General features: G+C 40.3%; 4 protein-coding genes across 4 annotated transcripts; 3 read left to right on the forward strand and 1 right to left on the reverse strand.

Annotated features, from left to right (window-relative positions):
* Window positions 1–10,632: 10,632 nt before the first annotated feature.
* LOC310822535 (gamma-adducin-like) lies at window positions 10,633–29,017 on the forward strand (the record flags this gene model as incomplete). The annotated part of the gene is made up of 14 exons (XM_083694906.1): window positions 10,633–10,833; window positions 14,543–14,684; window positions 15,510–15,661; window positions 16,040–16,120; window positions 16,754–16,903; window positions 17,353–17,496; window positions 18,907–19,005; window positions 20,926–21,099; window positions 22,160–22,420; window positions 22,928–23,044; window positions 24,079–24,168; window positions 26,053–26,176; window positions 26,394–26,489; window positions 27,312–29,017. The coding sequence occupies 14 exons, from the start codon at window positions 10,633–10,635 to the stop codon at window positions 27,563–27,565; spliced, it is 2,085 nt and encodes a 694-aa protein (XP_083551032.1). The 3' UTR covers window positions 27,566–29,017.
* Window positions 29,018–32,784: 3,767 nt separating this feature from the next.
* LOC310822474 (max-interacting protein 1-like) lies at window positions 32,785–40,076 on the forward strand (the record flags this gene model as incomplete). Its single annotated transcript, XM_083694816.1, has 6 exons — window positions 32,785–33,013; window positions 35,283–35,382; window positions 35,565–35,594; window positions 37,782–37,896; window positions 38,854–39,031; window positions 39,336–40,076. 6 exons carry the CDS (start codon window positions 32,785–32,787, stop codon window positions 39,500–39,502), a joined length of 819 nt encoding a protein of 272 aa, XP_083550942.1. The 3' UTR covers window positions 39,503–40,076.
* A 1,478-nt stretch (window positions 40,077–41,554) lies between these two features.
* On the reverse strand, window positions 41,555–45,711 carry smndc1 (survival motor neuron domain containing 1). Its single transcript, XM_083695125.1, has 6 exons — window positions 45,593–45,711; window positions 44,898–45,017; window positions 44,417–44,559; window positions 43,758–43,919; window positions 43,229–43,382; window positions 41,555–42,387 (listed from the first exon to the last, which is right to left on the reverse strand). Exons 2-6 carry the CDS (start codon window positions 45,015–45,017, stop codon window positions 42,250–42,252), a joined length of 717 nt encoding a protein of 238 aa, XP_083551251.1. The 5' UTR covers window positions 45,593–45,711; the 3' UTR covers window positions 41,555–42,249.
* A 1,386-nt stretch (window positions 45,712–47,097) lies between these two features.
* LOC310822573 (alpha-2A adrenergic receptor-like) lies at window positions 47,098–48,321 on the forward strand (the record flags this gene model as incomplete). The annotated part of the gene is made up of 1 exon (XM_083694951.1): window positions 47,098–48,321. The coding sequence occupies one exon, from the start codon at window positions 47,098–47,100 to the stop codon at window positions 48,319–48,321; it is 1,224 nt and encodes a 407-aa protein (XP_083551077.1).
* Between the last annotated feature and the right edge of the window lie 23,768 nt (window positions 48,322–72,089).

The following is a 72,089-nucleotide window of genomic DNA, read 5'->3' on the forward strand; positions in this document are numbered from 1 at the left end:
TGGGGCGGGGTCAGCCATGCAAAGCACTCCCAGCCTGTTCCAGGCGTGATTGAATAGGGTTTCAGCGAATAGGGTAGGCAAGGGTGCACATAGTGAGATGTCTCCCTCATCTCCTTCAGAGAACCGGAGTTACATATCGTAACCCAAAGCTTTAGCAAGCTGTGGAGCAGGAGGAGAAGGTTGGGGTGGAGGGTGGAGGGGGGAGCTCTCCTCCTGTTGACTGGAGGTGTTCTGAGGAGAGCTCTTGAGGTCATAGTTCAAAGACAGGCTAGGGCTAGAGTGGGTGAACGTACCTCACGTCCTCTTGAGTGAGCATGTCCATGCTGCTCACTTCTATTGATTGGAATGACAGGGTCGTAATTGTCTGAAAATGTCAGGCTATTGCTTTCTCTGTCTGTCATGGTGCTGTAGGGGAGAATACATTAGATGTACAGTGGTGTACAGTGTTATGTTACATGGTAAGTACGCTGAAATAGTCACTTATCATATCTGTCATAGGATCAATACATGATCACATTCCATATTGAAACAACCTGTGAACTGGACATGCAATATGGCAATATGGTTTCAAATGGAGTAACACTATCCACAGTACTTACCTCAGCTCTCCAAGTACAGGTAGCTGGTTGCATGCATCAAGCCCTCAGGCAATGTCTGAAAGCAGTTCCCCTGGAGACACAGAGAAAGTTCTCCTTCCTGTTTTGTTTTTACTTCAATGTGTGCCTGACCTGCAGTCTGCATGAGATGAACAGGTGGGGGCACAGTAAAAGCTTTTGCATGCAGAGAGAGAGAAAGAGGGATAGAGAGAGAGAGAAAGAGAGAGAGAGAAAGAGAGAGAGAGGGATAGAGAGAAAGAGAGAGAGAGGGATAGAGAGAGAGAGAAAGAGAGAGAGAGGGATAGATGGTGGATTAGCGTGGAAGGATACAGAGAGAGAAAGATGTGGGGAAGAGTGGTGGTGAAACTGCAATGAGTCAAAGGTAGTGCTTTCATTGTATCATTTCTTCACTAGATGGCAGTGTAAGCATTATGATAAGCCAGTAGCATGGCTCTGAAGTTGTCATATTCTCATCCATAATTACTTTTACTTAATTATGTTTATGGACTCTGGTGACATGATTATGAATTAATGGAAAATATGTCATTGAATAATGGTACTGTTTCCAACCAATCCAAACCCACCATCAACATGAACCTGTTGATATGACATTTGACCTTATTGGGTTTGGCTTGGGTGTTATCCTCCGGATGATGTTCAGTGATTAGAGAATCCTCAGAAAATGAACATTTTATTTAACAGGGCAGGTGGGAGGAAAAATAAAATGTAATACATCTAAATTTAATACATCAGCTTCTGCCAAACAAAATAAAGCCACTACTGAAACTTACAGATTATGATTCTCATGATAGCAAAACTGTCTGATCATGTCAACCTACATTCTGTTCTACAGTTTTCTGCAGTCTTTTCATTCAAAGACACAGAAATAACTAGGCATATACATAGTGGTGTAGTATCAAGCCGTACCCACATTTTCCCACATTACCTTCAGTGATGGGCTCCATCTATGAGCCTGTGGGATTACCCAATCCTCCCAATGATATATCATAGGTTGAAAGTAACAGCCCTGTGTTGCTCTCTCTGTTTCCGCCCACACTAACCCACCATCTCTCTCTCTCTCTCTCTCTCTCTCTCTCTCTCTCTCTCTCTCTCTCTCATTATCATACTGTGTACTCTTTTTCTCCAGGCGTACCTCTCCATGAGATGAGTGATATATTCAGGCAACACAGTGAAGAGGTTGAACAGTACTCCTGTCTCGTATTCATCCTCTCCTGAAGCGTGTGGGAGGAGGTGATAATGGCCAAGCATACTTACTCTGCTATGTCCTACAATACCAGCTGCAGTATTTAGAACATGTAGCTTTATACAGGGAGCAGAGTGAAAATGTACTATATAAGAAACTGGAGTAAGAGCCACACCATCACACAGTATAAAATGATAACTAGGTTGTCACATTTACTCAACTGCTAGTATCCCCAGTTGCATCATTGCAACCTGACAAAGACACAAGCTCTACAATAGGTGTGTACCATATATCTGAAAACATAAAGGACCCTCTAAAAAGTTGGACAAATTCTATGACATCTATGCTCAGATATATCTAGTGGGTGTGTGACTCTGTTGCTCCTCCCCCCTTTGCACAACATAGTCCTGTAGTCTCCACAACCTATTAGTATTTGGCTGTTCGTCGGCAAGCCCGTAGAAGCCCATGTCACAGAGAAACTGACTGAGGGAGAAAGGAGAGGCAAAGCAGTAGTCTGTCATCCTAATTGGAGCTGACCCTTCCAGCCTTCCCTATGTGATAATGTAAACAGTGAATTGGCAACAGGCAGAACCGTGGGAGTTTGACCTCTAAGTTGAACAATTCTGTCACACAGTGGTAAGTGGAACAGATTTTGTGTGTGTTTTCATCTATCTAATTATGTCTAGTTGCTCAAGTCATGTGAGCTCAGAACAGGGCAAGGTAAGAGGTTTGACATTGTGTGCAATCTGAGTGATCAGGAATTTTGATTGAAAGTAGCTTCTAATTTTCAATGACTTGATGTACAACCCAAAAAATGTGTCTGATAAAGAGAGATGATGGGGAAAAATGCACATTTAATGTAATGTTATTAATGTAATGTTATCCTGACAGTAACAGTGATGCTTGATTATGGTCGGTAATTATGTTCAAGTGCCTTCAATTGATTAGCAGCAGTAAAAAGATATCCAATTCAGCAGTCAAAGATATCAAATTTTTATTTGGGGACATATCAGAATGAAAACCCATAACATGTCTTATTGAAGCATAGAATTAATCACTTGGGGATGTATTTGAGTAGAAACATCTGACAGACATAACACCTCTCACATAACAGATGTGTGTTGTCTAATTATGCATGCAGTACTGTAAACCTCAATCATTTAGTTGTTAGTGTAATTAGTGGTTACACTGGTTCCAAAAATGCTATGTATGCTATACAGCACTACCCCTTTCCAGTTAAATGTCACCTAGATTTTTTTTGGCCAATCTACAGTATTTACAAGTACAGGCTGGTATTAACAATGTTGTCAATATACATTTTTATAGTTTGGAGGTTGGCCTGTCTCTGACGTCACACAACCACATCAGTTCCAGCTGCTGAGTTTGGCCAACAGCTGCTTTCAATTCGCGCCTCTCTCCAGAAACATTACTTACGTCTTTCTTCAGAAACATAACACTAGCTGAGTAGTTGTTGACTTTAGATGTGGAATGGAGTAGGGATGGGGCAATATTTCAGAATTGTGTCCGGGGCTGCAATGTAAGTTTCAGACAGCCATGATGTTCCAAGTGGGTGATGACCCAAATCATTTGACCTGTGTAATTGAATGTTGCCAGTTCATTTGTGAGGTTTATGTAAGCATAATAGTGAGACAGTGGGAGTAGGACACATCAGCTGGAACTCGCATATTGTTCATACAAAACACTGTACTCTCAGCTTTGTCTTCCCACTGCCTTAGTTTATATGATAACTAGAAGTGAGACGATGATTTTGGGAATATCACTCCTAGACCACATCTCAACATGATCATGTGCTTCCTCTCAGTTTTCAGCTTTGTCTTCCCAGGGTCTTGGTTTATATGATAACCCAATAGGAGTTAGACTGGTCCAGGGCCCTACCTCAGCCTTGAGTGTAAGTCAGCCACACCCTCCTAGACCCCATCTCAAAAACATGGAGGGCGTCCAAAGAATACCACAGAGTATCAGCCAGGTCCTTTATTAAGATAAACAAAGTACTGACCAAACACTGTGTGTGTGTGTGTGTGTGTGTGTGTGTGTGTGTGTGTGTGTGTGTGTGTGTGTGTGTGTGTGTGTGTGTGTGTGTTGATTCACCATAAATCCTAATATTTTACATTCTAGGTAACAGTGATTTTCTTGTTTTCTCATTTAACATCAGTAAACTGAGTGTTCTCCTTGTGAAGACAAAAGCTGAGACTCTGAGGCAGAAGGATCACATTTAAGCCGTGCTGTGTTCAATACCCTGAAATAGAGCTTCTGAAATAGAGCTTCAGAAATATAGCGTTCTCAGGCCGTTGACTCTGCCTGGGTCATAAGGCTCTCAGGGGAAAAGATCTAAATGTCAATGATATGAGAAAGCTGTGCTCTTCCCTGTTTACAATGAGGCATCAATTTAGTGAGGATTACAGAGGATTAATCATATTTTATCAGATACAAAATATCCAGAGTTATCAGTTTAGGAAACACATTCACAGGGTGAAAAGCAAGCAAAAGACTGTGACTCAAAGGAGTAAGAGTCAGAGACATGTATACATAGTATATAAATACAGTACATGACTCTGGTAAGAGTTAAGAGGGTCTCAGCGTTCTGCATTTTCAGTGTGCAGCAATGTGAAGTGTTTTGAAGTTTTCTGTTGAAAATGGTTGTGGTCCATTTTGGTATTCTCAAGAGAACTGCTGTTGATGGAAGTACATTTTCCCCTCTGTGAATCTGACTTGACTGCACTGTTGGTGAAATTTGATGAGCTATCTACTTCCCCCAAACTGTGGGATACACAACATAGTTTCGAGTTTGGGGGAAGTGGATAGCTCATCAAATTATAGTATTTCATTGTAACAAGTGAACTCATAAACAACAAATGGGCAAGACTTGTCTCTGTGGAGAGTGGTGTCTGCTGGTTCTCAGCAGTTGGTATCCATTACCTCGAGTAGGTGGTCAAAGGTCAGAATCAGTTGATAAAAAATGGTGTTTCCCCATCTCAGAGGCCAAAGGATAATTACCAGAAATGGAGGTATGCATGGGAGGGGAGAGACGTGAATTCTTAAAAGTGTCTGGCCAATATTTCACAGACGCCAAAATGCAGAGAGGAAGGTCTTGTTTTCAATCTTTAAATAGTTGTTAACTGGACAAAAGGAAATCAGCAAAAGTAATTCCAGTATATCGTCTCTGATTGGCTAATGTGGGGATATGAACTTTATCCCTTTGCTTTGATGGAGGGGATGTTAAGATGGGGCAACATGACCTGTGGTTTTCTCTAAGGAGTGTAATATGTGCCCAGCCCCCCCCCCCCCCCGAGAGAAGGGAAGTGTGTTATTATGGGATAGATTGTCGAAATCATTGTTTCCTCCCCCTCCATCCCTATACGCTTCTTCTCTCTTCTTCCTTCTCTCTCTCTCTCTCTCTCCCTCTATCTCTCCTCTCCCACTCTGATGACACACACATTGCCTGGCTCTAGTCCCATAGTTCACCATGCACCATGAGGCTTGTTTCCTGTGAAGAAGTAATGTTGTTTTTCTCTTTCTCAGTCTCAGAGGCAGTCACCAGGACACAGCAATGACATCCTCCATTCAATGCAATGGATCTTATGCCTGCAAACTTTGACTAATGAATCAAACCTCGAATCAACCAGCAATACTTGGTCATATTGTGACAGCATCCAGTGATTGGCTTCAGTTATATGTTACATTTCAGATTCATACAGTATTTAACAAAGCATAGGTTACGTTAATGTACTGTTTGGGCTCATTCTGCAACACATTTGCTGCCTATTGTAGACTGCTTCACACACTTGTTGTTCTTGGAACCCAAACTTTCACGTTTTGTAAGACTGACATTTTTTGCTTGCACCAATCACATTTACACTGACCAGGGATGAAGTAAGCTACAAAGACTGCTGAAACATTACTGTTTGAGCAATGTGGTGTTGACTCAGATGATCTCCAATGGAAAACCAGCTAAGAAAAACAAAAAAGAAAATGAGTACACATTTACAGAAACCGAAAGAGGAATGAAGGTTTTACTTGAAACCCAGATGCCATGTGAGTTGTACTAATCTTGCTTTTAACTGATGATTGTGTCTAACCAAGTGAAGTCTCATTAGTCAAATATGATTGTAGGGTTATATCAGCCCCCGCCTCATGAATTATGATGAATTACCATGAATTTCTCTGAAATCTCATAGACTCAGACTCTGATGCAATGTTGCTCTCAATTCTGTCAGTGTATAAAGAAGGGGCTCCTGGATTAGAGGCTTCTCCAACAAACTGTCACATAGTTTCATTTCACCAGCTTTTGTCTAAAAAAAACTATGTGAGGCTATAAAGCTCCAATCTCATTGAATTCCTGCCAAACTTTCTCTTTCAGAATTGCCTTCTGAGTTGTAGATACACTGAGTAGTTATCGCACATTATGACAATGAGAAGAAGCAAAGGAAAATTACAGCCCATTGCCTACTGCATCTTCTGAAGTGTACATCTTCAGACCACCAATCTTAATCCATTAGCATGATGACGTCTATGCCTTGAGTATCAGAGTTCAATCTTCATCAGTCTTACAACAGACATATTGGAAGGTCATATGAAACCTTGGGAAGATTAGACATATAACTGTAAACTCCTCTTGTTCTATAAATCAGGGTTTTATATGGTTCTGTCTGCCAAGCAGCCCAGGTCAAGTTCCTGTCAGTAATGATGTCAGAGCTCATAACTGCTTTTGTGCTGTTATCTGTGATGTGTTTTCACTAAGATAGTGTATGGTAGTGTATGTCTCCAATTTACTCAATGTTCATGTCTTACCTCCCTTTACCGTCAATATTTTGTAATTAGGATAGCGCAATGTTTTAATACTGAGAAAAATCAATCTTAAGACATGTTTCCGTAATCTGTATTCATTCACAGTGTTCTTTATGAATGAGGTCTCTAGTAATACCATGAGACATCTGGTCAGTTTTTTCCAAGATGAACTGCCCTCCTTAAAAGTCAAAATAGAGTCAGAGAATGTAAGGGTGCAGTGGAAGGTGTTCACCTTTGTGTGTGCATTTGTTAATACATGCATATATGCGTGCTTGCATGCATGTTTGCGTGTGTGTCCCACACATGTATTTGTGTGTGGTATCCATGGGAACTCTGCCAGGGCAGGCAGGGTTACAGGGTAGCCAGGGGGGCCTTGAAGGGTCACACAACTCTGTAGTGAGAATGTTCTGCTTTTCATTACATCAGCCCATATGTCCCCGTATCTCCTTTGCCTCTGAGACCAGTCTGTTTCCTGGAATTGTTATGTCAGTCAGTGACCCAATCCTTCTCTCTCTCCCTTGGTGTGTGTGTGTGTGTGTGTGTGTGTGTGTGTGTGTGTGTGTGTGTTCGCATGTGTGTCTTTGTCTGTGTCTGTTTGTGTCTGTGTGCCTATCTATGTTTATCTGTCTGTATATGTCTCTGTGTGTCTGTGTGCACAGGGCAATGTTATTAACTGTTCCTAAATGTTGGCAGGAGACATCAATAACTTCAAGTTGAGGGTTTGTTTAAATTTGTGTTTCTAAAGTTGATCTTATCTCCTGTTTATAGCAATAAAGCCAGTTTAATTCACCAGAACAAAAACAGTTTGGATACAACAAGGATGGAACTCCATTAACAGGTTCTCAGGGTTAAATATTATCATTTCCTAAATTAACTGTCAAATAACACTCCCAAGGGACCAAAACTGGGGATAGGGTTATGCATGTTATCACATACATTGCAGTTGAAACATAATTTGGAAATGTACTCATCATTCAAAATAGGATGTTTGTAATACTAAACTTAGACTAGACTAGACTTAGATTAGATCCATGATTTAATTTAACCACTTTTATAAGCAACTGAGCATTGGACCAAGCGTATAAGATGAATATAATAACTACCAGTTTCAGGGGCATATTCAGAACTGGTTGAAATGTACTGGACTGTATAACTCACAGTTCTCCAGTCAGTGCCACATGAAAGAGAATTGTCTATTATATGTTGGATAGCCCCTGTCTCCCTTCAAAGTTCTGAAAGTTACAGCAGAATGAATAGACCCTGGGGTGTTAGACTGGCGATCAAGCAGTTGTTTCCTTAGAATAGCTACATTATATGGAGGACAGTTTTCATTTAAATTCAAATCTGTTTGATGTCTCTAGAATGTCTGATATCTAGAGCACTTCAGTAGTCACAAAAGGGATACAATGACATTGAAAGTGCATTATAGATACATTTCTTACACCCTGACTAACCTAAAGGTTGTGGAGTTATTTCAGTGCAATAAAATAAATACCTATTTTTAAAGGATGGTCTTTACAAAAAGGATATGTAATCGGTCCTGGAATGTGTTTTGTGTGAGAAATCCTGGAGTGTGTTTTGTGTTTCATAAAAGTAAGCATCTGTGATGCATTGCCTCCTCTGAGCAAACATCCTCTGTTTTAGAATATTTCTGCCTGACTGCATTCACTTTACTGAATGTATCCATCAAGGGAGGTACAAAGTACTTAGTCAGACTTTGAAGTCTTCATGTTTTGGTTTTGTTAGGCCAAAGCTTTGATGTCAACCTCTGCTCACAGGTCATGGGAAAATCAGAGATCTCAGTTGCTCATGAAATTCAGTAAGAAGTACACACTCATTTCAAGATTATCATACAGTTTTAATCTATGTCATGAACACAGACAGGCAGAACCAGATACACAGGCAGACAGACAGGCAGACAGACAGACAGAGAGACAGACAGACAGGCACACACTTCCCCACAACAGTAACATAATTCTTGTGTAGCCTATCCATTGTCTCCAGATGTGCTCAGGAAATCAGACCATTGAATCAAACCGTCAGAGACTCACACAAAGTGATTTTATTTATGAGATCTATTTGCTGTGGCTACACTTGCTCACTGTATGTGATAGATGACATATTATGAGATAATTGGAATAAATAATTGGCAACCAATGTTACGTTTTTCCTAAAATGGGTGGGAAGTTGGGGACTGGTCCTCCTTGCCAGGTTTTGTCCCGCCAAGTTGCCTGTTAGTTGGCGGATATGAAAAGTCACATGGTCTCTTTTCCCTTTTCCCACACAACACACCCACACACACACACAACACGCGGAGGTACTCTCGCTCATCTTGCACACACACGCACGCTTACACACAAACAAACGGAGCTGCTGGGATGCGCATTAAAGTGCCATAGAGGAAATATGAAGTTGTAACGGTTGCAGAATAGGTCAGAATCTGGAATATCTTTGATACTTTTCTCCTCCGGGATTTGTGTTTTCATCGTGTGATCATCTAGATCTTCATACGAATATACATTCACTTCGCAGAAAGGTTTGATTATGTTTTTGTACAGTTTTGATACATACATTTAATCTGAGTTGTTTCATATGCGAAGTACTTTGTAAACTGCATCATCTCCTTTCGAAAAATACTTATCACTGATATCCAACTCGAGTCTTCGATCAGTTATGATAGTCGTGATACACTCCACAATGGAAATACACCGTGAAACCTAAGGAGTATTTCACTACAGTAGGCCAGAGGTATTTCCATTGACATAGGATGGTATCGATAATTATTACTGATTTACATGATGTATTTATTTTTTCATCTTGGTTTGCTTTTCATCATTACATATCTGCATGTGCTTTTAAAGTGTTAACTGTTAGGTAATAGGTATTGAGTGCATTCTAGTGCTTCTGCCAGTGCAATTTACTAGAGGAACACGATTTTCAAAAATATTTCTCAGTATTTTTATGACCTATCTCAAGTGAAATATGAATTAATATTAAATAATAATAAGTTATGTTTGTGCCATACAGGAAATATGCTCTACTTACTTGCTGTAACTACTGTATATCATCAGATAACACTCATAATCTCAGCTGTGCTGTCTTTGTACTATTTAGTAATTTTACATTTCATTCAGTCATATTGACTAGCTGCCCCATAGGTTTGACATTATGGAATGAATACAGCATATTCAGCTGTTACTATTTATTAGTCTACCCTCTATCGCATATAACATCTTTATTAAAATGTTGTTCATGAGAACATGGAGGGCCCTCTTATTAAACAGGCCAGGTGTGGTAGAGAAAAAAGGGCAGAAGTCCAGGCAAAATACCTTGTGTAGAGTAGGCCGCTTACTTTTACCCAGCCGATGCCCCCCACTCCCACCACCCCTGTGGGTGTTACTTTAGCACCAGAGCTGCTAACTGCTCTCTCAAACAGGTTGATTTACATGAGGCAGCAACACAAAGGCCCCCTGTGGAATTCTATTGACATGCTTTATAGCTGTTGGCATGACAGTAGACATAGGTAAATTTTCTCTCCCATCCCCCAGCTCATACACATTTCTGTAGAACATAGGGAACCTCTGTTTTACTTACTAGTGTATATGGAGTTGGTTAAAGATTGGGGATATGGTATGGCAAAGCTCTCCTTCTGAGAGTGTTTGTGTGTGTATGAGAGAGAGAGAATCAAGTGTCTTTTCACTCCATACTTAGAAGTCCAGTAGGCTGCCATTGTAATTAATTGAAAAGCTTTGATAGTATCAGTGTTATACATATTATTGCTATGTAATAGTATGCATAGCAATGGAGTTGAACAGTTTAATGTTATAACCTAAGGAAATGCACCAACAACACTTTCATTGTTACTAAACATCACACATAAACAATATGAGCTTCAACTTTCTGGTCAAAAACGAAAGGATTAATTTCTCCATCCCCACAGATTCCCAGGCCAGGTTCCTGTGCAGTGTGGCTGGAGAGGACCAGAGAGGTGCCAGAGAGAGTCCATTTTGAAGAGCCTGTGGGATTATGAGTCTGGTGGACATCAGGCAGACAGCGGGGTCTATGACCCTGTCCCTGTCCAGCATTGATTCTAAGGAAAGGTACTTTGACCGCGTGGACGAGAGCGACCCAGAGTACCTCCGCAGCAGAAACATGTCACCTGACCTGAGACAGGACTTCAACATGATGGATCAGAAGAAGAGGGTGACCCAGATCCTCAAGAGTCCAGTATGTAACCCAAACCTATAGCTCTCTCTGTCCATATGTCTATGTGTAGGAAGTGTGTCCATTCCTACATTTACAAACAAACACAGCATCACATTCACTGTCCTAGAACAGGAGCACACTGTTGAAATGGAAGGAGTTGACTGGCGCTTTTCCACTAGAGACCGGGTCCCACTCCAGACTTATTTTGAGCCCAAGCACCAGTGTTTTTTTTTGGGTGCATTGTGTTTCCACCACCCAGGGTTATTCAGAGGACTTGGGGAGAGCATGGAGGAGCAAACTATCGACATTGTTAAACTATAAATCAAATCAAACTAAATTTTCTTCAGCCGATTACTTAATAACTTATTACTTTGTAACATGACTGAAATTAGCTAAGGAGTTGTGTGGTTGAATGTGCTGCATTTATTCAGTTTGGAAATGTACACGAAAACTAGCATAGATTGTTCAGTTAGCCACCATATGAGACATTTACAAACATTTCCCATGAACTGAAACAGGTGCTTACCCACAGCTGAGCAAACTTAGTATTGTTTAATAAAATTATACAATACATAAACTAGCCTAGCCAAACAATGGTAGGGCGCAGTACACATCACCCACCTACCCTCAAACCCCATCTAAGTCCCCAAGGTCCCAGGTCAAGGTAGAATGTTTTTGGTTTTTTTGGCCATTCCTCACAGGTGGAAACACAAAAGTCTTAGGCTTTGGGCCACCCATGCCAAAAGTAACAGTGGAAAACGTCACTGTAGACCCTGCTGCAGCCCACCAAATAGACTGAGGTGTATTAAATGTTTTGTTGAAATAGGTGTTCTGACCCTGATACTACATCCTTAACCTGTAATTGAAAGACGTAGTGTTCATCATCATCATCACCCTAAAACTTAGGGTGTGGATGTGGTCAGTATTCATTCTGGTGACTACATGAACTGGTTTTATGGCCCCGGGTGTCTGGACAGTGTTAATCTTTGCAATATAGAGGAATGTGCCACCATCAGAGGAAACACCACCACCTGCTGCACTTTTAAATATTAACCAGTCAAAATGGATCTCAGCAGGATACATTTCCAACCAAAATGTGTCCTTACAAAGTTCACAATGTTGCAGTGGAGTCAAATAGTAATTAGTAATTAAATCACACAGTAAGTATGCTTGACAAGAAAAATGTATACTCCTGCGTGTCAAATTTTACTCTAAAGCTTTATATCCCATCCATTCACAGTGTATCATGTTTGCCATTGGGGACCAGAAGGGTTGATAATCAGTACAGCAATACAGTTTGGTTAGAGATGCTATATGAGGTGCAACAAACACATCCCCAATGATTGCATGGAAATAAGATGAACCCACGCTCATCTGAGATTACATAATAGGCCCCAACAAGTAGAACTGCTCACAGGAGTATCACCATGGGAACAGTGCTGAGATGCTGCAGAATGCTGGCGCTGGCGTTCTACCAGAACTGCTCACAGGAGTATTGTTGTTTAAAGGGGGTGGGTTTTTTAAGGATACCCAAGACTTACGGGCACTCAGTGGGCATAAATGAATAGTCTGACTGGCTTAATGGGAAGGCTACCTCCCAGTCACCTCCTATTCACACAGATACAAAGAGGTTTTTACAACCCAATTATGTGATTTGTGTAAACAAGTATGGCTCCAGACCATTCCAGTTAGGCCCGAGAGTACACTGTGCACCCTTTCAGAATGTGTAAAGGATGAATAGAAGGAATTGTAACTAGGTCAAGGTTAGTGGTATATACACAAGCTGTCCCAATAGCTTCCTTTCCTTGTCTCCTTTCCTTCATGGCCAATGATCTGGAAAGAGGAGTGTGCCACATGGTTGAAACTTATCCAGTTCTTTCATTTATATATATTTTTTTCATTTACGTTTTTGACATTTAGCAGACACTTTTATCCAAAGCGACTTACATTATTTGTCTTAAGTAAGTGAATCATCTATACATCAGTCATCATAAGCAAACATCTATGCTAGAACCAGGTTTTTATTTATTTATTATTAACAGTAGAGGAACTGTACAGAGGGGTGGGGGGTGAATAGGTCTTAAGAGGGACAGTCAAGATGTAGCCTGAAGAGATGGGTCTTCAGTCTATGGCGGAAGATAGGTAGTGACTCTGCAGACCTGACAGCAGTGGGAAGCTCATTCCATCACTGGGGCGCCAAGACAGTGAAAAGCCGTGACTGAATAGCACGACCGCTGCATCCTAGTGGCGGTGGGGCCTGGTGGCCAGCCGAGGTGGAAGAATGGAGTGATCCGGCTGGGGTTTGGGGGCTGACCATTGCTTGCAAGTAGGGAGGGGCTGTTCTCTTACCGCCCGGTAGGCAAGCACCAGGGTCTTGAATCTGATGCGAGCTGCTACCGGGAGCCACTGAAGGGTGCGGAGGAGGGGGGTGACATGGGAGAATTTGGGGAGATTGAACACCAGACGGGCAACAGCTGGATGAGCTGCAGAGATCTGATGGCGAAGGCGGGGAGCCCGACCAAGAGTGCGTTGCAGTAGTCAAGGCGGGAGATGAGGAGGTCACAGTGGAGTTCTCGACTGTGATGGAGAAGTCTTGGCAGGCTTTCCCAGGGAGGAAGAGCAGCTCAGTCTTGTCAAGGTTGAACTTGAGGTGGTGGGCTGACATCCAAGCAGACATGTCTGCAAGACGCGCAGAGACACGTGTCACCACCTGTGTGTCAGAGGGGGAGAAAGAGAGAAAGAGTTGAGTGTCATCAGCATAGCAGTGGTAGGAGAAACCATGTGAGGAAATTACAGAGCCAAGAGATTTGGTATCAAGGGAGAACAGTAAGGGTAGCGAAAACAAATACTTAGTAGTCTGGCCCTTCTCTCAGTCCTTCCTTGATGGACTCCCACAGAGAAACTCCATCGTCTTTGTGTCTGGCGTCTTCGTGTAAAGAGCCTGAGAAGAGGCTGTCACATAAGCTGTCGCTTAGTCTAGAGACAGATTGTTCCACCACTAAAGTCAAAATGTACTTTCACCAATCAGTAGTCATCAAGGACAGGAGACTTGTGTCGGGAGCCATTAAAGCCAACCATTTTGACAGCTGTACAGTTTTTGTCGGGATGGTTCACCCTATTTTCATGTTTAGGTGAAATATCATCTTGTCCTCATAGGCCAGTAGTGAAAGATTCTCCATTCTCCACTTTGCTTCCACAGCACAGGCTAACAGTTAGCAGCACCCTCTCCAATAGACAGGACTGGACCTTAAATTAGCATTGTTCAAACAACATGCCAAAATCTCCTTAGAGAAACTTCAAATAAAATTAAGTAGCGGCTATATTACCTGACAAACCTGTACATGCTTATTTATTGTAATCGCAAACGACATAGTTTTGCAATAATATGCAATGAACAGTTGTCACATACAGTAGACTTCCTGGATTCCATTGGGCACTGGCAACTGTTTGTTCACAGCGAGTAATCACTCTGCGGTCAAGTGCCTGCACTGGGAGGGGAGTGCTTGGCTGGTGAAACCGAAGTAAAGAGGCTGTGTGAGTCTAAACAATGCTAACGTGAGGTCCATCGTAATCTTGTTTATTGGAGAGGGTGAACTGAGAACTGGAGAAGCTTTCACTACTGGCCTATGAGGACAACTCAAGGTAAGATGATATTTCACCTAAACATGAAAATAGGCAGAACCAACCATTGTAAGTTTTCAAATCTGAATCTTGACTGTTTGGTTTCCAGGTGTTTAAGGACGAGCTGGAAGGCCTGATCCAGGATCAGATGACGAAGGGCAACAACCCTACAGGCCTGCTGGCTCTGAGACAGATAGCTGACCTGATCATGGCAAGCGCTGGAGGGGCAGGCTCCATCACCTCCCCACTCAGTAAGTGGCACTGTGTGTGTGTGTGTGTGTGTGTGTGTGTGTGTGTGTGTGTGTGTGTGTGTGTGTGTGTGTGTGTGTGTGTGTGTGTGTGTGTGTGTGTGTGTGTGTGTGTGTGTGTGTGTGTGTGTGTGTGTGTGTGCGCGCGCGCACTGTTCTCTTTCAGTAATGCACCCTGAATCTCTGCATTGTAACATGGAATTTGCAAAAATCTTGTGACATTGAGAACCCCCTAAACAGCTGAAAACGCATGAACTTGTTGACAACATTCCACATTCTGAGTGTTTCTAATAAGCACACCACATGGCCATTTTGGGTAATGAATTACAGCTGTCCAGTGCGTCAATTATATTGTTCTCCATGTTTCAACAGAGGTCACTAAACACCCCTGGGTAAGAAGGTTCCATTTTAAAAAAGGCAGAATGTTAAATCTGTTATTTGACAATGTAAACATGACTATATCATCTCATATGGCTTTGAAATAGGCTAATGGAGGCAGGATGGTTCTGAGAACAATTGCTTTATGTCCTAACAGTTAAGAAGTGATGGATTCTGGGATGTACTGAGTTGATATGAAGGCAGCTTTTTATGGCAAATATTTCAGCTAAACGTTTTAAAATAAACATTTTTGCTGAAATCAAACAAGTAAGCATAGATGTTGCCTGTAAACTCAAGCCAATGAGAACCAATTCTGTTGACCATGTAATTTATTTAACTTAAACAGAAAGCAAACACAGATTTCATGAAAAGTGAGAGTCATAAATGTTATCTTTTTTTTGCTGAAGTTACTTTTTTTAGTTAACCCTGAATATATGTATTCTTCTCCAGGTCTGGGTATGGTCAGCCTCATCAATGACTTGTATGGGATCGAGTCTCCTTCCTTCGTCAAAGGGGAGAGACAGAGTCGCTGTAAGCTGGCTAGTCTCTACAGGCTGGTGGACCTTTTTTGTTGGGCACATTTCACCAACTCATACATTACTGTGAGTATGACCCCCATGTCATACTACCTCAAGTACTTCTCTACTACTAACATGTAATAGCAGCTGTATGTAGCTGTATGAGCACTTTATGAACTTCGCCTGCAAAATGTAATGAATTATGGGAACGCTGGTGCCTAGAATTAAAGTATTTTAACACCAACAATAAGTTAACTTCCGAAACCCGGTTCGTGTGGGTACTCCCTCCCCCCTTTACATGAAATAATTGTTGGCGCCTGATACACATCAGGATAATCATTTTTGAAATGTAAAGACATGTATTTGTAGAAATCGTAATCTTCTTGGTGTAATAGTAGCTCTTGGCAATGTGAGCCTTTTGACATTTTTCTTGTTATATAAGATGTCCTCTTCCATGCACAGGTTCGGGTTAGCAAAGAACAAGACCACGTTCTTATTATCCCACAAGGACTGTCTTTCGCTGAGGCCACAGCTGCTAATTTGGTAAGAACAATGGTGGTGTTTGTGTTTTCATATTCCAGACATGCTTTTGCATAACACCGCTGCAACAATAATGCAAATAGTTTGTCCCTAATCCAATGGGTTAATATTATCACCATAAACTGTGCAAAACTGTCCCTAATCAGTGTTAAATGTGTAGAATATAATACATTATTAGAGCACAATGTGGTTAGACTTTTGATAGAACCACATAATCAATAAATGGCAATCCAGACAGCCTCAGGGCAACATACCTCATTATACCTCATTATACCTCATTCACCAAGGGTCTGTTATGGTGAATTAATGATTTCGAGCTTGTTTCACAGCATGTTATTACTTAGCTGTTGTTCGAGGATTGATTTTTTTATGGTAAAGTCTCTGAATAGGATGATTGTAAGAATAGGAAGAATATTGTTGGACTGGTAATCATCTCATAATAGAATACACTTGTATGTATCATGCATGATTATCTTTGAATGAAAAACATTAAGATACAGTTGGAATAATGATCATCTTTGAATTGCAGAAGAATTTAGTCTCAATGATTTTGACTTGACATCCACTCAGTACTTGTTTTGGCTGTCAGGTTGGTAGAGGTAACCCTTCTGATATTGGCTCCCTCCTCTTCTCCAGGTGAAATTGAACATGATAGGTGATGTTGTAGACCAGGGTTCTACCTCCCTGAAGGTGGACCATGCTGGCTTTAGCCCCCACGCTGCTATCTACTCCATGCGTCCAGATGTCAGGTGTATCATACACATACACACCTCTGCCACCGCCGCTGTGAGTAAACTATGAGCTAAAGCTAAATGAGAATGTTAAAAGCTGAAGAGAAGTGGTCGTAGTTATAGTTAGTTACAGTTGTATATGTTTAACTAACCCTATCCCCAACCCTAGCAAGCTGTTGCATATCCACAGAGTTGTAGTTGATAGGGTGAGGTAAGCATCTGGAGACCATCTTTGGGGCACTAATTAAAGTGTCTCAAGCTAAAGCTAAACGCTAATCAATCTTGTGTCACTAAAGGACTGAATTAAGAACAAACCTTGAACCTCATACACTATTGTACGTTACAGTATGTACATTTCTGATGTCTCTGATGTGGCCTCATTAAGTGTATAGTTAATGTTTGTAGTGTTATCTTTTATTAGCCCACATGTGATATGAAAGGACCGTGGTTGTTCTTAGTTGTTGTCACAACATAGTCGCAGTTGTTTTTCTCCTGAATTCGCAGGTGTCCTCGATGAAGTGTGGAATCCTTCCCATTTCCCAGGAAGCTCTAGTTCTGGGCGACGTTGCCTACTTCAGTTACCATGGCTGCCTGGATGATCAAGAGGAGAAGGTGGAGTTCCAGAAAGCCTTGGGCCCTACTGCCAAGGTAACATCTAACCAAGGGGGTTTCCTTAACAACAACTGGCTCACTGTTGTACAGTGCCATCGGAAACTATTCAGACCCCTTCACCTTTTCCACATTTTGTGGTGTTATAGACTCAATTTAAAATGGATTAAATTAAAATAATTTATTACATTTATTAAAATTGAAATACAGAAATACCTCATGTACATAAATATTCAGACCCTTTGCTATGACACTCTTAAAATTAGCTAAAATGCAAAAATGTCATCAACAAATCACTCAATAAGTTGAATTGAGTCCATCTTAATGCAAGGATAATAGTTCATGTAATTTTGGAATTAATATCTTTAATATCTCTCTGTTTTTATAGGGTCTCTGATTTGCATAGGAATTAATTACACACTGTGTGGATCAGGTTGTCATTGCAAACTGAGCAAATGGAGAGCAACAAACCTGCTCAGGAATGCGACCCTGAGGCCATAGTTGAATGGTGGAGAGGCAAAAGCACAGTCGATGGGACAACATCATCTCAGTCACTCTATAAAATTGGTCTATAACCAAGTGGCCAAAAAGAATCCCTTAATGGAAAATAATCTATCTCATATCCATAATTGTGTTTGCAACCATGAATTCAAGTGATACAGCAAAGAAAGTGGCTGGAAATGTGTTTATTTGGTTTTACTACAAAGCATTAAGTTTGGTGCAAATCCAGCACATGCAATGCAGTTTCCGCACCATCTCTTGTGTGAAGAATAGTGGTAGCTGGGTATGTTTGTCACTGTTATGGGTATGTTTGTCACTGGCAGGGACTGGGGAGGTTGTCAGGATCATTAGAAAATTATGAAATTTGCTGAGTTGGTAGTGACATCCTAATCTACACAGTGTGTAATTGGTTTCTGTGCAAATAAGACACCATATAAAAACAGACATTCCAAAATTACATGAACTATTATCCTTGCATTAAGATGGACTCATTTCAACTTATTGAGTGATTTGTTGATGACATTTTTGTATTTTAGCTAATTTTAGTGTCTTGAGTGTCATAGAAAAGGGTCTGAATACTTATGTACTGAGGTATTTCTGTATTTTATTTTTAATCAATTTACTGAATTTTCAAAAAACGTGTTTTTGCTTTGTCATTGTGTGTGGATAGTAAATTATTTTAATTTAATCCATTTTAAATTGAGTCTATAACACAACAAAATGTGGAAAAAACGAAGGCACTGTATATGCCAGACTTAGAAATAGAGTGGATAGAATAGCATTAGCATCCAGTGGGACAATCGACTGTCTGCCAGACAAACTACCATCTAATGTTTTAAAACACTTTGGAATGTTATGCTTTCAGTTATGAATTCTTCCTCAGTTTTATTCAGTCAAATGTTTTTGAAGATTCCCTTTCAACAGTATTAAACGCAAATCCTTTTTCAGGTGCTGGTCCTAAGGAACCATGGCCTGCTTGCCCTGGGAGAGACTATAGAGGAGGCGTTCCACTACATTTACCATTCACAGCAGGCTTGTGAAATTCAGGTAAGACTTAACATTATTAGTGACATGATTTTTAGCAGATCACTTTATAGGTAATGAAATTTAAAGGGAAAGTTAACTACAATTTTTTTTCCCATTGGTTTATTTATTCATCTCACCTTGAACAGAGTATGTGGGCACAGACTGGCTACAATCCAAGATTCCCATGTGTTTATTTTACTGTTCTTTACTTGTGTGGTCGAAACATATCAGGATTTATACAATACTTACATGTATAAATCATGGAGATATAGAAGAAAAATTTTCCCTGGGTTTGGAAAAGGATCAAACTTGGTTTTGGTCCTTCTCCAATGACATTGGAGTGAAGTTCTTACATCCAATGAAGTTCTTACATTTCTTGCATGGGAAACAAAACGACTGAGATGTTGACCACCTGTTAAAACAAAGCTAAATCAAATACATGTATGTGTGATTAAGGCCACTATTCCCTTACAGTACCAGGTGGGTGGGACCTAGTGGGCCAGGATTCAGTAGATTTTCTCTCAGTTCAGTTCAGTCTGTGTGGAGCAGACAGATTGGGTGTTCTCTGTGTTTAAACTGTGTTGGTTTTTCCATTGAGTTTAGATGTAATGTGTGCTCAGGTTAGGGTTCCTCTGAGTGTACTCTACCAGGATCTCTACTAACAACCCTATGAGTTAGGTTGTTATGTACATTGTTCCATAATGCTATATACACACAATGTCCCCCGTAAATAATGGGACAGTGAAGCATTTTTTTCTCTCCAAAAGTTTGGATTTGAAATAAAAAAATTACTATGAGCTTAAAGTAGAAATTAATACTTTTATTGTATTATGTTGGTTTCAGCATTAAGAAATTACAGCACTTTTTATACATAGTCCCCCTTATTTCAGGGCACCAAAAGTAATGGGACAGATTCATGTAATGTCTAAATTAAGCACTCATGTTTAGTATTTGTCGACAATTGCCTGAAGTCTGCGACCCATTGACTCCACCAGACGCTGGGTATCTTCTCTGGTGATGCTCTGCCAGGCCTGTACTGCTGCCATCTTTAGTTTTTGTTGGTCTTTTGGCCTAAAATATTATCATCAGGGAATGAAATGCATGTTCCATTGGATTTAAATATGAATATTGACTTGACCAGTCAATAACATTCCAGTTTTTGGCCCTGAAAAACTCTTTGCTATGGAAGTATGTTTTGGGCCATATTGTATGATGACATGTCATCCAAAGAATTTGGGGGAATGTGCTTGAGCAGACAAGATGTTTACTTTGACACCTCTTTGGTCTTCATGTTGGCAGACACCAATAGCAGACTCAAAAGGAAAACGCAAAGCCTAGAATCAATACTAGACATTGACAGTTCTCTCATGCCTGCACAAATGGTGTGAAAGAACACATCTGACTAACCAGAAACACCTGTCAAGCCAATTGTCCCATTACCTTTGTGCCCTGAAATAGGGGGACTATGTATAAAAAAATATCCAAACATTCAGAGTATAGAGCTAAAAGAAGAACAAATGTTCCATTACTTATGGAGGGCACTGTATATCAATGTCTTTCATAATGCATTATAAATAATGCTGTAAAAATATCTTTTACAGCTTGTAAAAAAAAGAAAAGAAAAAAAAAATACATATATATATATATATATATATATATATATATATTTTTTTTTTTCTTTTTTCGTTTTTTTTCGTTTTTTCTTTTCGTTTTAAAAAAGATATTTTTACAGCCCTTGCACTATCATCTCATAATGATCCTCACTATCAACCATTTTGAGTCAATTGAATAATTCCCACATAAAAAGTCATGCCCGCATTGAAAGACATGATGTATTGTGACATTGATAATGAGACATTATAAGGACTGATACATGCTTATATAACAAGTAATAAATGCATCATATCTGTTGCATCAAATATCACCATCTCTTCCTTAAAGGTCAGTGCTCTGAGGTGTTCTGGAGGAGTGGACAACCTGGTGGTTCTGGACAGGGAGAGGTTCAAACCCCTGACCCACAGAGTGGTAGCCGCCGGAGTCAACGTGGACAACGAGGTCAAGTGGAAAGTGGGCGAGGCGGAGTTCGAGTCCCTCATGAGGATGCTGGACAACCTGGTGAGTGACCTCTGACCTTCCCACAATGCTTTGCGTTTCCTTTCCCATGCATTTCCTGGGGAATTGTTGGAATACATTGACAGACAATGGAATGAGATTTGTATTTTTCAACTCATAATGAATCAAGCATTGGATATCATGTATGCCATGCTGTAGTTCCTTAAAATAAGGATGTAGTATTGTACCAATGTTGTAGCATTACCCCTAGAAACAGCACCAAGTGAGGGATTTCCATCAACGACAAGCATCTCATTTTAGCCTGCAGCTATTTGTTAGCTCTCAGCCTGTGTTTAGCATCCCTTGAAGATCACTGTGTGTGATGCTATAACACAAGAGCTTCTCCCCATTAAACACTGTTATGTCTATAACATGGCTAATGACTAGGGATAGACAGAAACTGTATTACAGGCACAGTAGAGGTTTGAGCATGCCTGATCTCTCTATTTAATCTCCTAATGACATGACCCTAGCTGGGGAACTGCGGCTGGTGTACAGCTGCATTAGCTTGCACAGCTCTCTGTGATCATAGCACGCCCCCCTCCTCCATCATGGATTCCAGATGTCTCTGCATGCTGTGTGTTAAGAGTTAAGAGCACAGACCACACAATCATTCAGTGTCGATTGACTGGAAAACTCAACACACAACGTTGATGCCATTCTTCAACATGGTGGAGTTGGTGGTTGGTGGTCACGATTCTTTGATGTGTGTTCTCAACAACAGTCCCCTTGCCAACTGCACTGCTGTGTGGCCAGGCTCTATCTATTCCTTTGAAAGCAGGCTGTGTTTCACATTGGACAAGGTTGACATAATCATGTAAACTTCAGCAAAATGTCAATTAGGGTAAGAGAGTTTGTAAGGATCATGACCTCGACTCACTTAACATAGAATATGGGACTTTTCCTCTGATACCATCCCCTCTCATTTTAGTAGTACTCTCAAGTATTCAACAAGCAAGTAAAAAGGCCTTTTACCACTCATCACAGGCAGACACATTTCAATGTGTTGATTAATTGTTTACTCCATCTGTGTTCAAGCCATTGTGTGTCTTTGTGTTGCTAGGGCTACCGAACCGGCTACGCTTATCGCCACCCTATCGTGAGGGAAAAGCCTCGGACCAAAAACGACGTGGAGATCCCCGCCACGGTGTCAACCATGCCAATGGAGGACGGCGACACGGGTCAGAGAAGCTCCTTCACGTTCCTGGCCCAGAAACAGCAGAGAGAGAGGACCCGCTGGCTCAACTCCCCAAACAGCTACCTGAAGGTCAACGTGTCTGAATGCTCACCCAGCGGGGAGTGCAGCCCCAGGACCAAGACTACGGTGAGCTTCTACTGATAGTACAGGAAACCCATATAGCAACCAGACGTGAGTTAAATGGACGTGTGCTTGATTTAGATTGGAGTTAGCACTTTTGGAACTATTCCATTGGTTTCATTATTCCAGGCAAACTAAATCAAGTGCAGCTCAAAAATATGAAAGTATATGACACATGTATTTGACTAAGAATTGATAGCAGCAATGTCTGACTTCCTTTAAATTTTTAACCAACCTAAACCCTGGAGTAGAGTTAAGATCTCAGAGGGGTTTTTCCAACCTGTCACTGTCAATGACAGAATGTGCTAAGCAGCTGAAAAAATATGAAGCGTTTCTGTATATTGCTAGATCAGATAACCTGTGTGTAAGCCTGCCCTCTTGTGAAAGCTTGTGTAACTGCAAGTGTCAAGAAACATTTCCCTGCATCACCATTTTTGGTTGCCTGAAGCACACATTTATGAGTTCCTGTCAGATATTTTTCATTGCTATTAAATCATTTCCTACATTTTTTAGTGGATGAAATCTGAAGAGTCAGGCAACAGCAATGGCACGCCAATAAGAATTGAGGACCCCAACCAGTTTGTTCCCCTCAACACTAATCCCACTGATGTTCTGGAGAAGAGGAATCGGGTGAGTTAGACCTCCATGTCCCAATTTTCTACCATTTTCTCTGAAGTGTGCATCTGTGCACACTTGAAACGGAATGGACTGTTGTAAGAGATGTGGTGGAAACTCACTCAAATACAATTTTACACCACACCTACACTTTATTGTCCCTCACCGGTGAAATCTGTCTGTTTATTCATATGTCACATACTTTATCTCCGACATCACTGGCCCAATTTTTATGAAACTATGGAAGATGCGTCTTGCCACACAGATTGTTTAGGAGTTACGAGGTGACGCTGATTCATCATTAAAAACATCATAATAGCATGCACAGTGGAGAGCTACGAGTGTAACCTTAATGCAGTAGGCCTATAGCCAAACACATCTGGGAATTATATTTTTGAGAAATCAACACGAAGCTGTAAGAAGCAAGACTGATGGAAATATTGGCTTTGCAATATTTTGCCTTACCTATTGGTGGAATTTGTGTTTGAAGTAAAGGCATCCTATATCGATACAGAGTTAGTACGATAGTAGCCTAATGGCGCTCAAATTATTTTTCTCTTTGGTTACAAAAGGTGATCGCACCAAAAAGAAAGCCCTCCATGTGTACCACGGGGACACAGCACTGTAAAACACAGACAATCAAAGTGTCATAGTCAAAGGTTTATGAATAAAGTTTTGCTTAATTCGTAGGCTTCTTCATCACTCTCCTTTTATGGAGAGGCGCTACATAATTTGTGCGGGACAACATGTTTGCTGTACACTTGTTTGGATAGTGCCCTATAGATATAGCATACAGATGCTAAAACAATCAAAACTGCAACATTGTTCATTGATATGCAACACTTTCCAATGGTTAGGGGATATTATAGTTAACTCACAGTAGTTGAATAGTTTGTTGATAGCTACAAACCATAATGTAGGGAGACATATAAACTGTTAATCCTCCTACAGGACTTCTGTTGGTAAACGTTAATTGCTCATGGAGTGATGAATGATGTTGAAAACAGAGGTTTAAATGTGAGGTAAACTTATTGTGGTCTTTTATTTAGATAAGGGAACAGAACAGGTGTGATCAGATGACTCCAGGACCGAAGTCTCAGCTTCTAGCGGGCATTGTTGTGGACAATGTACCTGGACCAGTGAGTACACTAATCTATAGCCCAATGAGTTTGTTTTATGAGCTAATGTTGCTGGGACTGATGTATACAAGAGCCATACACAATAGCATATGTGGGCGATACTTAGACTACGGGCACTTTCATGTCCTTTGATCATATTTTATTAAAGAAATAAATAAATTGGGAATATTCACACTTTCATAGTTATCTTTACAATGAAAGTACTTTAGGAACTTTTTACCGGTAGTCTATGATGATTTTTTCACCTTTTTCAACATCGTTATAGATGCAAATATTGCTGTTTTGTGCCTGTCCCACACCCAGACTTCTGATCTTCAATAATGAAAATGAAGTGTAAAAAAATGATTTATCTATTTTTTTTTAAATGTGACTGAATAAAGTATCAGTAAAATAATCAAAACATAATTGGGGTATTTAAGGTCAAACAATTTTATATACAAAATGTAGTTGTCCCACAGTATTGCCATCATTTCCACCACAACACTGTAATGACCCTTTAAAAAGTTTGTGTGAAAGATGGTTTGGGTAGTTTCTATGGAGATGAACAGTGACATCACAGCACATGTCTGATATGGAGGATATTTTGGATTTCTTCACCAACTTTTGAAGAAAACTCAAGGTAAATATTGCTTGAAATGAAAATATTTTTATTGTATGTCATTTCCAAACATGACGTAACATCAATTGAGTTTGTAAATAAATCAATTTTTTAACGTACATAGATGTATTTTGCATGCATGAAATGCTAGGTACCAATTCATAGCTAATCTGTGATGCTAGCTTGGATTTTTTTACAAAATACTGTAAGATTGTCATTTCTACCTCCGTCATTTCCAACACATTACCTTCTTGGGTGGAAATGACAACGGTGAGGTGGAAATTACATTTATGCTTACAAGGTGCAATTCATAGATTGTGAGGCTACATATGTGTAATTTATTTATTAAAATGTACAATGTTAATGTTTTATTCAAATGCATATTTGTTGAAATGCATTTTCATCTATTTTTAAGATGCCGCGGACCCCTACTGCAGAAAGGTCTCAGGCCTATAGGGACAGAATAAAAGAGGACCCTGTCAAATATGAAGAGCGACTGAAAAGAGACAGGGAGAGATACCTGAGGAAAAAAGAAAGAGGGGTTGAAAGAGGACCCAGAAATGACCCAGAAATGACCCAGTCATTTCCACCACCTCATACCTTTTTAAAAAAATAGTTACAAAATTCTAATCACTCATTAAAACCTTCTGCATAGTTTATGGGATAATGTTCCACTTAATGTAATAACACAAGTAGTTATTTCCTGAAATGTATCTAACCAATCCAATATTATATTTCAGGTTGTGGTTGATGTAAGCTTTGTGTTTGGTCCTCATCTCAATTCATTTACCTAATCCACAAATGTATGGTAATTGCAATATAGGAATAAACTGGTAAAACTATGTGTGAAAGTGGTCTTACACTGTTGAGAAATTATGTATATCATACTTTTTTTAAATAATAATCAAATGTTTACATGTGTTTACATTTGTTCAATGCGGGTCGGACAATATGTAAAAAAACACCAATTTGTCTTGTAATGTTAGTGCGTTCTCTTATGGATCATGAAACTAGACTAGTTATATTAACCTGTTAGACTGTGACAATTTAGATTTGAACACTTTTTTTTCCCTCAAGTTCACAAGGCCAAAAGTGCCTGTAGTTGAAGAATCACCCATGTATGAAGCAACATGATGCTATGAGCAAAATACCACCATTACCACAGAGCACTGTAATAATTATATTGTATATTATAACTTCAGTGGTTGTCTTTATATGAACAATTGGACGTAACTGTAACATAATGGGTATGTGGGTTGAACTAGTATGGAACTTCTCTACCCCAGGCCTTCATCATTGAGGATGAGGAACAGACACGCCATCTTCCTCCCAACCCCTTCAGTGGGCTGAGTGAGAAGGTGCTGGAGGAGTACAAGAGCACAGTGGAGCGAAGGCAGCTAGGCCAGGACGGTATGACTCCCCTATATCCCATACAGAATAAACAGTATACCAGGCCAGGAGAGCACACATACTATTTCACACAGTTCTCATGTTTACTCCCACTTCTTGAAAATTGTATTGATGGTGCATGTTTCTGCGCCTGTTTCACAGTTAGTGCATTTAACTTTCACTGCAGTGAGGTATACTGCTGTTGATGATGACATTTAAGCCCCCCCCCCCCCCGCAGATGCTAATGATTTCACTGATGCTGATGAGATGACAACATTTGACAGCTCCACCATCTCACTGTCCCTCTCTCCATTCATGACTCCTGCCAAACAAGGTAAACAAGCTTGTTAGATTGAATGATGTTTCCCTGAGAAATTCAATTCATTATTCTAAATTGTTTAATGTTTTAATAGTGTTTTTTTTTACATTGTGTCTCGGTGTACTGTCTTTTGTATCTGTCTAATTCATTTGTCATGGCATTTTATCATTCTTATTATACAGCGGGTTGATCAGAACAAGAATAGTGATTGGCCGAGAGGCCGTGCTTTATTCCCTGATAAAGTAACAGCGATGACGCAATTTTCCTTTACCATACATGACAGTAATATCCCTGTGCAAACACTCGAATTGTGAAGATTGGTTTATCATGTTACCTTCTAAGCGCAGGGCAGAAGGCACCACAATCTATCACACAATAAATACTTAGGGCATAGTTTTATTTTTTTATTTTATTTTTTTATTTAATTATCCATTTTACATTTACATTTACATTTATGGCAGTTAGCAGACACCTTTATCCAAAGCAACTTACAACAAATACATTTGCTTAAGTAAGTGAATCATCTATCCATCAGTCATCATAAGATAAAGTAATCAATGCTCACACCAGGGGCCATTGGCAGTCACAATGCTAGAAGAAGGATTTTTTTGTGTGTGTAACCGTTGTATAAAAGCAATAAGGCACTTGAGTCTGTGCTTTATCGTGAATAAAGTCACAGCTGATGAGATGCTTCATGTTGGGCCTAACAATGCCCCTCAGCACGGCCTCTCATGCCTTATTGCTTAATGGTAACATTATGACAGTAATGTAGCTGTAGGGATCGGCAAACACTTTCCTCCACCCCTCTTCACCGACATGGATTCTTCCTCTGTTCAGAGACCCAGACAGATATCATCTCCAACGGGAGAGACCACTTGGCAGAGATGGAGGAGGACCTAAGCTTCAAGGTATCTAAGCTGAGCATCAGCACCACAGAAACGGTGGAGATCTCCATAACAACCACAGAGAAAACAGAGAATCAGACCCCTGAAAACCAAACCAAGTCACCCAAGAAGAAGAAGAAGAAGTTCCGCACTCCTTCCTTCATGAAATTGAACAAAAAGAAGGAGAAAGAAAAGGCTGAGCCTTGAAAAAATAAATGGAAGACAGAGAAGAGGTCAGCTTGTGTAGTTGAAATGCATTGCTTTGAGTAGAAACATTGGAGTCACTATGAGGTGATTCCTAATCCTAAGAGGTCCTTAGCTTTTGTGTTAGGGGGCTGTATAAACTAAGTTGACTGAAGACCTACAAACCTGTCACTTCATCTAAACAAAAATGAGACATGGTCCAGTGCATTGTTCTTAGAGCCCAGATATTCATTGTGTTTTATTGAATGGACATTATTGCATTAAAACACACAGGACATTAACAATAATTAATTTTAAATGTTTTTATACTGATAAAACACAACATGAAACATCACATATTAGCCTGCTATATATTGTTGATCAGAGAGATGTTCTGTTGTTATTGTCTCATTATTGAATACATAATTTTATTGAAGGGCAGACATGTCAGTGTCATTGAGGAGTAAGTGTCAAGTGAGTATTGTAACCTGGTGCCTGGACATATTGAAAGTATATGAGGTGTTTAAGCCTTAAGAAGTATGGTTTATATGTGGACCTATTCATAGTAATATCTAGTAAGTCTTAGCTCTAGTTGTTTTTATGAGTAATGTATAGTTTGTAGTAGTGTTTATGATGTCTCATTATTCACTTAACAGTTTGATATACAGTACATGTGTCCTTAAGGACTTTTTTTTATGAAACATGATACTTTAAACAGTGTAAGACCAAGAAGGCTATAGTTAACCATGTTTCGTTAAGCAAAGTGCCAAGTGGTTTTCATTTGAATGGTTGCTGCTTACTAGTGATTGTGACAAAGGCAACTAAAACTGAGCTCAATGTAACATTTTTGCCACATTCACAGATAATGATGCATTGGTCAGAATTTCACATGAATGAAAGCTAAATGACAAATGTAAGAATATGATTGCAGGCTATGAAAAGTGCTAAGAATGAGTTGTGTATGTCAATAATCTGTTGAGATCGGTGGTGGCTCCATAATTTCATATTTTGAAATATGTATTTTAAGTTGATTTTGTCAGATATGGTCATTTATTGCAATATGCTATGAGAAGCTCTTGTCTGGACCTGAACAGAATGTACAATGTGTGACATACAGAGATATTATTATTCAAGGACCAACATCCCAGTCAGTAATGTGAATGATTTCCTTTGACCCAAAGGGAGAAATATAATTTGCCTTTGAAGTTTTATTAAGTTGTTTTAAATGAATGCTAAAATGAAGGGTTGGATAGAGATTAATTTGTGAATGGTGTGAGACGACACTTTTATATCATGTTTTTTTCTCAGTGGTAATGCTTATCAGTTTATGCTCTATAAAATGATTACAAGTTTACTTTAATTGAATATACACCTGAAATCATGTTCACATTTACAGTTTTGTATCCTGCATTACTAATGCTTGTGTGTTTCATTGAAATGCTTTTGTATCTATGATTCTGAGCTTTTGTAATATAAATGCAGTGTGGTGCTTTGCATAGCAGCTTCAATGCTTTGATTGAATTCTTTATGATATTACATTTCACCAGATGTAATAAAAAAATAAAAAATCCAAGATGTGTGTTTGCGTAATTGTTATATTGAACCAAGGTTTCTTGTCGGTTGAAACATGATGGATGTAATATTAACTGAACATATTATAAAATAATCATGCAATATTTTAACATAAAACACATTTTCAACACAATGCCGTATCTCAAACCCAAATACAGCCAGGTTGACTATTTCTGACTGGCCTTCCCAAGACTAAAACAACAGCTTTCTTTCAAACTTTTATTCACACAGCAGTTAGTTAAGAAATGGTGGCATCACCATCAAACAACACAGCTTCCTCATTGATAATTGTCTATGTGAAACCTTCTTATCAGTTTTCCCAACGTGTGAATGGGGGTTGCCATGGTAATCCATGGAGAGGGGCTAGAGAGACAAAGAAGGGATTTGCTGTTTCCAACAGGTGTTCATGTCAAGTGAGTGACTGGCAGGATCAATTCCACGACCACTACCCCCACTCCCTACCTCAGGAGGTGATATAAGAGAAGACCAGCGTGGGGACGTTATACAGTACAGTACACATGATACACAGAGCAGACAGAAACATGTTTTCAACCACACTAAAGGTGTATGACATTATCACAGTCAGAGATCACAAACTATATACAATTCCTTTTCCTTTATTCCAATAGACAGAGGGGAAATAAGTGATAAATTGATTTGTTCCCCCCCTACAACAACCCCTACAATAGGTGGAGTACAAAACTTAGTGTTCAGCTCTTCCATCTCTTGACAATGGTAACGTGGTCGTGTGCGTGCGTGCATGCAATGGTGTGCTTGTGTGTGGGGTGGGGGGTTTGCCTAAGGAGCAGGTGACACACTCTGGCTCACTGAAGTGTCTGCCTACTGTGATCCTGGGGCAAAGTGTAGCCATTGTGTTTAAACAATAGGCAAAACTGCATAATACCTAACCACAGACAGGCACTATTAGCATCTAACAGACAACCATTAAGGCATTTAACAACTGAGCCACAGACAACCTCTTTTCCTAAAGGTATAGACATTACATGAGGGACCTGGTCTCTCTCCATGCCCCCCTGGGCACCCTCCACTCAAGCAATCTCAAACTCATCAATGTCCCTCGGACCCGCGCATAATGGGGGACCGGGGCTTCTGCTCCACCACCCCACGCCTCTGGAATGCCCTTTTCTGTTGGAGTTTCACCTCTACCGGCTCTTTTTTTTTTGGTTCCCTGGCATTTTTTTCCACTTTGTTTATTTATTCTTAATCTATTTTTTTTTGAGGATGAGGAACTTTTTTTTCTTTTTACCTTGTCAAGCGCTTTGAGATTCTTTCTATAATGAAAAGCACTTTATAAATGCAAGTTATTATGATTATTATTAATAATCATAATCATAATAATAACATATCTTACAATAATTAAACACAGAATTGAATTACTTCACAATAGTATGTTATAATAAAATTAGTACAGTATAAAACAATATTTTATATCCATAATATCCATCGACAGTGCTCATTGACAAGATATTTAAAATGGTATTAGACAACACTTCATAACAAACACTGCAACATCTGCAAATGGTTAGTTATAATGTTTTGGTACAGTGCATTGCCCCCCCCCCCCACACACACACACACACACACACACTGTGTGACTTTGCCTCCTCTATGACAACCGAGCCACTCATGTAATCCTCAGGCTTTTCAGATTACTACAACCTACAGTGGGTCAGCTTTCCATGCTGTCTGTGGAAAGTACATACACAGCTAACCAATCGTCTGTTCAGCCTGGGTAGAGAGGTGGACCTTATATAGGTGAAATATTGAAATATTGTCCTTTCTGATCCCCTATACTATAATTTCTCTATCCTGGTACAGTTCAGTTATAACCTCTCACAAGTAGATCTCTCACGCACTACTCTTTGAGAGTTCTGCTATAAATTTGCTTATTACAGTAATGTGTAGTGTGCAACATAGTTGGTGGATATCAGATATGAAAAAGTTGGTGGAAATACAGCTCAGCCTCCGTGTTCTCATTCTTCAGATGAGACAAAGTGGGCAACATAGTCAAAGTTAACAACATTCAAATATATTTTTCTTCTAAGTTAAGTTTTCAAACGGTATCAACTTAAGCCTCCCTCTTTCCTGAGGAAGGAACATTCCAACGTTTGCATGTATGCTAGCGTGTGTGATTGTGTGTACGTGTGTATACGTGTGTGCATCTGTGTGTGTCAGGCTTTTGTCAGGCAGCTGAAATAGACTCCATGGGAGGGTGTTCTCTCTCGGAGGCGTCCGTTACAGGCCGGGCCACATCTGCAGCGAGGCAGCCATCTGCACCCATTGTCTCCCAGGCACAACACAAACCCCACATGCATGGCTGCCCCCCTAAAGGCAGCCTCTACCCTCTGTCCTCCTCCCTCCTTTTCTGCCAAGGAAAAAATGACTTCTTAATCAGCCAAAGGCACAATGGTAATGGACCTTCCGAATAGAAATGAATTAAATTTCAAGGTTAGTTTTTGTCTATAGCTTAGCTTTGCAGTTTTAGGTTTAGAAAGGGGGACATTGTAATTTAATTGTATCCTTTCCAGGGAGCAATACATCTTATTGTATATTTTTTGTCTTTTCAAGTGGTTTTCCAAGGCACTAACTTTGAGTTGACTTGAGTTGAATTCAGTCCACTGCCCTATGTTGTGAGTCAAATATTAAAATGTTAACTTCTTTCACAAAACGTTAACTCTAATCAAATTAAAAAGTTATTGCTTTACAGAAATGTAGGTGTTGATGTGTTTCTATGATGTTTAAAAAAACTGTCCCAAAGTTTCAACAGGGGGTGCTATAAGTGACTATACCTCAAGGAAGGTATACTGTATGCCTAATGTACTTGTGGGGGAAACAAAAGGACAGAATTTCGGCAAAAATCTCAGATTGTCTCCCAATGTATTGCTCATAAACCTACTGCCTGTCTATGGGGAAATCATTTAGACTCTAACTGTGACTTAGGAGGGACAATCGTCTTCAAAGCCCTGCACCACATCCAATTCTAATACATTAAAGTGATTGAGACTGGATGACAATGCACTTTGTTAGGGATTGATGTTAGGTGGAGGAAGATATTTCCAAGAGGTACAGGTCCCCTGTCCTTGGTAAGCAGGTCACAGTATTGATCTTTTTTAACACTGATAGGCTAGTCAAATGCCCTCAAGCCTTATTTTTACCTCCATCTCTGGATATAGATAATAGGTTACTGTTTACTGCAGCATGGCGAGTTGGATCAGATAGTTCACCAACCTTTCAAGACAATAGAACATACCATAGCAATGTAAGTGAGTAAGTGTGATCTAGGTGTAAGGATGGATTGATCCAAGCATAATGTTAAAAAAAAGTTCAATCCATCATATGTTATGCATGTCAGGGTACTGTTCATTATTATTTCACATAACTGATACAGTATAATGTTGTGTTGTATATGAAGTAGGCCTATAGACGTTATCAAGCAATATGTTGATGAGGCTTTATTATGGCACAGTTAACAACGCTGCTGAATGCACTGACTGTGAACGCGTTGGTAGGAGGGATTAACGACCAAGTAGGGCAAGTGGCTCAAACCGAGGACTGATATTTCATCTACTCTAGTTTATCTCAGTCATTGCTCGTTCTGCACAGTGCACAGACTGGACAAAGATACCTAATACAGTCATATTATTTCGAAAATGGTGAAACATAGTCTACAGCAGAGCGAGTTGAAATCTGACGAGGTGCTTTTGGACTCTGACGCGTCCATGGACCAACAGAATTGTAGCGAGATGTCGGGATATTCTTTCAACGACGTCCTATACTCTGGATGTTCCGCAATGGACCAAATCGACACTTTTATGAAAAACGTTCAAGTGCTGCTGGATGCGGCAAATTATATTGAGAACAATGAAAAGAACAACGGAAGTAAGTACATTTAGGCTACCGTATTCGTGTATTCAGACGCGCACGGTAACCAAGGCAGACAACAATGGACCGACAGGGGAAGGCGACAAAAGACGTCTGACTGACATAAAACATAAACTCGCCTATATTCATAGTGTGATTTTGAAATATACAGGGCTTGTTCTATAGCGTACTCATTGAGCCTCTTATGCCAAATAATAACCTATTGTGAACCAGAATCACCTACACTGCACACATTGCGACGCATGAAAGTTATGGTACCACAATTATTATTTGTTAGTGTCGTTTTAAATATGAGGTATACAGTAACAAAAAAAACGAACCAAAAAAAAAGCATGGGAAATAAACCCCGTGACATCTAATTATGCACACATGCACCCGCTGTGAAATTTTCCACTAAGGATAACACTTGGAACTTGGAACATAACCGGCAATCTAAAATGCGCATCTGCTTTCGCCATAGATGAGGATAGGCTTTTTTCGTCAATGTTATAAGGATGTATTTTTGGTCTGTTACTTTAGAAAAACAAAACGCGAAATCCGATCTATGGGTTGAGCGGTTATTCTAATAAAGGCATAATAATTTAGAGTCTGCATGCTACACTCACTCACCTTATTCCTATACATTCAATTTCGGAATAATGACTGTAGGCTCGATTTTAGAAAGCCTGTCTGGTCGAGGAAGTGAATAAAACCAACGGTTAAATTAATCAAATCAACCCTCTACCTTAGTACATTCCCAATATAAATATCATCCTCGGTGCGCTTCCTCACACCTCCATGGTTGTTCACATGGTTTCCACATGGAACTAAATTTGGCCGTTTTGATTGGACTACATCCATGTTCCCATATATAGATCTTGCACACGCCCAATCACACACAGGTTCAACCACGACGTCGCATGTTACCGGGTTGGATTTTCAAAGTGTCTCTGGGACTTGTAGGCCATGACACAGGTGAGACCAAAGTAGTGTTTTCAATCATTCAAGGTAGGAAACTGTAAAAGTCAGAATTGCGTTCAGTAAAATGAACTTTTTTTCAAATGTATTTATGATTTTCACACACACTCAATAACAAATGAATTACACAATTAAAAGAAAAAGCTAATTGTGCAAGGGAGGTTAAGAAACCTGGTAGGGCTTGTCGAGAAGCCTCCCCTAAAAAGTAATACAATAATAATAATAAAAAATAATAATACTCGTAATAAAATTCAATTTTTGGCTAGTCTAAAATGTGCATTGTGAGACAGAAGTTTGTCACAACTGTACATTTTTATGTCTATAGTTGATTGACCATTTGCTTTAGGCCTACTCCGATAAATGTTTCAAGGTTACTGTGATACCAGGCAATTGGTCTACAGTAACCTTGGCTACTGTTTTTGTAATGGGCTTAATAAAGTAAACTACATTCTTCATTTATAAGGTTATATTTATATTTATTTATAGTTATATGTTATATTTATAAAGTCTACACCAGCCTCATCCAGATACTTGATGGCCTATGGTCTCACCCAAAAGAAACCTGTTGACTTGATCTTGACCCCAAAATGCATTGCTGTTAAAGTCTAGGGTCGAGCTGAGTTATTTTTTTTCTTATGTGGGCATTTCTATAATGCTTTTGCAATAAGTGAAATCACTTGACTACAATTCAGTGTCATGTAATTTCAATCAATGCTTTGTTTTGACAATAATCAAGTATCAATTACTTCATAGCTTGGAAAAATAGCAATATATGTGTGATTATTGTTTACCATCATCGACGGAATGCCAACATTGAAAGATTGTTGGAAGCTACTGCATATCAAGAATGGAGAGAGTGGGGTACAGCAGGCCCTATGTAGTAGTGTGATGTTTTGTCTATTCATCCCACTTGTCCTGAGACAGTAGGCCTACCTCTACCTGGTTTGAAATCAGATACAAATCTGATTCCTGGCCATGCAACTTGTGTCCGAACAGTCAAATCCGATTTATTTGCCTTGAAGTTATTTTTCTGCCACTCCCTATGCAACACAGTGTTGTCAGACATCATCACAAACAACACACAAGCATGGAGGGCAAGAGTTCATGGAGTACTGAAGAGGTGTGTTAGAGGAAGCACCAGCACCACCACCTACACTGCAAAGGGTCCCATACACATTCGATTTGGTCACTTGTAAATGCTGTATGAACAGTCAGTATTCATGTCAAAGCATTTTTGTACCTTTTTTTTTTGCATTTTTGTGCTGCATAAAGTGTTGATAGAGTATTTGTTGATCTTTTCTATCACCAGAATGTGAACATGGCTATGCCTCAACGTCCGCCACAACTCAGTCCTCACATCACCAGAGAAAGTTGAAATTCAAGAATAAAAAGATGGACCATATTCTCAGGTAGGTCCATCATATTTTATAACATGGTCCATATATTGTCATTAGGCTTTAAATAAGGTTTTCAATATAATTGCATTACCAAATATTTTGTTACAGTCGTAATAACCTAGATATAGTAGTCTTACAAAAATATGATGACATAATCTAGACTAAATCATGTCCTTTATGTATTTCACACTTAGGTCAGCACACAATGAGCTGGAAAAGAACCGGTGAGTCAGAGGAGCTATGGGTGATGTAATGGTTATTACACACCAGACCTGGGAAAAATATATATTTTAAATGGTTTCAGATATTTGAGCAATTTGAGGTGTAGTTGATTTAACTTTACTTGCATGTAGCATTTGCACTTCTGAGACTATTCCAGTGCTTCCATTGGGCCTGAGAAGGAAATCAAGCACACCTATTTTTCAAATATTCAAATACACACTTCTACTAGGTGTGTTACACACATATATTATATACTGTATAATAACAGTAATAAAGGTTCAGTCAAAGTATATAAATGATTCATATTTACAAAACCTGTTTTTGCGTATATCAGAAGCATTTACATTTTACATTTTGCCTATACTTGAATGATATTTTGATTCTTCAGCTGTACACCCAACAGTAGTTATTGTTGAATATATAATTTGAATGTACACAAGTCATACAGGGATATTGAAATGTTTGCATTCAAATGTTTTAAAACGTATGCCGGCATTAGGCTTGGATCAGTATTAGAATTCTCAAATCGCGATACCTCCCGTCCCTCTATGGTAATACTTTTTTGCAGACTTTCAACGTGACTCAAACTTGTAGCAAATCTACGACAAGTAGTTTCAATCTGTCTGGCCATCTTTACCAGCCCCAAAGTCAGATTTATGACCTCCTCCAGCCCTTGCCCTCAGACAAGAGTTATTGATCATACCTTGTGATGCCTGTTTGCAAGTTTCATTTGGACAATGTTTATTAAACAAACGTTGGTGAGTTTAATAATGGCAAAATACAGGTGGAGACGGTATAGACGGTATTGACAGAAATAAACCGGTATAACCTCAAATACCTTTTTCATCTGGTAATACCTTATACCTGCGCAACCCCAGCTGGCATTCCCAGAGACTTTATCTCAGGAGCCAGCTGTCTCTTCAAAATGGAGCCTCAAGCTGATAATCCAAAAGACTCGGGAGGCTGCATGTATTTTGCATATCCTGATGCTACTGTGTGCTAAGGTAAATATATTGACCCACAAGTTGAGAAAACGACTCTGGCTTCTAAAGCAGCATGTTATCATTGCTGAGCTTTCAAACACCACCTCTTTTATCAACACTGTGGCAGTACCTAGCTTGTCTGTATAATGGTGGTCCTTGATATGACATGCTGTCATGAGGTGTCTGTTTTAAAAGGCAAATTAGAAGGATTGTATCGTCCAGAACAGGTTGTTCCTGGAGAACACTGTAGGCCTACACTAATTTAAAAGGATAGTTTACTCAAAATGTGGCTATCAAATATCTTAAGTAAGAGAACTAAATATCCCAAAACTGACCACAGGCTATATATTAATTTGTATTAACATGTACCTCTTTAATTAAACTGGAACCATTTGTTTGCAACAGCGTGACTCTCTGACTCTTTAATCTTTTCTGTGCATTGAAAAGCTGCTTATTGGTCCTTTGATTGGAATAAGAAGCACGTCAGGGAAATTTGCCAAAAATACAGTGAGCTAATCTATGGAGAACAGCCAGGGTCGGTGATCATGTTAGCTAGATTAGAGATGACTCAGGACTGATAAAAGCTTATCTGTAATGGACTCTTAACACAACAAAGTGGAGGTCATCACCATGACAGAGGCAGGAGATGACATGACATTCCGACCTGACCTCGATTTTTACTGCATTATTTGAGAGCAAGGGTTTTTCCTTGCTACTAGATGTTGTTTTAGACAAGAGAGTACAGGCCCTGGTTTTAAAACAAGAGTGTCTGGCTGCTGCTCTGAAACTGGGCCCAGACAGATCCACCTACAGTAAGGGTGGGAGAAGCATTTATATTGGTCTAGCCTAATTGTTGATTGTCATTTTATCTAGCCTAATTGTTGATTGTCATTTTGCTGGGTAGACAAGCTTCCCAGATAAAGGACTGCTGTATGCATTTCTTAGGACCTAGGTTAGGTTATAACATTATTGATAACCAGATAAAGGACTATGCACTAAATGGTTGTGTACTTATCATATATATATAACTTATATTTATATATATATACTTATGAAGGACAGGACAAGTATAGGAATCCATCTACACATTGTTTTTACCAAACAGCAAAAACAATGATCATGTCATTCATTTACAGTATACCAACAAACTGACTGATTTTTCTCAACAACAGTTCTCCTTTCTCTATTGTCTCCTCCCTCTTTCAGACGAGCGCATCTCCGCCTGTGTTTGGAGAGGTTGAAGTCACTTATTCCACTGGGACCGGAGAGCAGTCGGCACACTACTCTAGGGTTGCTCAACAAGGCCAAGACGCACATTAAGGTGGGGTAGCCTAGTCAACACCACAACACCAAGCGTGGTGCCATGGGAACAGGGGTGTCATGGGATCTGACTGGTTTAAATGGGAAGGACCTTCTATGGATAGAGAGGCTTTGTTCAGCATCCACCATTACCTGCCACAGCACACAAACACAATATGATCAACTTCCTTACTCCTGTAGATCAGTGACTAGGCTACTACTGACTGCACACTTCAGCCTCGAAATCTAGCATAGCATTGCTCACAATGAGGTCTATGAGGTAAACATTAAATGAATCAGCCCTGTCAAATATTTAGAATAGGTCTACAGTATGGTAATCACCAATTCTCTATTAGATTAATTCTGGATTAGTTTGTTATATCACAATATGAAGTACCTATATTTAGTTACCACAATCTAATAAACCCTTAATCAATTGATTTAAGAATTGTTTCATGCACACTGCTGAGTTTCAAATCAAAATACGAAACGTGAGGACATGTGAGCTGCAAGCCCAGTCTTCCCTACACAGCTGTTGCTCTTGTTTTCCTACCAGCAGTAAATCCAGCTCTGCTATTGGCCGGCTTACAAAAATGCCAGGAATTACTTTGCCACTACAGCCGTTTGGATCTGTTGGATATTTATAGCCTGGCCCAATGTGGATAGAATCATATAATTATTCAAGCTAAGAGCAACCCTAGCTTTGGCCCTCATTCTTGGATTAGCAAAATGAGCCCCAAGAACGTTAGATATGTTCATCACATCAACTGAATGTATTGTAGGCTACTAGAATTTGGAAAATGGAATGAATGACCTGTGAGAGTAGACCATTTCGATACAGGGTTGTCTCATTGTATTCAACAAGTTGAGTGCAATGGTTCATACACCATTTGTATGTTATTATATTAAATGGTGGGTACGAAGACTTACTCTCTCTCTCTCTGTGTTGTCGTCACCCCCCCCCACCCTCTCACTGTAGAAACTGGAGGAGATGGACTGTAGGAGTCAGCACCAGCTGGAGAGCTTGGAGCGTGAACAGAGACACTTGCAGAGGAGGCTTGCCCATCTGCAGACCCCTGGAGAGAGAGAGAGGGTCCGGATGGACAGCCTTGGCCCAGACTCAACTCTGGACTCGGACCGCTACAACTCAGATAGAGGTTAGTCCCCTGCCCAGAGCTCAACTCTGGTGGTAGCCCAAAAAAGGGATATTATCACATCTTTTTATCAATTTTACATATTTGCTGTCTTGCTGAAGTGTGTTTTCAAAATGATTGTGGGCGAGGATATAGTGCGCCCTGCTTGAATATTGCCAGTGCTTTGGTTATTTTGCACTTTACTTTATGCACACTGCATATGGTTATATTATAATCTGATATTTAATGAATTTGTTAAGACTTTTGTTTCAAGGTTTCCTCTGACCTATATATACATATGTGTTGTTTTGTTCTTTGTGTTAAATAGAGGAGATCGAGGTAGACGTGGAAAGCACTGAGTTCTCCCATGGAGAGATGGACAGTGTCAGCACCACTAGCAGCTGTAGTGACCTGGACGACCTCAGCAGTCGGCAGAGTCTGGCCAGCGACGAGGGCTACTCGACCTGCAGCCTAAAACTGGCCTTCTCCTCTTAATAACAACCTGCCTGAATCTCACATCACATCCACCTGCAGTCTAACCTGGCATTTGAGAACCAGCCTACATCTCTACTACAGCTGCAGTCTAAACTGATTGAGTATCCTAAGAATCAGCCTGAAGCTAAACTCCTTTTCCGTCAGTCTAAAACTGTACTTTTCCTCTCTGTAATCAGCCTAATTCAGCACCACCTGCTGTCTAAACTGGTATTGTCCTACTAAACCTCCACTAGAGGACCAACTATGACCACTGATGATTGCAACTGCATTTAGTCTAACTTAAAGCCAGTGCAGACCACACAAAAACCAGCCAGAGGCTCTTTAGTGAAAAGAGCAACTTCATTTGTGATGCAAAAAAGTCTCTTCCTTTGGAAATCTCTTGATAGATTACCCAATGATCATCTGGGAAGACACAGTGCTTGTCAATCGCCAAGCCATCGATTAGGGCTTTTAATGTCTGCATTCCAAAACAGTTCCTTACCCTGTTCTAGAACTCCTGCTGCATTAGGTTCACACCCCACTCCAGCGCTTTTCTAGCCCAGTAGAATGTCTCCTCACTTGGTGGAGGGAACAGTCCAACTCCTACACAAACCATGGGCACAAGACACCAATGTGATTCTAATTTATTTCAATATAATTGAGAAATGTGGTATTTATTTTTCTGATATGTTATTGTGCTGTATGTATTGGTGCTTGAATGATGTAAATGAATGAAGACTTTTTAATGTTGTGCTGTACAAGGTATTTCCAATGATACAGGACAAGCTAAATGTTTTTCACTGACTCAGTGGTATCATTTGTGAGATGAATAACGTACAGACACACCCTCAAATTTTGAAACAAATATTATTTTTATTAGCAGTAATATAAGCTATCCTACACTTGACCAAGCACAAGTTTGAAGCAATAATACTTATTGCCAGTTACGTTGACTCTCTCACTGTCTTTTTTGGCACACAATTTTGTCCGTCCAACACCAAATTGAACATGCAAGTTTTGTATGTGGCTACAACGGCTGTATCATAAAATGGTTGATATAATTGGAACAATGCTTGTGCACTGAATGTATCTTCCAATATTGTTGTTATGTGCTTTGGATTGACTCGTTTTGAGAGCCCAAGTCTTCATGTCTTAGTATGAACACAATTAGCCCTCTGGACAGAAGTTCACTTTGTCTAGAAGTTATGAATTGCACCCTTATTGGCAACTTATTTATTCTATTGTAGCTGAGAAGCATTCCAAAGTTAGAATCCTGTCTGTAGCCTATATTTGGAGTGAGTATTTGTCTACAAAGATTACACACACACACACACATTTTCCCAGATTGCACTGCAATACTCTGCTCCTAGTAACCAAATTGGGCATTTCATTTTATAATCATATCCCATATTTTTGTGGTACAACAAAAATAGATTATCACCACCAAATGTGTCTTAACATGGCTAAATCTACTCTTGCACAAATCTCTTCATCTTTAGTCTTTCTTCAATGTCTGTGTTGGAGAAATTGTCAAATGCACTATGAAAAAGACTTGCAGTAGGGAAGAATTTCTGAGCACAATTCTCTTGTGCTAAATCAGCCATCAAAGGTGACTTTTACAAAAATATGTTGCTGGCCCCCTGCTACTATTTTGTGTGGTTCCTGATTATGGTCCCTAGAAACTTGATCAATAAACTTCTACCACCATATCTATTAATCTCCCAGCTGTTGTTTGTGTTGTCTAATATAACTTCTAACCTGTACTTGGAAAGCTTAGGCAATGTCGTTTCCTACAAAGGCCGCAGGCCACTCTAACAGTGGAATTTTGACACATATCCTTGCCTAACTTCAACTTTTATGGCAAGTAACTTGCATGACACATGTCAATAATGGGTTTATTGAGCACACCAACGTAACCATTGGAACACAATGAAAACCTCCATATCTTTTCTGAGCAAGGGAACTAATGTACAGTTCACTTTTCTACTTGACAGCACATAGTTTCTGTTCTATACGATTTCTTTCTCCTTAATTAGCACCAAAACATTCAATAAACCACACATTACACAATGGGAGAGTTAAATGTGAGAAACCACAACTCATCCCTGATTTTAATTGAAAAAAAAAACTTTTATCAATAGTATTGACATAAGGATCATTAATAAACACAGAATACAGATGGTATACATACTTCCACCTGTAGGAGCTGGGAAACAATTCTTCGAAGCCCAAATTAGGCCAAAATGTAGGAGGGACATTCATCTTAAAACAAAAACCATACACTTTATGTTTTACTGGTAAATGTACAAAAATGAAATGTAAAATATGCCTTTATGTGAATTGCTTTAAAATGGTTATATTGTAGTCATTATCAATAAAATGGTAATAAGACATTAAAATCCAGTTGTCCCTGCAAAATCTAGAACTCTGTAACATCAACAACTTCAGCTACTTCAATCATGCAAAGCGTATCATTTTTGGCCTCTGTTGTTTTCAGAAAGATACAGCAACCCAGACAGAAGTTGTATCGCTATGGAGACACAGTTCTCTGTGCTGTAACAATTCAAGAACAGGGGAAATTGATCAGATTTGGAATTCTCCTGCACTCAATATGATACAACACTGTTCCAATGAGTCAACCAATGGTGTGAAAGCAATTCTGTTTCAAAGCTCCTTTGCTTGAATAACCTAAACCATATAAACACAATGGTATGCACTGATCCAGCTAGTAGTATACAGTGGGATACATAACAACACAACATATTAGGTCATTGAGGCATAAGATGCCTGACGTTGTATTTGGATGTGTCGTGGTACGTGGTCATGGGTTTGTCTGCAATGCCACAAGTTCCTACTCCTACTTTTCCATTGACGCTCTCCGGGGACGCAAATATACTCCTCTTTACCTGCAACACAGGATAGAAAGTTCATACAACAAAAGATTGTTGAAAATACAATTATAGCAATTCATATAGTTTCTGTTCTGCAGAAAAACATGGAGGAAGTGTTTCAGAACTTCTAGGGGTGGGAGATATAGCTTAAAATCTGTATCTCAATATTTTTTGACATTTGGGCAATAGACAATATATACCTTTAATATTCTGTAATTATTTCCTTATAGCCTGTATGAGGCTTAGCAAAGTTCAAATATACTTCTTATTCAAAGAAACAGCCTGAAATAAGAAAAAATATACAATTACAGTTTACTTCTATGAAAGGCTAGCCTACCTTGCTTGAAGCAAGCAGTTTTCTATGAAAGTAAACACAGTTACATCTGTGTGTGACAGTTATGACTAGGTCTTTATTACTAACAAACCCAAAAAACCTGATAGCAGACTATATGCAAAAGCTGAGACAAGACCACACATCGTTTAGAACTTTTTAAAGTTTTTAGGTTTTTGTGCAGATAAGTTCTGCAAGATTTCTCTGTGCACAGATCTGGTATTCTTCTGTTTTCTCCTGCTAACAGCAGTCTGCTGTGCACCTCTGAGACATTATGAGAGGCACGTGGCCACAGCTCTAGTAACCTATGCGGGGAGAAAACAAATTGTTGTCTCTCCCTCGCTTTTCATGCGCCTTTAAACAGGGAGCGGTGCCACAATATGATTGTCCTTATCTGTATCGTATGCAAAAAGAAAACGATAATTATTTCTACAATTTTATCGGCCAGCCCAAGTTTCTTCTGTCCCATTACTAGCAAATAAAAACTTTGTTGAGTAGATGAAAATATACATGACGGCTGTTTACCTGTCCTTTCTTGTTCTTGGAGTAGGCCTTGTTGTTGAACTGCTGCCACTTGGATTTCTGGTCCTCTCGCTCCTGCTCTAGCTCCTTCATCCTCGCCACCTTTTTCTGAGCCTTCTTCTTCTTATACTCCCTCTGCTCTGCTATCTGCTCCTTCCTAAAGTGGGCAGACAGAGACCAGAAATTGACATTAAAGACCTGCTCTAATCCTGCTTCAAACAATGATATCCTGAACAATGGGATAACACTGACCAACATATTATATTGGTTTGAACATAAAGCACAGGGCTAATGCATGTGTTTGCACATGAACAGCTCTGCTCAGAGAGCTATTATGTTAGACTTTATCAATAACAAATGCATAACTGGCAAATATGTTCACATCATTGTGCAGCTGCAGCAGAACTAAACATATCAATCAGGTCTGTTCAATTGCTGTTTGGTGCTATGACATTATCATTACACGATAACAAACAATTATGTCATATCATTAACACCTCTATCATATGCATGGTAGGGGTCATTCTCCTACCTGGACTTGTTCTTGCCCATCCCATCCTCCTCTGAGTTCTTCCCTTCCTCGGATGGTTTGAGGTTCTGGAGCGGAACCACCTCTGCGTTCCCGTAGTTAGCAAAGGTGATGGCGGCCGTGCCATTCTCCCCATCTATCTCTTCAATCTCAGCCTCATACACCCTGTCAAATAATCACGGCTGTAAGCAGGTGAGTACAAGTCACAGATGTAAGCCCTAGTTAATGAACACAGCTCACAGTACTAGCAATACTAGTAGTGTCATTACTGGCAAACTATCAGGACATCATGAGTAGATTACCAATGCTTTTAACTTGCTTATTCAGAGCCTAAGTCTACTTAACACAGTTCAGTTCTTCTGAATTAGGCATCCCAATTGATGAATTCAATTAACATCTATTCAGAATGCTCATGGAACATAACACTATATGAACACCAAAAATCAATCATTCTGATCTCTCAAGTTCGTCACTATCATTTATTCATCAAATAGGTCAAATAGGAGATCACAACATGTTAATTAAAACACCAATATGTTGTCTATGCAAGCCACATGAATCAAGATGACCTTTTTCAACTGCAGTCATATTTAAAATTTCTTGTGTTTCTCATGTTCTCTTTTGTGAATGCAAGTAGTGTTTGAGATGCTGCTGACACTCACTGTCCATCCTGGCTCCACACAGCCATACACCTGTCTCCCACGCTCCAGCTGTGTTTCAGGGGAGCCGCGTCTGAGCTGTTGGCACTAGTGGTGCCATCAGAGGGCTGAGACGTCAGGAGGTCTTTGGTCAACTCTATGACTTCCTGTATAGGAGTGAGGTAGTCTTATCAAGGAGCATGCCCGTGTTTTGTCAAAGTCGCCTCTACAGGGCTTCTGTATATCTCAGGTACACCCTTATAGATAAGGAGATCAGATATACCAAAGTCTGTAGAGGCCACATTGAGTTCTCTAAAAGTTTTGAAAACACTAAGCACTGAACACTAAGCATTCAAGTTGAGTGTTGAATGGTTTGCAGGTAACTCACGCCAGGTCTGTTACGCAAACAACACATAGAATGTATGATTATCTTGAAGACAATAGAAGCTACTGATACAATTTAAAAACGTTTCATAACATCATGTCTAACACAGGTGACACATACCGATAAGTCTTTCTGTAATTTAAGGAGGTCTTCATTGTCTTGGTCGGTTGATAAAGCAGCTTCCACCTGTTGTAACTGGGCTTTATAGCTGTTCAACTGTTTCACTAAGTCGTCGGACATCTGAGTAGGGACAAAGAAGAACACACGACAGTAGTTAGCTAATTCACAACAATGCGTGGAACAGTTTAGCCGAAGTCGCCTGCACAGGCTTTTGTGTATCCGACATTTGTATCCCTACTAGTGCAAATCCTCTATATGGATACAATTATTATACATACAAATGCCTATTAGAGCGAGCAACTTCAGCAAGGAACAAAAAAAAAAGAATTGCGTGTCAAAAGTTTGCAATTAAACAAGGGAGAGAAGCTACAAATTGCATTGATTTCTGTGTGCGGGTTAGCAAACTTGCTAAGTTAGCTAGAGAATGTCAACATTACCCGCTTCCTGCCTTTCAAAGACGTTCTTCCACCATATCTTATCGTAGCTATCTAAGCTCATTGATAGTGTATTATCTTTAATTTCAAATAGGTTTCATCAAGCGGTGTTTGAATTTCCACCTACTCTGGTTTTGTTGAGTGGTATTACTAGGCCACCATCATCACAACATACATAGCCAGCGACATCTAAAGCAATTTGTCAAACAGAATAATAATTTCTGAATTTTTTAATTAATTAATTTACTTCTATTCACTTACCTCTCTATATTTGATGTAATTCAATGAATTAAAGTTTTAGATAATATGATTTTACTTCAATTGTTTTTCATAGATCGCACAAGCCAACAACAGAAAGGGTTAGCAAAGTTCCGTTCCTTTTCCTTTTCCTTTTCCTGTTGTACAACGGAAATGTCTCTATTCACGTTAAAACAGATTTCTCTCGCGGTAATAACAGTCAACGACGAAGTACATTAGCTCGTGTTCCACAAGTCGTCAGTAGATGGGGCTATATCGTAACCTCCACTGTCCATGGTTCTTAAATTTCAATTTACAATAACTTCCGTGTGTGTGTGTCCCATGCGTCAAATTAAAGTCTAGCCCCCCCCCCACCACACACACACACACACACACACACACACACACACACACACACACACACACACACACACACACACACACATTTACATTTACGGCATTTAGCAGACGCCTTTATCCAAAGCGACTTACAACAATACATTTGTTTAAGTAAGTGAATTATCTATCCAACAGTCATCATAAGACAAAGTAATCAATGCTCACACCAGGGGCCATAGGCAGTCGTAACACACACACACACACACACACACACACACACACACACACACACACACACACACACACACACACACACACACAGTATGTTGATTTGGCGACCTCTGTCTGTGAAAGTGTGTTCTCAACACTGCCTTTTAGAGCAGTGGTGTGCTACAGGCCATGTACATTTCCATTTGAAATCTATTTGAAAGAAATGAAGGCAAACCTGAAATTGTAGCTTAATAAGTATAATAATAATAATAATAATAATTCATTATTTCTACGTTATTTGGCAGTAGATTTGACACATGTTTCATTTTGCATAGCCTAAGAAAGTGAACATTCAACAATAATGCCAATTAAATTATAAAAGCCTAATATTTTCAAGCAAAAGCTCCAAAGTCATAGAGCCCCGCCCCCATTTTGTTCCCACCGACATTGACTAGAGAGTCTCAGCTCAGCCCCAGCTCAACACCATATAAAAGCAGCAATCCCCTTCAGCCTTATCAGATGAAAAGAACTGCCTCAACCTTCTACAGTTCCTGAGGTCCGAGCAATATCATCCTACAGATGCAACCTACTCTGTGCCAAGTCTAATGTGGGACCTTTCTGGACACTTTCTCAACATAAATGGATAACATCTGAATACATTTTGGATTCTTGAAAGCAGGTGATGGAGTTGAGTCTCTTTAAAGGCTATTTTCTCTCCTACCTGGTTATTTATTTTCTATGTTTTGTTTTCTTCTTCTTTTTAATCAACAGTTTTTAAAATGTTCAATAACAAAACGACTAAATATTACATAGAGGTGTTTGTCTAATTGTTCACATAACGGTATGTTCCCCAGTGGACAAAATGAAAGGCTATATTATTCTGGGATGCTCCATTCATGAACATATCAATTTTGCAGACTAATTGTGTCTCTCTGTGGGACAAGGACTCCTGTCATAAGAAGGACACGTGATTTATCCTAATGGGGTGTGATAACTTGACCAACGGTAACAGGACTTCGGTGCCTGGGAGGCTCCCGTACACTATCCAGACATCCGTTCCTCTGACAATACTGGTGGGTATCCTCATTCTCCTAACCGTGTTTGGTAATGTCCTGGTTGTGATAGCCGTGTTCACCAGCCGGGCCCTGAGAGCCCCCCAGAACTTGTTCTTAGTCTCCTTAGCATGTGCAGACATTCTAGTGGCAACACTGGTTATGCCCTTCTCTCTGGCCAACGAGCTCATGGGATACTGGTACTTTGGTAAAGTCTGGTGTGAGATCTACCTGGCCTTAGATGTTCTGTTCTGCACCTCGTCCATTGTGCATCTGTGTGCCATTAGTCTTGACAGGTACTGGTCTGTCAGTCAAGCCATTGAGTACAACCTAAAGAGGACGCCACGCAGGATAAAGTGTATAGTGTTCATGGTTTGGGTGCTTGCTGCCATCATTTCATTCCCGCCCCTAATTTCTATGGAGAAGGAAGGGGCCAAGGAGGAGGGTCCTACATGTAAGATCAACGAGGAGAAGTGGTACATCATCTTCTCCAGCACTGCATCTTTCTTTGCCCCATGCGTGATTATGATTCTGGTGTACGTCCGAATCTACCAGATCGCCAAGAAGAGATCCAGGGGTCCTCCCGGTGTGAAGAGAAGGGACAACAATGACACTGATAAAGGACAGTACGGCTTGGTGCAGCAGGACCCCACGGAGCAAGGGAACAGAGATGAAGGGAGAGAGAGAAGGAAGGTGGAGGGAGAGGAGGTCAACAGGGTAGACATGGAGGAAGACTGTTCCTCGTCTGATGCCAATGAGAACCACCCGTGCTCCATTAAAAAGAAGAGGGGTAGGGGTAAGACTAAAGTGAGTCAAGTCAAACCAGGGGACCCATCCCCAAGAGGAGATGCTAGGCAGCCATGTGTGAAAGTTAGCAGGTGGAAAGGAAGGCAGAACAGGGAGAAGCGCTTCACATTTGTTCTGGCCGTGGTTATGGGAGTGTTTGTTATCTGTTGGTTCCCCTTTTTCTTCACGTACACACTCACCGCCCTGTGTGACTTCTGCTGTGTCCCAGAGACATTGTTTAATGTTTTCTTCTGGTTTGGATACTGCAACAGCTCACTGAATCCAGTCATATACACTATATTCAACAATGACTTCAGGAGGTCTTTCAAAAAGATCCTTTGCAAAAGGGACAGAAGAGAACTGTGAATGGATTGTTAGTTTTTGGACTATAGCAGCTGATTCCCAGACTTGATATAGATTAGATTGTTTACAAGACAGGGTCATGTAATCATGTCATGAAAAGGAAATGTATATTTATTGTATATTATTTGTTTTACAAACTGTGTACTCATAGAAATGGAAATTCTTCTCATAAACTGATAGTGCTACAAAATGTTCTTACTTTTCTGTCAGTGTAAAATAATTTTGAGATGCACAATCATCTAAACAATATTGACCCCAATATAGATACATTTATATCAACATGATATTATTACTATGATTGGAAATATTCCATGATGTTTAATAATTTAATCTTACAGTATGCTGTGACGTAGCTGACCAGGAGCTCCATGGGTGATGTTTCACAGCTTTATGTATAATTCTGCATTTTGTATCATCTTAGGGGAAAAAATAACATAAAACACATTTATGTTAAAATGTGAATGTGTGTAAAATGTGAATGATAGTGAGTGGCTAGGGTATTGTACTTTGAAAAACATCTTCTTCCTCTGTAAATGTTCATAAATTGCGTCCATGTAGGGGTATGATTGTTTTCATCACATTGCTTTTAGGAGTGATACACATGCCAAAAACATTATCAGATGCTATTGAATTCCAGAAACACACAATCACCCTGTTGTACTCAGAATCATTAATTTCATTTCACAATTAGCAGACAGATGTGCTTGTGTCAATAATAATTGGGCTTTATCTCTGTACCACATTGCACACGTTTCTGTGGAGCTAACAGTGACATGGATCCCAAGGGTCACAAGGGAAAGTCAGACTGAATCATCTGTTCCCTATGGAGGTAATAGTGAGAAGGATCCCTCATCATAATCCTAATGCAGACACGTCTCTCTGAATATAGATGATTTTGTTTCTTTATCAGTATAGAGTAGAAACAAGACATCCATGCCACTACTGAATTTACAGTAAAATCATATTATATTATAGTGAATGTATATGTAATCTTTCTAACCTTTCTTTTGCAGCTGGCAGACATGATATGAACACAATAGAAGTAAAAAGGTTATCATCTCTTTTGAATATAAAACACCAGCTCACTATGCCATAGTATTGAATTATGTTTCTGCCGTCCGAGGAAAGTAAATTATGTGATTGATGCACACAATGGGTCAATGCAACTATTGATGATTGATAGCAAATGAACTACATTGCCCATAAATCAAAATAAATCCCCATTTGTCGTCTCTTCCTTCTTTTGGGGTCTGGGTTTACTTTATCACCACCACTTTAGATAGCTGAATGAACTCAAATAGAGGAACTCAACACCTTATCAATGTGACTGAAACTATACGTGTTTTCTATATACTGTGTAACATTAGCAAGTGTGGAGATAACTACCCAGCATGTTTATAGATTGTTAGGATCATAATCACACCAAACATGTTCACCACGAAGGAAGGATTAAGCCTTTGAAGAAAAAGGTATCTTAGTAAACAACAGATGATTGACATTGTCAACTAAAGTGCAGATATCAATAAAAAATATGCAAAATCTGGAATCTGGAAAACATGAACATACATAAAACTAAACCCTACTCAGGCATATAATAACATGCTCTAACCAGTGTGTACAGTCCTATGTGTTATTGTCTCTATATACAAGTGGGCGATAAAGCTTCTGATAAAAACAAATTACACTGCCTACTAAAGTCCTCACCCCTAAAGACCAGAGAGAATAAAACATTCAAATGAGAAGAAAATTATGCCTATAAGGTAGTGATGGCTGGCACAATAATATTAAACACAGCTCAGTAGCCATGATAATGCTATAGTTGGAGATATCATTAAATCCTACCCCCAAGTCAAACAAAAAAGATACAGCTAATGTGCCAAATGTGATTGGCTCCACTCTAAACATTAAGGTGTGTGTAATTGCATTGTGATGTAGGTAATATCCACCTGCTTATCTAAGTGCTCCCACGCCAGACATTTTCTGTGATTCATTCTTTTTTCTTTTTGTTCTTTTAAGTGTGTTCTTTTGAGTGTGATTCAGGGGCTATTTTGATTGTTCAAGTTTAAATATTTGTTCTCTCGTTTTAGCTTTGTTGTCTCATATCAGTATTAGCCAACTAGCAAGGCACAGAGTGAACATGCACCGTTAGGAATTTGTATAACTACTATCAACAATCCTTTGACATTATAATAGATGGAATAAATCTTAGTTTCTGTGGTTTTGCTGTTTGACATTCCTGTGAGTTCAGCCAGGTCTCCATGTCCAGTCTGTCTTAAAATACAAAATATATTACTCACCACAAATGGTAAACTATACCCATTACTAATGGAGTTCCCACAAGCCAAAGTATATATGGCAAAACGTCAGTGACTGATATTGAGTGCCATTTCTACCAGATGTTATGTAAGAGAGAACAATATTTTTAGAGCGTTTTAACTGCAGTTACAACAGTTTATTAACTGTATTTATTCTAGTATGTATTCAAGTCTATTTGTGAGGGGTGAGGGTGGTGTTTTCTAAAAATCGAGTATTTCCATACCTTTCTATGATGTGATCAAATGCATTGTTTATTTCGCAAAATAGCTCACTTCCTACTGTATAGCATCATAAAATCCTTACAAGGCTGATACAGTGCTGTTTAATAAGCTTAGATCTTTCAAACCCAGTCAACTTATCATATTTCCCAGTTCACTGATCTACTTCCCTGATGATGCTGATTATTGTTGACATGCTCAAATTGTATGAATCAAGAAGTGGATGTCATCGCCCATTATACCTCTACTATAGGGAATAGTGTTCGTGAACTCTTCTCCCCATTATGTCTCATCATCCTTTTAGTAGCCACCCTGAGGCCAGTGTCAGATGCACCAGCAATTGATAATTTTTTACTGTTTGACCCCTTTGTCATATGCACATCCTTTTATCAAGTTACTGTAGTGCACCTCAAAGACAGTGAATGAGGGGAGGGTGATAGAGAGAGGAAGAGAGAGAGAGAGAGAGAGAGAGAGAGAGAGAGAGAGAGAGAGACAGAGACAGATACAGAGACCGAGACAGAGACCGATAACGTCCCCCCTACCTCCCTGTAGTTAAGTACCTGTGAAACACTTCTAAAGATCTAATTTGTTCGACTACCAAAATCTATGGAGGATATGGAATCTTTCCGGAGTCACTCGCATTCATGAAGTTTTGCTTTTCCTGGAAGTCTTCTTTCATCAGAATTACAACCGCTGTTATAATGAAGGCTTGCAAAATGCATGGCCAGCTATGTATAGATTACAATTAAAATCACAGTTTCTAACAGGCGCTAAAAAGGTTGAATTCAAATGCATGCGTATCAATCCCAATTGCTTTAAATTAGGGGTGGAAATAGTAAAAGCACAACACGTGTGGTATTTGATGAATCTCTGATTTAATTGTGTTGTTCCTACTGAAAGAAATGCTCTCATGACACACACACTTTGTTAACCAGTTCGGTCTAACCTTAAACAAAGGGTCGGCCTATCAAATAAAGGCTTTATGAAATGTTTAAAAGCAAATATCATACCACTATTCTCATTGCCACTTGCTCACACACATCCATTTTCTTCTCTGCAAGGATATCCATCAATGATTTATTTCCACTCCAAAGGTCCTTTACCAGAGTCACAATTTATGGATGACACCAAGGCTTGTAAAACAATGCTTTATAAGCTTCTTGTGGCAGCAGTTCCCACGGTTTTCCCATTATTCCCTGATGGCAGCTTCCCCCCATTTCACCCTGCTACCACCAGCCCACAAGTGATTCTGGAACCACAGAGATAATAATACATATCTATTCTTATAATTCTGTGTCTGGAATCTTCTGCTATATCTGAAATATTGCTGCAATTTTCTGTCTCCTGCTGGAGGAGTGCTTAGGTGGGAGGGGATCAGGTGTTTGTGTGTGTGTGTGTGTGTGTGTGTGTGTGTGTGTGTGTGTGTGTGTGTGTGTGTGTGTGTGTGTGTGTAAGGGGGATTAAGCACAGTACACCATCCGAACATGTTGAGGGGAGAGAGCCCGTTAGTTAGGACTGAGAGGAAGCATGATGAGACCTCATCAGAAACAGTCAGAGCACATGTCAGGAATGCTGAGAATGGAGCAATATACTGTCGCAGACAAACACACACACATCAATTGCACAGAAGACATACAGTATATTTTTTATCAGAACTACAGTACAGAAGAATGACATGACTGAAATTAAATGGATTTTCATTTGTATGAATCCATATGCATGAATGGATATGCATACCACAAGAAGCGATGTATATTCTTTCTCTTTTCACTGATTAAGAAACAGATGATTTAATCAAATTCACTGTAATAGAACCCAATGAATATATCTTGATGCTATTGCTGTGTGATGTTGGGAATTGTGGCTGTGGTCCATATGGGGATAGTATTGGCAGCACTGACTCATATGCCACCATCCTGCTTGGATGATTTGGCCAAAGTAGATAAATAGCCAAACTGTTTTAGAGTATGATTATAGAGGCCACCTGTTAGAGGCCACCTGTTAGGAGCTCTGCAACTGTAGAACAGAGCTGCTTTTTCTTTTACCTGAAAACCCTGATTATTGTCAGGAAGTGATGCTGAGTTGGTAGTGACTTCCTGATCAACACAGTGTGTAATTGATTCCTATGCAAATCAGAGACCCAATAAAAACAAAGATATTAATTCGAGTTAGTTACATTAACTATTATCCTTGCATTAGGATGGACTCAATTCAACTTATTGAGTGATTTGTTGATGACATTTTTGCATTTTAGCTCATTTTAAGAGTGTCATAGCAAAGGGTCTGAATACTTATGTACATGAGGTATGTCTGTATTTCAATTTTAATACATTTACTGAAATGTTGTCATTCTGGGGTATTGTGTGTGGATTGATGGTAAATCCACTTTTAATTTAATCCATTTTAAATTGAATCTATAACACAACAAAATGTGGAAAAAGTGAAGGGGTCTGAATACTTTCCGAATGCATTGTATAAACATCCAAAAAATCATGGATCTGATAAGCTACTTTGATCTCAGATGCTGCTGAGAGAACAGAGAGAGTACAGAGAGAGAAGAGAGAGAGAGAGAGAGAGAGAGAGAGAGAGAGAGAGAGAGAGAGAGAGAGAGAGAGAGAGAGATGGGAGTATGCATGCACGCATTATACTTGATATTATTTAGATGCCAATGAGTGGGTCTCTGCCTGTTGTTTTTCTGGTAGAATAAAATAGTCTTCTCATTGCTCATCACATCCATTAGAGCTGCAGATGTTCTAAGATAGATGTCTCCTGTCTGACATTTATTTTGATGTAACACGCTTCTCTCTCTCTCTCTCTCTCTCTCTCTCTCTCTCTCTGTAAAACATTCCACATTGATACCTACCAAACCCAGCACTGGCTAATCTCCCACTCTGGACACTATAATTCTCTGTTAGCCGCCTTGCCCTGTCAACACTATCGATCGTCTTCAATTTCAGCCTGGCCTTTCCTCCGGCTCTCTTCTCCTCTTCTCTCCTCTCCTGTTACCCCCCCTCCCCCCCTCCCCCCATGCCTTCCTCCCCCTGCCTCTGGCCCCCATCAACCTCTCCCAATGCCTGGTTCCATTTGCTACCTCTACACCACAGCTCGGATCACATTCCCAATCATTGCTCTACTTTATCTCTGTTCTGAGGTGGATCACAATTTATCTCTCAGTGTGCTGTCAATTGCCACTACACATGCTGTAAATTACCACACTATAGGTACAGTAAATTACACCTTTTAAATTAGTTGTCTTTTTGTTTCTGTTACTTTGCCTTAGAGTCAGACTTCATGGTCCTCTCATTTAGACAGATGCTATAATAATCATGTTAGTTCAGGTGCTGCATGTGGTTCTGGTGAGAACCAAGGGACTTCAAACTGTTTGTGTGTTACATTTTTTTTTCATTTTTTTAATAGCAATAGTAGATTATAACAATAGAATAGTGGGGGGGGGGGGCTGAAGGGTTGGGGGGGGGGTGGTTTCAGCTTCCTGGCAGCTTACATATTTTGTGGTGAGAATCTCTCTTTTAAGTGTATACCCACTGGAGTAATTGCCAGGTATGGTTGTTCAAGTGGGTAGACAGCTCCAGGAAAACATGTTCTCTTATTAAGTTGTTCAAGTTGTTTTCTTGATAGAAATTGTAAATGCTGGAAGTTCAACATATCATTTTGAATAATGGCAGTAAGCAGTGTTAAATGTTAGTGTCTAGTCACTTCTACTCTGAATGTATTTAATATTTGATATTCTATAATGGAGAGCAAGTCAGTCATCCATGACCTGTCAGCCCAACAAAACATTCCCTCTAAAATGTAGGATAATTGTCCTTTATTCACATATTTTCCATATTCATCTTAAATCCCCAAAGTCTACTCATAAGGGCATTTATATTTAATTTTAGGGAAATGTATGTAAATTGTGGTAGAGAAATCTAGTTGTTTATGCAAGATCTAGAAAACAGATTAACTCAATGTAACTCAACTCAATCTAGTTCCTTTACATTATAGCAACGCAGCATGTTGCCAGGCAACCGGTTGTTAGTCCAATAAATCTATATTGGGTAAATCAAGTTTAACCAGGAAGCTGTATGGAACTATTTGAACCTCATTGGTGCCACTCTTCTGATATACCACTCTGAGTTTACCATCTCAACTCAGTTACATAGAGTAAAGTGTAAAGGAGAGGAAAGCCTCCATGTATTGAAATAAAAAGGATAAAAGACTTCGAAATGCACCATTAAATTGTTCATTTTTCACTGCTCAGTTCACTTACAAACACCAAACAGTTTAGTAAGAATTGAAATTAGAGTAGTGAAAGTCCTCTCTCACACGCACACACACACACACACACACACACACACACACACACACACACCCCCGCAGTAACACAACTAAATTAAATTAGGTACAGTATATGGGATTATGAAAAACATGGCCAACCCTCACAAGTATGATTATATCTTCTTGATGCTGTTTTATTCCATAATAGCAATCTCAAGGATACACAATTCATCTACACAGCCTTTGTCTGCATAAGTTACCATGGAGATATCAAAGCACCATTACTCCAGCACTGTCTCTCGGTCCTGCTGGGCGGCCTGGTCACAGCAGGATGTGACATCATAAGGTGCTAGCTGCTATTGTTTGATGCTTGCCAGCCACAATGCAACTGCAAGTCCCAAGGCCGCTTATTTACCAGGAGTTCAAACATTACAACTGGTAACCACTGTAAGAGATCAGCAATCAGGCTACTAAAGTCAATGACAGTCAACTGTAGTCAAAGATTTGAAAACAACCATTTACATAATTCCTTATGCGTTATTAATGTTACTCAAATCACTGAATTTAGAATTGGATGTGCATGTTAATTTACCTATTGTGTAAACATTTCCCTTTTTTGTATTGTGTCATCTACCATCTGGTCTGGTCACACTGGTGTGGAGCACTCTCGATTATGTTACATCCTTGAAGGAAAAGGTGTGCCTGCAGAAAAAACTGGCCCTGTGGTATTCAGAGTGCACACTGGCTCTCAAAAAGGCCTCCAGAAAACTGGAACACAAATGGAACAAAACCAAGTTGGAAGTGTTCCGCATTGCCTGGAAAGATAGCCTAGGAGAATACAAGCTTGCACTCATATCTGCCTGATCATGCTGTCTTTCCAAACTCATTGAAGACAATAAACATAATTCCAAGTTTCTCTTCAACACAGTTGCTAAACTTACGCAAAACCAATTGACCTCAGATAGAGCACATCTGTCCTGTTTTAGTAGTTCTGATTTCATGAACTTTTGCAACTGTAAAACTATCAGAGACAGAATAAATATGGCTACCCCTCTATATACAGTGGGGGAAATAATTATTTGATCCCCTGCTGATTTTGTTAGTTTGCCCGATTACAAAGAAATGAGCGGTCTATAATTTTTATGGTACTTTTATTTTAACAAATAGAGACAGAATATCAACAAAGAAGTCCAGAAAAAACACATTATATAAAGTTATAAATTCATTTGCATTTGATCGAAGGAAATAAGTATTTGATCCCCAAGCAAAACATGACTTAGTACTTGGTGGAGAAACCCTTGCTGGCAAGCACAGAAGTCAGACGTTTCTTATAGTTGGTCACCAGGTTTGCACACATCTCAGGAGGGATTTTGGTCCACTCCTCTTTACAGATCCTCTCCAAATCCTGAAGGTTTCAAGGCTTTTGCTTGGCAACTCGAAGCTACAGCTCCCTCCACACATTTTCTATAGGATTAAGGTCTGGAGACTAGCTAGGCCACTCCATGACCTTAGTGTGCTTCTTCTTGAGCCACTCCTTTGTTGCCTTGGCTGTATGTTTTGGGTCATTGTCATGCTGGAAGACCCATCCACGACCCATCCTCAGTGCTCTGGCTGAGGGAAGGAGGTTCTCATCCAAGATCTTATGGTACATGGCCCCGTCCATTGGCCCCTCAATGCAGTGAAGTCGTCCTGTACCCTTAGCAGAGAAACAACCCCAAAGCATAATGTTTCCACCTCCGCGTTTGACGGTGGGGATGGTGTTCTTGGGATTGTAGCATTCAGCATTTCTCTCCCTCTAAACACGAAGAGTCGAATTTATGCCAAAGAGTTCAATTTTGGTCTCATCTGACCACATCACCTTCTCCCAAGCCTTCTCTGAATCATTTAGGTGTTCATTGGCAAACTTCAGATGGGCCTGTACATGTGCCTTCTTGAGCAGGGGGACCTTGCGGGCACTGCAGGATTTCAATCCGTTATGGTGTAGTGTGTTACCAATGGTTTTCTTGGTGACTGTGGTCCCAGCTGCCTTGAGATCATTACCACGCTCCTCCCGTGTAGTTCTGGGCTGATCCCTCACCCTTCTCATGATCATCCTTACCCCACGAGGCAAGATCTTGCATGGAGCTCCAGGCCGAGGGTGATTGATGGTTATTTTGTATTTCTTCCATTTTCTAATAATTGCACCGACAGTTGTCTCCTTCTCACCAAGCTTCTTGCTGATGGTCTTGTAGCCCATTCCAGCCTTGTGCAGGTCTACAACTCTTCCAGCCTTGTGCAGGTCTACCCTGATGTCCTTTGAATGTTCTTTGGTCTTGCCCATGGTGGTGGAGAGGTTGGAATGGAAGAGATTGATTCTATTGACAGGTGTCTTTTATACCCATAACAAGCAGAGATTAGGAGTTACCAGTCTGTGAATTCACCCTTGACTGCTTTAGACCCATAAACCAGGTGAGACTTTTTAAACTAGTCATCTCCTCCAAGATGTCTACCTGCATTCTTATCCCCATTTCTACTAAGCTAATTACAGGACTCTTCCCGGCGGTTGATGATCACGTTTTGAAAATGATGAATGCTTCCCTGCCCTCAGGCTGTGTGCCAAGCTGCTTTAAACTGGCCGTCGTTAAGCCCCTTCTGAAGAAGCCTAGTCTTGTCCCAAGTGACCTGAAGAACTACAGTACAGACCAAGTTCTAACCTTCCATTCCTATTCAAATTACTTGAAAAAGCCATAGCCCAGCAGTTGACACATTTTCTAACCACAAATGGTATTTTCGAGACCCTACAATCTGGTTTTAGACCCTGTCATTCAACGGAGACAGCACTAGTTGAAGTAGTAAATAGTCTATTACTTGCAGCTCATAGCAGCTCTGTTTCATGTCTTGTCCTCCTGGTCCTCCTGGTCCTCCTGGTCCTTTGATACTGTTGATCACCAGACTCTCTTGAAGAGACTCTGAGACTATGTTCGCTTACGTGTTGATACACTTTCCAGGTTACATGAATATTTAGCCAACAGATACCAATTTGTTCAGCTTGATGACCAGTCCTTTAAACGGTACAAGGTTACCTGTGTTTTTTTCAGTGTACATGTTCTTATTGGGTGATATAATCTGGAAATATGGTGTGAATTTTCATTGTTATGCTGATAACACCCAGCTGTACATCTCTGTGAAGCCTGGAGATCTTTCACTCGATAAAACATTGAATGTCATGCAACTTCTTGCTCCTTCACTCAAAGAAAACAGAGATTATGTTACTATGTTCCAAACCACAGACACCTCATATCAGGTATGATCTTTTGATTCACGCTTGACTACTGTAATGCATTGCTGTCTGGCTCCTCCAACACAGCTATAAGAAGTCTGCAACTTGTCCAGAATGCAGCCACCAGACTTCTGACTAGAACCGGAAAATGCACATCACTTCTATTTTATCATCACTACATTGGGTGCCAGTAAAACAGCGCAGAGATTTCAAGGTCTTGCTTTTAACTAAAGCATTAAATGGTTTTGCACCTGATAATTTAGTAGACCTAATCAAACCCTACCAACCCACTTGCACCTTCAGATCAAAATATGCTGGACTGCATGCCATCCCCTGCATAAAAAGGAATACAGCTGGAGAGGGCTTTTTCATATCAAGCACCACTTCTGTGGAATATACTGTCTGCCCCTGTGAGTTAAGTCCAACCTCAAGTCTTACCTTTTGAGCTCTGCATACGGTTGCACGTAGCAACTCTCCCTCCCCCATTACCATTGTCATTATTTCACTCTGTTAATAGTGTTTTATTTATATGTATTATGTTTTTATATTTGTTATATTGTTGTGATGTTGTCATTTGTGATGTTGTCAAGTGTGTTGATACACCTGTGTGTGCTTTAAATAAAGTTTGATTTGATTGAAAGACATTGATTATGATTCAATATCACAGCCAATATAACGTCTATCACAGCCTCTCTGAATAGTGGTCTTTGATGAAAGCTTGAGGGCAAATTGGGACTACAGAAATGATTAAAAACCATTATTGGTTTGATTGATTTTTATTCATTTGTATTTATTTAAGTGCCATTGCACCTCAATGAGTTGAATAAGACACTAATATTTCAATAAAGATGTGTTTTTCACTTCCTGATAAAAAAAGTAACAGATGATATATAAGATAGTGAATAATAAGACAGTGAAAAGTTACTGTAAGTTGAGGATCTATAGTCTGCTGCATGTGAAACCAGATGAGAGGTCAAGGGTTCAGTCTCTCTGAATCCATGACTCATCGTCTCTTGTTCATTACATGTTCATTGGTAACAAAGATAGTACCACTTCATGTACCTAGTGCCACCAGACACTGAATATATAGGACCTATTGATTTGAAGCTGTAAGAGTGTTTTTTTTTAAACTGTTAAAAGTATTTTAGTGAGATATGATCTATTTTATATTTGTGTTCAATTGACTGAAATTGTCTACATGGTAGAGTGGAAAAATAGCTCAACAGTTTCTTCATTATCACATAAAACACTGCTCAATAAAACTTTTACCATTTGCCAAAAAGGGGCATCATTTAGTGAGCCTTTTTTTACCCACCAAAGTGCTGATAAATGGTAGTATTTTGAGGTTCAGTGATGTAAATATCACACCATCATTTGATAAATCTTTTAATCTCATGTAACCTTTCAGAAAAGTCACCTACTGTTCTAGCCATATTTGTTAATCTTTTCTGGATTTTCTTAAAAAATAAACAAATTATTTGCTTAATTTGCGATATGTTCACGCTAGAGGATTCATCCAATGACAAATAATTTAGTAATTTAGCACTACAAGCACAGCATATGTAAGTGCATGTTATAGCACTGCATCATATCATTGTAGATTAAACCACACATCACACATGACCATATCATATCATATCACATCACAACTATTATATTATATTACACTAGCGACAACCCATTGGATCTGATTGCTTTAACCCAATGTTGTCAGGCTACCTTATATGTTATACCTTACAGAGCCTAGGACCAATGGCACTGCCACAAAGTTGTAAAGCAGACATTGGCAGCAGTTATGAACAACCCTCCCAAGATGTCATGTCATTCTAAGAAAGCTTACAAAAGTGTGCTTCCTAAGCTCGCTATCGTGCATTTTTCCTCCTGTCCCATGCACCCCATCTCTCCTATAGACACATACAATGTTTATAGCCATCAGTGCTTTTCAAAAAAATGTATTTACAGTATAGCCTATTAATTGAAAGCAGTCAAAAGGCACTTTGTAGTTGTAGTGCTTATTTGGTTCCTGTTCATTCATTTTAAGCAGTCCCAGAGATGCACCACTTACCCAAAACCCCCCAAAAATATTTAATCTATTTCCTTTGACTTCATGTTGTTCTACCGTTAGGCCTAGACATTTTTAAAATGATATTGTCACAAAGTGGCAAAGCAAATATGGCACAACCCTCCAAACTCATGCAAGAATAGCCTAGGCTACAGAAAAGGTTTGACTATCAGGCATTTTGTTGTAATCCTTATTTGATTCAATAGGAGCCCAAGATTTGGTTGTTTGGTTGAGATGCGAGTCATGATGAGAGCACAGTTTGTGCGAAGCAGATGACTATTCGTAGCCCATTCATTGTCATTGTTGTTGCTTTATTTATTTGTTTACATTAGGCCTACTTGAGAGAGATAGCCAATGAGCGCAAGGATTTGAGGGTTGATGTCGGCCAAAGAGAGTCCTTTTTGGGTAGGCTAATCAGATTGTGGATGCACAGCACGGCTGTGAGGCGTAGCTCAGAAACACGTGGTGTGTAAGCACTGTGGGAGAAGTAAAACCAATGTCTATGTTTCCGTCCATTTTGGCGCTCTTTCTATTGGCTTAATGAAGGCCAAGTTTGACGCATTAATCCACCAGACCTTTTGTGCATCCTGATTGTGCAAAAAGGAGAGTGAACCTTTCGGCCAATTGACTGTTTTCAGGTAATACTGTTGAATCCTTGAAAATGAATCAAATAAGCACTACAGGCTGAAAAGTTACTGGAGCTTATCTCAAATCCGTGGGCTGCCTTCAAATAAATGAAATATGCTGTTATTTGTGCCTGTGTGGACCACAATGCACTGAGGGTTCCCTAGTAAGTCTTGCTTAAGCAGCTTGAGAGCATGCCCTGTGTTCCTGAAGCACTTAGCTGTCATGTGTTGTCCAGGGAAAAGACTAATTGGGCTCACATACACTTCCTGTTTGAGATAGAGACCTGTTCTTTGCGTGCAGGATGATCTTTTTAATGCTCTTAATTTCAGAGCTCACAGGCTACTTCGGCTCACAACATTGATTGCTTTCAAACAATACTGTCCTTGGACCGCTTTCAAATAATAGGATATAGGCTGTCTATTCCTTATAGAGATGGGTTGGACGGGACAGGAGGAAAAATGGCTGATAGCGGGCTTAGAAAACACACTTTTATAAGCTTTCTTAGAATGACATGACATCTTGGGAGGGTTGTTCATAACTGCTGCCACTGCTGTTCTATACTGTGTGGTTGTTTAATTGTACCAAATACAAACTTGTTGTTTGTGCCAATGGGGCAGGAGCCTTGTAACCAAATTACATCATGAGAGCATACTCTCATTCTGGAATTTGAACATAATAACAACTTTTAATACAGGATGCTCTGTATTGTGTTCTCTCTGATCTATCTTTGCATTTTCTTTTCATTTTTTATGAAAGTGTATGTAATATTGTGGTGCAGTGCGACAAATGCATTTTTTTCCATTGGCATAGTGGAGAGAATTTCAAATGACTTTCAATATGTTAGTATGAATTAAAAATGTTATCTTGTTAGATTAGATTTGTAAAGAGCATTACTATTGACCTGGTGTAATTGATTGATTAAAAAGACAACTGAATAAAGACTTTAAGACTTTAATCACAATCATAATTAGAATTTGAAATATTAATGTTCTTTCAGGCTCATTTACGGCTAAATGAAAAAAATGCATAAACATTTATGTTAATCCAAGCGTACAGTGGCTGAATACCAACGTAATTTATTTTAGAAATTCTACAGTCTACAAAAGATTCCTGTGTAAACCATTTCATTCCAAAGGGATAACTGTATACAGAACATGATTAGATCCCTGTTTGCTGTCATTTCATTTCATTTCAATCAACAAATCTCCCAAGCAGGCAGTCCACATTACATGTTTGGCTATTCATTCTGACAGTCACCGATCTAGAATCTCCAATCTAGAGAGCCTGCCAAAACACACTACCTCTGGGTAACTGTAATGCAATTAAACACATCTACATGCACTACAAGCACTAAATCAAGCAGTGGAACACAACACCAACAGTCCACCACAGTTGTACATATTAAGCTCTACTTTATTCCACAGCCTTTCAGACATGTACACTCAGTGCTTGGATCAGAGTCACACAGGAGCTCTTACACAGTTAAATAGAGTAAACAGAACTGTGTTTCACTAAAATAACTTGCTACTTTGTTTTACATTCATTATTGTCCCTATTTCTATCATTTCTGATACCCAGCGTAAGAGATAGAGACAGACCACATTGAACATCAACAAAATGACTATGGACTTTTACTGCCATCTGTAGACAAAACAACTGAACTGTTTTTTCACGTTGCTGTCTTCAAAGATTGCTATAATCTCAGAGACAAAACATCTAAACTGCTTCTCCATTTTGCTGTCTTCAAGGATTGATGTCATCTCAAGGTCGAGGAGATACTACAGAATAATTAAAGTAACACACAAACTGTAACATGCTCAACATATTCAATGTGTAAAGGGGTAGCCCTGCAGTTCCCATCATACCCCTTATGATGTCATAGTCATAAGTCATCATACCCCTTGGTTCATATACTGTACTGTGGTCACAGACTGTTCCCACACAACAAGATGTTTACTAATTTCTCTTATCTACAGTGCCCTGTGTAAGTAATGGGACAGTGAAGCATTTATTTTTGTTAAAAAGAGGTTAAAATATAGATTCCCAGCTTATATGTGATGGTATTTGAGTACATATTGGGTTCAACATTTAGAAAAGACAACACTTTGTATGCATAGTCCCCCTATTTTACGGTACCAAAATTAATGGGACAATTGGTTTGACAGGTGTTTCTGCTTAGTCAGGTGTGTTCCATCACATAATTTGTGAGGCATAAGAGAGCTGTCAATGTCTAGTATTGATTCTAGGCTTTGTGTTGCCTTTGGAGTCTGCTATTGATGTCTGTCAACAAGAGGACCAAAGAGGTGTCAATGAAAGTCAAGGATGCCATTATTAGGCTGAAAAATCTGAGAAAAATGACCAGAAACAAAGATAAAACCTGAGGCTTGTCAAAATCAACAGTTTGGAATATCATTAAAATGAAAAGAAAGCTGGCTGGTAGGCCAAGGAAGACTTCTACAGTGGATGATGAGAGAATGCTCACCATAATTAAAAAACACAACTGTCCCACAGATCAGGAACACTCTCCAGGACGTGTGTGTCAAAGACTACCATCAGCAGAATATGTCACCAGCCGAGCTACAGAGGATTCACTGCAAGGTGCAAACCACTAGTTATCCTCAAAAAGGAGGGTCAGGTTACAGTTTGCTAAAATGTACCTAAAAAGCAGAAATCTTTATCAGATTTAAATTTAATTGAACATGAATTTCATTTCCTGATGATAAGATTTTAGGCAAAAATACCTCAAAACAAACAACTGAAGATGGCTGCAGTACAGGCCTGGTAGAGCATCATCAGAGAAGATACCCAGCGTCTGGTAGGGTCACAGAGTTCAGGTAGACTTCAGGTTATTGCATGCAAAAGATTGTCGAACAAATGCTAAACATGAGTGCTTAATTTGGACATTATATTAATCTGTCCCATTATTATTGGTGCCCTGAATTAGGGAGACTGTGTATGAAATGTGGTGAAACCAACATGTAAAAAATACCCTTAAATAAAAGCTGACAATCTATACTTTAAGCTCAAAATAATTGTTTGATTTCAAATCCAAACTTTTGTAGTGTATAAACAAAAGAAGAACAAATGCTTGACTGTCCCACTTCTTAGACAGGGCACTGTATTCACAGACATGCTTTGGAGGTATACTTGTGATCCAGAGGGTACTTTAAATGACTTAATTCAAATGGAAAACTCATGTATAAAGGCTTTAAAGGAGCAATCTGTAATTGGTACATCTTTATTATTATTTTTTACTTTAAATTAATGATATATAGCTATGATTCTGGAAGATGTCTTACTCCATTGTTTGTAAACAAAGCAATTGTATACAAACACTGTGTAGCTTCATGGTTAACATGGTTAAAACTATCATTTTGATCTCATAGTCAGTCCTTGCACCCATAGCTCTGCCTATGAAATTGAGAGTAGTTAAATTTTTTCCAGCCTCATCTCTCAGCTGTTTACCAAACAAGTATTGTTGTTGTTTGAATTACAGATTGCACCTTTAAATCTAGGGATTGCTTTAGAGTATTTGTTTATGTACATTTTCCACATTAATATCATTATATTCACTATCAAATAAATATATAAAGTATATATTTCCATTCAAGAGTGAAATAGATCTACCCAGAGTGGTATATTAGAAGAGTAGCGCTGTCACTCGCAAATGTCCCATTGACATCAATGCCAGACTTACGCGAATGTCGACGCGCGCGGATCTCAAGGACTACGTGACGTGCGTGAAAACGTAACCGCTCATTTACGAGCCAATCATATTTCAGAATGCGTTTGCCACCAGAACATTGACGTCTTATCGTGAAAGAGGATCGTCTTGACGTGACAACTCTCTCTGATTGATAGACGGTACGCATATGCTTTGTATATCATTGCACGTTGGTATACTTTTATAGGTCCTAACGTCATATCGCTGCAGAGGGACATTTCCGCTAAGGAGAGCTTGCAAGGCAAGTGAACAAGTTAGCCAAATTAGCGCCAGCTAGACAGGCTGGCCACAACCGTCTACGTCGGGAAAGGACTGAACCACAGGACAAGGGGTAGCTCCTGAATAGTGTGTGAACAACGTTCACATGAGTGTAGGGGGTTAGGCTGGTCGCACTAGAATCTCTAGACAGGTCTGCATTCCTCTAAATGTGAACCTACAGGATACCTTCTACAGGTCACACATATTTGTTTTCATTTACATTTACATTTATGGCATTTAGCAGACGCCTTTATCCAAAGCAACTTACAACAATACATTTGTTTAAGTAAGTGAATCATCTATCCAACAGTCATCATAAGACAAAGTAATCAATGCTCACACCAGGGGCCATTGGCAGTAGGCTATTTAAAAAAAAAAAAAAAATGTTTTAAATTTAAATATATTTTATTAGCAGGGGAGAACTTGTACAGGGGGGTAGCAGGGCAGAGGAGGTCTCGGGGTTAGGGTTAGTATAGGGGGGGTAGTGAGGGTGAAGCGGTCTTTAGGAGGGACTGTTTAGATGTAGCTTGAAGAGATGGGTTTTCAATCTACGGCGGAAGATCGGAAGTGACTCTGCAGTCCTGACCATTGTGGGAAGCTCATTCCACCAGCGGGGCGCTAGGACAGTGAAAAGCCGTGACCGAGTAGCGCGGCCACTGCATCCACGTAGAGGCGGCGGTGCCAGACAGGCAGCCGAGGTGGACGAGCGGAGTGATCTTGCAGGGGTTTGGGGGCTAACCATTGCTTGCAAGTAAGGAGGGGCTGTTCCCTTTGCCGCCTGGTAGGCAAGCACAAGGGTCTTGAATTTGATGCAAGCTGCTACCGGGAGCGAGTGGAGGGTGCGGACGAGGGGCGTGACATGGGAGAATTTGGGGAGATTGAACACCAGATGAGCGGCAGCGTTCTGGATGAGCTGCAGAGGCCTGATGGAGGAGGCGGGGAGTCCGGCCAAGAGTGCATTGCAGTAGTCAAGGCGAGAGATTACAAGTGCTTGGACCAAAAGTTGTGCTGCTTCTCTGGTGAAGAATGGACGTATCCTTCTGATGTTGTAGAGGAAGAACGTGCTACAGGAACGTGCTGTCACTGTGATGTTCGCCACACAGGATAAGCGGTTGTCAAGGATCACCCCAAGGTTCTTGGCTGTATGGGAGGAGGTCACTGTTTTCTACTGTGATGGAGAAGTCTTGGAGAGGGCAGGCTTTCCCTGGGAGGAAGAGCAGCTCAGTCTTGTCAAGGTTGAGCTTTAGGTGGTGGGCTGACATCCAAGCAGAAATGTCTGCAAGACATGCCGAGACACGTGTTGCCACCTGTGAGTCAGAAGGGGGGAAGGAGAGAAAAAGTTGAGTGTCATCTGCGTAGGTGTGGTAGGAGAAACCATATGAAGAAATTACAGAGCCAAGAGATTTGATATAGAGACAGAACAGTAAAGGCCCAAGGATAGAGCCTTGTGGGACACCAGTGGTGAGGGGTCGTGGAGAGGACAGCGATCCTCTCCACGTCACCTGGTAGGAGCGACAGGCCAGGTAGGATGCAATCCAGGAGAGTGCAGAGCCAGAGATGCCCAATTCTGAGAGGGTGGAGAGAAGGATTGGGTGGTTTACTGTGTCAAATGCTGCAGACAGGTCCAGAAGAATGAGAACAGAGGAGAGGGAGGAAGCTTGAGCGGAGTGGAGAGCCTCTGTGACAGCGAGGAGAGCAGTTTCAGTAGAGTGCCCAGCTTTAAAGCCGGATTGGTGAGGGTCAAGGAAGTTGTTTTGAAGGAGGTAGTTAGACAGTTGGTTAGAGACAGCATGTTCAAGGGTTTTAGATAAGAAGGAGAGAAGGGATACCGGTCTGTAGTTATGGACAGCAGATGGGTCAAGAGTTGGTTTCTTGAGAAGAGGCTTGACTCTGGCTGTCTTGAAGGCAGCTGGGACAGATCCTGTGGATAGAGAGGAATTGATTAAGGTGGTAAGGAACGGAAGGAGGTCTTTGGAGATGGATTGGAGAAAGGGGGAGGGGATAGGATCGAGGGGGCAGGTGGTTGCCCGCTTGGATGTGACCAGCTTTAGAACATCCTCAGGGGAGAGGGGGGAGTAATCTGATAAACCAGAGACTGGGTGTTGCGCAGTGGGTTTCGGAGGATAGGTAGCATTGTTGGTGAGAGGTAGAGGGAAGGAGCTGCTAATGTCATCAACCTTCTTTTCAAAGTAGGTGACAAAGTCATCGGCAGACAGAGAGGAGGGAGGAGGAGGAGTGAGGAAAATGTGGAAAAAAGTTTCCTTGGGTCAGTGACAGAGGGTTGAATTTTGGAATGGTAGTATAAGGCTTTAGCTGTTACACAGAAGGTCTGAGGAACCAAACGACAGCACACAGAGAGGGTAGATGAAGCCCGAAGGCGTATTTAATAATAAAAGGGAAAAGGATAGGGGAGAGAAGGATAATCCAAATGAAAGTAGTCCAGGGTCGGTCCAGGGTTCGGCAGGCAGGCGGGTAGTCAGACGAGCAGGGGTCAGCAGGCAGGCGGGTAGTCAGACAGGAATGGGATAGGTCCGTGGAAGGTAGACGAGGAGGAATCCGACGAAGACGAGGGTTCTAGGGGATCACAGGAGAACGCGGTGAAACACAAAACAAACACTGGAAACACGGGAGGATATGAAAAGGCTGGAAGCGTATGTGATACTCAAAGAGTTACCATGGGACACAGTACGATCTGGCACTGGAGTGAAGATCGGGCAGGGTTCTTATAGGGCGGTGACTGCAGATGGTTCGCAGGTGTGCTGAGTGGGGACAGGGAACAGGTGTGCTGTCGACTGGGAGGTGGACGCTCCAGCGGGGCCTCAAGGTGGTGCCAGAGGGCTGGTTAGGAGGGGGAACCGTAACATTAGCAGCTGATGCAGATGAGGTGTAGTTGAGGAGGAGAGAGAGATAAGGGTCTAGATCATATGTGTCAAACTCAAGGCCTGCGGGCCACATCCGGCCCGGCTTACAATTATATCCGGCCCGTGAGATAATTTTATATAGAGCTATTAAAAATGCCCGGCGATATAAAGCTCTGATAACACACAAACTACAGATCCCACAATGCAGCGCTTCAACCACCTTGCCGAACACTAGGCTACGTGGGAACATTCCCGCGTCAATCAAGTCAAGAGAGTTAAAGAAGAATCTGACATTTCAGCAGACATTTTTCACCAGAGCAAAATCACAAAGAGAAGCTGCTGTGAAAGCAAGTTTTATTGTGGCAGAGGAGATAGCCAAATCAGGCCGGCCATTTACCGAGGGAGAGTTTCTGAAGAGCTGCATGATGAAGGTGTGTGACGTCTTGTGTCCATACAAAAAGCAGATGTTGGCAAATGAAGCCTGAGTAGAAATACGGTTGCTGATCGGGTTTGTGAGATGGCCACTGATTTGAGAACACAGTTGAGTGAAAGAAGCAAAGACTTTATTGCATACTCTCTTGCTTTGGATGAAAGTACTGACATGATGGACACGGCACAGCTAGCCATGTTCATCCGTGGAGTGGACTCCAATTTGCGCGTAACAGAGGAAATATTGGACATTAAATCGATGCACGGGACAACGACAGGAAAATACATTTTTGAAAACGTATGTCAAAGTGTAACCGACATGCAACTGCCCTGGGACAAACTTATTGGACTTACAACAGATGGAGCACCGGCGATGTGCGGGGAAAAAAGTGGACTAGTGGGAAGGATGCGAGTAAAGATGCAGGAGGAGAACTGTACTGGTGAGTTAACAGCATATCACTGCATCATACACCAGGAAGCGCTGTGTGGTAAAGTCCTAAAAATGGAGCATGTAATGAGTGCTGTAACGCAAACCGTAAACTTTATCCGAACAAAAGGTTTAAATCACAGACAATTTCAATCTTTTCTGCGGGAAATAAATTCAGAGTTTGCCGACATTCCTTATCATACAGAGGTGCGTTGGCTGAGTCGGGGAAAAGTTCTCAATAGAGTTTTTGAGCTCAGCAAGGAAATCTGTCAGTTCATGGACAGTAAAGACAGTAAGGAAAAGACTCCACAGTTTTGCGGGATGAAAAGTGGAAATGTGAGTTGGCGTTTCTGGCTGACATAACAGCTCATCTCAATGTCTTAAACCTTCAGCTCCAGGGACGTGACCACATGATCACTGACATGTATGATGCGGTGAAGGCATTTCAAGTGAAGCTGCTCTTATGGGAGACACAAATGCACCAGTGCAACTTGCCTCACTTTCCCTGTTGCCAAGTAATGTTGAAGCAAGTCGGCGCAACGGTGTTCCCAAATGCACACTTTGCTGATAAACTGAGCGCACTGCGCACTGAGTTCGCACGGCGCTTTGAAGCACAAAAAATGAATTTCGAGCTGCTTCGCAACCCATTTGCCGTCGACGTGGAAACTGCACCTGTACAGATTCAGATGGAGCTGATTGAGCTGCAGTGTAATGGGACACTAAAGGCAAAATACGACACCGCAGGGCCCGCACAGTTTATTTGCTCCATTCCTGAAGCAATGCCCCAGCTCCGTCTACATGCGGCTCGAACCTTGTGCATGTTTGGTAGCACATTTCTGTGTGAGAAGCTGTTCTCAGTGATGAAGAATAACAAAACAGCACACAGGAGTCGTCTCACTGATGAACACTTGCAGTCCATCCTGAGAATCTCCACAACACAGGACCTCACACCAAACCTAAACGAACTTGTTGCCAAAAAAAGATGCCAAGCATCCAGCTCTTACAAAATGGCATAAGAGCAAAGAAAACTGAATGTTTTGATTTGTTGTTATTTTAACTTTTGCTGGAAAGCACACATTTTATTTATATTTCCAGGTTTTTTTTTGCAGCATGTTCATATTTTGAATTTGTATAATTTTGACTGGAGATATTTTATGGAGAGCAAAATCTTTCGAGATATTTAAAGTTTAAGTTTATTTTTTTATAAAATGGCATAAGAGCAAAGAAATTTGCATGTTTTGATTTGTTGTTATTTTAACATTTACTTAAAAGCACAATTTTTATTTATTTTTTCAGGGTTATTTGCAGCATGTTCATATTTATAACTTGTATAATTTTGACAGGATATATTTTTATGGAGAGCAAAATATATTTATTTAAAGTTTAAGTTTATTTATTCTCGAATAATATTCCTGTCTGTTTTCATTCATATTTATGTTAAAAAAACATTTGGTTTTAGTGTGTTTAATAAATGTTTATCCTGTTCAGCCCGCAACCTAAAGTGTGCTTTGAGTTTTGGCCCCCTGTGCAATTGAGTTTGACACCCCTGGTCTAGATCATCAGGAAGGTCAGATTTTCTCCATTTCCCCTATTCTACAAGCTTGCAGGGTTTCAGACAGCCAGGGAGCGTGTGGAGTGGATGGTGCCGACCTTGAGATCTGTGGACAGAGAGAGTCGAAGGATGAGGAAAGAGAGGACAGGAGGGTGGAGGAAGCAGATAATAGAGGGTAGGGCAGATAATACAGAGGAAGAAAGAGTGGTGAGTGAGAGGGTGCGCAAGCCGCGATGAGAGGACGCAGTGTGGGTAGAGGCTGGTTGGGAGGGTGAGCATTTGAGAGGGAGGGAGAAGGATACAAAATGATGGTCCGAAACCGGAAGAGGGGTAACAGTGAGGTTTGAGGTATGGGAGGATCTTGTGAAGACAAGGTCAAGCTGATTGCCCGCCTTATGAGTGGGAGGAGAGTGGGACAGGGTAAGGCCGAAGGAGGATAGAAGGTCAAGCGTTCCAGATGAGTGAAGCTTCTCTGACTGGATGTTGAAGTCTCCCAGTAGTGTGAGCGGTGTGACGTCCTCAGGGAAGGAGCTGAGAAGGATATCCATCTCATCTAAGAAGTGTCCACGCTGATCTGGAGGACGATAGACAACAACAATGTGAAGTTTGACAGGGGAGGTGATAGAAACAGCATGGAATTCAAAGGAGGATATGGACAGGTGTGACAGGGGAAGGACATTATGTGACCACTTAGGCGAGATGAGGAGTCCTGTTCCTCCTCGACCAGAGTCTAAGGGAGTGAGAAAAGGAATAGGCATCAGAGAGGGCTGCCGGGGTAGCTGTGTTATTCAGTGTAATCCATGTCTCTGTGAGAGCAAGGAAGTGGAGAGACATGAAGCAGGCATAGGCTGAGATAGCCTCTGCTTTCCGGACCGCCGATTGGCAGTTCCAAAGTCCTCCTGTGACAGTGAGGTCATGGTCAGTTGAGCATGGTGGGTAGATTAGATTGGAAGTGTTGCGAGTGGAGGTGTAGCGTCGATGTGTCCTCCCGATGGATGAAATAACAGGAATGGGGAGAAAGTACATTGTGATTTTTTGCTGGTATAGAGGGAGAGGGTTAGTGGGAAAAGTAGGATATAGGTAGGCTCAACACTCAGGGTAATTAAGAAATTATCAAAATAGAATAAAAATACTTAGTAGTATGGCCTTCCTCTCAGGCCTACCTCGATGGACTCCACAGATAGACTCCTTCGTCTTAGTGTCTGGAGTCTTCGTGTCAGGAGGCTGTCACAGAGGCTGGCGCTCTGTGATCGTCACAATCTAAATGCAGATTCTGTGATTGCTGATGACTAGCAGGGTAGCAACCCCTCCCACCTGACGATCAGTTAACGACCAGACAGGTTTCACCACTCACTCAATCCCAAATGTATTAGTCCTGGTCCAGGGTGAGCAGGAGTTAAATATCTGGCAGGATAGTGTTTAGGCGCTCCCACTAGAGATTGACAGCACTTCACAGCTATTGACTTCAAACAGGTGGCTTTTAATAGAAACTACTTATCATATTATATATATATATATTATATATTAACATGTTATAGCCTAGTTTGTCTTATTTTTTAAATAAGTTGAATAATAAGACAAACAAACTGTGGTTTTAAAGTTTTATTAATCAAATAAATGTTTAATACTTTTTTCTTTGCTATTGTGTTTTTCAGCCTGAAGGATACAGAGACGTCTCACCACGCACAGCACCTACTGAAGATGATGAATCATGACACCTGTCACAACGAATGGAATTTACTTATGCAGCTGGGTGCGCC

Source organism: Argentina silus (genome assembly GCF_951799395.1).
Source record: "Argentina silus genome assembly, chromosome: X".
NCBI lineage: Eukaryota > Metazoa > Chordata > Actinopteri > Argentiniformes > Argentinidae > Argentina > Argentina silus.

What these genes read in the sequence shown, in the direction of transcription:
- smndc1 (XM_083695125.1), bottom strand. Translation starts at nt 45,017, where the DNA reads ATGTCCGACGACTTAGTGAAACAGTTGAACAGCTATAAAGCCCAGTTA. An exon ending in AATTACAGAAAGACTTATCG is followed by an intron (nt 44,560 to 44,897) that starts GTATGTGTCACC and finishes ACTCCTATACAG; the next exon opens with GAAGTCATAGAGTTGACCAA. An exon ending in ATGGGCAAGAACAAGTCCAG is followed by an intron (nt 43,383 to 43,757) that starts GTAGGAGAATGA and finishes TGCCCACTTTAG; the next exon opens with GAAGGAGCAGATAGCAGAGC.